Below are 72089 nucleotides of genomic sequence, written 5' to 3'. Positions count from 1 at the left end.
TAAAGAGAAAAATGGAGGAAACTTCTAAAATTCAATATTTTCAATAAAAGAAAAATTAGGTCTTTCCACCAAATCTAGAAAAAAAAAACCCTCTAGATTTATTCATGGTGCAGTCATAAAGACAAATAAAGAGTACCAATCATTCTCGCCATAGAGAAAATTGCTTTTGGTTGCCAATATTCCATAGGAATATTGTGGATCCTGACCCAACATTGAGCTTTGGTGAGCTTCTTGGAATATGACACGAAGTCTTTAGTCCAAGCAAAGACTCTTAAGATACACGGATTGAGATTCCAAGAACCCACTTCTAGGACTCTTCTCATGCCTTCAGGGAAAGAAAAACAAATTCATAAAACCTTTTGCCCAGAGGAATAACTTTCCAAGATCTCAGAGATTTCCAAGCAAGATCCAAGTTTTTTCACACGTCCATATGAGTAAGAGATTTGTCAGCTTTGGGTAATACTATTCTTCCATAAAAGTGATTTTTACTGTCTTTAAGACCTACAAGATACACATCTTCATCAATCTGAGCAGATATCAAATCTCCTTTGATGCAAGGAGGATGCAATTATGAAAGAGAGATATCACAAGCATTATTCAAGGCTTGTGCAAAAGTCTTCTTTTGTACTTGACCTACACGAGATGATTTGGCTTGTGAAAAACAACCTTGGTCCTTGAGACACCCCCAAAGAATTTGAAAACCGAAAGAATATGTCCACATTCCACCAAAGTGAACCAACACTTCAAACATGCGATAAATCGAGTCATTAAAAACAAAACATTTACCATCGACCAACAATAACAGTGGCAAAAAAGATGTTGATCAATGAACCAACACTACAAACTAGACTATAGCGAGAAACCCAACACAGTCCAACCTCCAAAGAACTGCACCATCGAAGGAAGACAAAACCCTAACTGTCAGCAATCAATCACCCACCTTCAAGAAATCGTAGAGGACAAAATCTTATTTGTAACCACCAAACACTCACCAAACCCTTTAGTTAGAAATAAATAAGATCACTCCGTGTTAAGATGTTTTTTTTTTGGTAATAATTGTAACTCGTAATTTTAAAATGTATTGAAGAATATTTTATTTTTAAATATATGAAATTAAAATTAATTTCAGATTATTACAATATTTTATTTTTTTAAAATTATTTAATAAAAATGTTAAATTTAATTGTATATGTATTAAAATTACTTTGAGGCTATTGTTATAAAAGAAAATGTATTGTAAGATGTGAAATATAATATAATGAACTTAGTGGTTTGAATTAGTATTTAAAGGAAAATATCCATTTAAACGAGGTTATATTTAGCGTTTTCAGCGGTTTTAACTTCCATTAAGTGTGTTATCCGCGATTTGTTTTTCCTTTGGAAGATTCAGCGTCGCTACCTTATTACCAGTGATTTCTACGAACCCTACAAATAATCACTTTCTAGTGATTTTGAAACTCCCGTTATTCTCGACGATTCCGAACGCCGTTATTCCAGATGATTTTGAATCCCGTTATTCCCAACGATTTAAAGAAAACCCGTCTCGACGGTTTGACAATCTCCATTATTTCTGAAAGTTTAAAAACCCCAATTATTTCAACAAGTTTTAAATCCCATTACTTTAGAAATGTTTTAAATCCCATTACTTTAGAAATTTCTAAATTACTTCCAATGATGGCTTCTAATTAGTTATAGTAGTTTCATTATCCCGTTAATTTTATTTTTTATTTTTTATAATTTTATTTGTTATCTTTTTTAGTTAGTTATATTTTTTTAATGTACGTAAGTACTTACTTCTAGTCATCTTATTAATTTTATTTGTAATTTGTACTAACATTTTAATATTCCCTGTCATTTAATTTATCAATTGACAATTTGATTTAATAATATAATACACATATTTTTATCAATATATATATATAAATATTTATTACGTAGAGTATTTAATTCTTTACACTTATTAAATTACTGTACAATTTATAAAATTTGTAAATGAGTATTGAATTGTCTTACTTCACTATCCACCCATGACATTTTAGCAAAAAAAGATAATATAGAATTGTTATTCTGTTACAGTGTCACAACTTTTATCACACAAACTTGGATGAAAAATAACATAAGAAAACATTTATGGGAAATATACCAAAGAGTAAGCAGATTGCAAAATACTCTTAAATTTATTATTATCCATAATTGAAAGTAAAACACAGGGGAAATGTGGAAGGCCTACGAATAGAAAATGACTATAAAATTCTAAAGTAGTGAACAATCACATAAACAATTCGAACAAATTCAAAATTGTAATTCTCTTTCCATCATAATTAATGTATAATTATTTAGACAAACTACTCATAAGTACTTCTAAGAAAAAGAAATAAGAAAAAAAATTAAAAAAAATTATCCATAAGTTAAAATTAATTTATATATAAAATACTTTATAGAAAACATTTCTTATAGTTTATTTGATACATTTTTTAACTTATGTACAATTTTATTTTAATTCATATAAAAAATATTTACTTTTCTTAAAAATACTTAGAATGAAATTTGTCTAAATATATCTGTATTAATAATGTAACTTGTTATATGAGGAGATCAAAACAATTGATTCATGTACTTTTGAAGAACATGATCCACTAACTTTCTGTAAACGCCTTCTGTTGGGTGATAACTGTCCCAAAACACATATTCTGAAGCATTAGAAGAAGTAGCATTTAAAGGATTACATAACACTGTAAGCTCTAGTTTCCCTGTGCCACAACAACCCCGGTCTATAACTTTAAAGCCTGCAATTTAATAACTCAAAACTTTAAATTTTTCTTTTCTTTTCAAAAGTCATTACAAAAAACACATGCTACTAGATATTTAGCAAATTGATAAAAGCACATTAAAAATTATTAAAGATGTGAATTCTAATGAAACTAAGTTAACTTGGGATTACCATAATTTTGGTAATTTTGAATGATATCGAGTAGATGGTGGTAAACATCAATGTATACAATTCTGCTTTTGGAGGAGTTGTGAAGGGAATCAAGTTCTTTTGAGAGCTTGGAATTGAACAACTTGGCTGCATAATTGTACTTTTCTTAGCACCCTGTTATTAATCCTCCAACCAGATTTCTCTGTGATGGCACATCCAATAGGTGGTGCACTCAGAACTCCAATTCTTCGGGCTCCGAGATTATACAGTTCCTAATCAAGAAAAAACTCATCATGAACAAGGCATAATTGACTTCACATGCACCAAAGAAGATTCTGTTGTATATTAGAATGATTATGACTTATTGTTTGATCCATCTTTTATCGTCCATTCTTTGCATTATTATTGTCTTATAAGGCATGTTGTCGGTATCTTCTAACTAAAACCAACTCTTAGTTTTTTTTTTACTGTCCTAAAGTGTTTTCCTGTTATAATCTTCTGACCATCTTATTGATATTGTGTTACAAAATTTTATATTCTATAGCATCTTTCTATAGATTTCTCTGTTCGTATTTCCGAGTAATTTCATATATTGTCAAATTTGTTATTGGGTGTATCTACATAATATAAACAAGACATTCCAATCTAGACTATCTACAATCAAATTTTGGTTACCAATCACACCAGAAGTTCCTTTCTACCTTTAGAGTATTGAGCAGGTATCATCTCAATAGGGTTTAGGGTTTACACACATTTTATTTTATGTTGTTACATTTTAGATCATTATCTCTGAGCAACTGATCCAACTCCGACCATAAACTTTCTTTCCTGTAAACCCAAGAATGCATCATGGTGTTTGAAATGGCCAATACCTTTTCACAATTTTATGGGTAGCAATAATATAATTAATAGCCAGGTAGTAGCAGTAGTGAAAGAAATCAGAGGACTATCTTTACCAGGCAGAAAAATCATCTTGAATGAATCTATGAAATCATAAGCAAACACAACTGTTCTCGCCGATTGACTCAGTCACCGTTGACTTCAAAGGCAGATGGTGGCTCCTCTTATCTCCTGGTGGTTTACGCTCTCCCCTTGGACAGCAGAGAATGGCTCCGTTGAAACAGAGGGGGCCCTACCTGTTGATTGCACTCCGACAATTAAGTCAGTATTGGGCTAAGAAACAATAAGTGTGTAAAGAAGTTTCAGTCTTACAAACGGCGTACCTTTTCTAGGGTTCTTTCCACCCTTTATATAGGTTGTAATTAGGTCAACTTCCATAACCCTCAAGGATCTTTCCTTAAACAGAATTAGGGTTTACTGGTGAGGGATCTTGTGACGCGTTGCACAAGCTTAGCGCATCCTCGACACAAGACTTGCCTCTTCAGGAGTGCAATCTTTCTAACAGTGTGGCCGCCAGGGTACCAACTCATGTACCAGCACTGCGGGACCATTTGTTCTGTAGGTGCCCTAATTATTCACGTGCCATGCATGCAGTCTTTCCCTGGAAAACCCTATGGTCGAGGTCCAGCAGATCAACACATCGGAAGAAGTGAGGAGGAGTCATCGGTTGTTAACGCAAGAGACGTAGAAAACGCCCAGGATAAGCATATATCCGGTTGCTGGGAAAATGTCGTCTCAGGTTCACAAAGTCGAAACAAGAGAAACTTGGATGACACCCTACCAACATTATTTGGCCGACGGAATACTCCCGCTAGAACCCACATAGGGCAGAAAAATCAAGAAAAAATCGAGCAAGTACACCTTGATCGACGGAAAGTTGTTCAAACACAGACTCACCCACCCTATCCTAGTATGTGTAAGTGGTGAGCAGTGCACACACATTATGGAAGAACTGCACGAGGGAATATGCGGTAGCCACGTCGGCGGCCGATCCCTCTCGTCAAAGGCAATTCACGCAGAATATTCTTGGCCAACCATGAAGGAAGATTGCACGAGGTATGCACAACGATGCAAACAGTGCCAGCAACACGCCGACTGGCACAAGGCGCCCCCAGAAGAGCTGAGGTCGATCTACACCCCATGGCCATTTCATACTTGGGGGATTGACATTTTGGGGCCCTTTCCTTTAGCAGTACGGCAGATGAAATACGTCGTGGTCGCCATAGAATACTTCACAAAGTGGATAGAGGCTGAGCCAGTGGCGCAGATCACAACCCATAAGATCCAACACTTTGTGTGGAAAAATATGGTATGTCGCTTTGGAATCTCGAAGAGATTGGTGTCGGACAATGGGACCCAGTTTGCAAGCCAGCAGTTGGGTAAGTTATGTACAAAGCTGGGAGTGAAACAACTGTTCGCGTCAGTTAAACACCCTCAGACAAACGGGCAGGTCGAGTCTGCCAACCAAGTTTTGCTCAGAGTCCTGGAGAGAAGGCTAGACAAAGCCAATTGGGCGGAAGAAGTTCCTAGAATTGTGTGGGCTTACCACACTACTCCCCAGTCTACAACCAGGGAAACACCCTTTAGCTTGGTGTACGGTTCAGACGCAATGATTCCAGTAGAAATCTAGGAGAACTCACCGCGTTTGCAAAACTTCGTGGTCGAGGAGTCCAATGAAGAGAGAAAGGTGAACCTGGACCTAGTAGATGAAGTAAGGGAGGAAGCAAAGATTAAAAATGAGGGTGGAGTACAAATACAACTCCAAGTTGAGACATCGGTAGTTCCAGGTCGCCGACCTGGTGATGCGAAGGCCCACCCGTACCAGTTAGAAAACAAGCTATCTCCTAAGTGGACCGGTCCTTTCAAAATAACGGGGGCCCTCGGGAATTGAGCATACAGGCTCGAAAAGTTAGAGGGTGGCACGATTCCTCGTACTTGGAACATGACCAATCTTAAGTTTTATTTTAGTTAAAGATGTCTCACATTGTGCACGTTTTAAGGAGACACTCTTTTTCCCTCATAAGGGTTTTTTAACGAGGTCACCCAAATAAAATATTCAGTTATTCAATTAAGAAATATGTGTACAGTGCAATTAATGAACCTCTTCCTTGAAGTGATACACCAAAAGCGGAGGTAGTTTGGTTCCCCAATGAGCCCCTCTTGTGTAAGTTCACCAAGGTGAAGAATAGTATGGTTCGCTAGTTAATGAACCTCTCCCTTGAAGTGATACACCAAAAGCGGAGGTAGTTTGGTTCCCGAATGAACCCCTCTTGTGTAAGTCCACCAAGGCGAAGAATAGTATGGTTCGCCAGTTAATGAACCTCTCCCTTGAAGTAATGCGCCAAGGTCAGGAATAGTATGGTTCCTTGGTGAACCTCCCTCTTGCGCGAGTTTACCAAGGCTGAGAACAGTATGGTTCAAACGTTGAAGGCCTGCCCCTTTACTTTTTATAGCAGGGTCGCGGTCAGTTATTCAGACCTGTCCCTTGACTTTGTACAACAAGGATGAGGTCGGTAAGAGCCGTTCACTCGAGTTCGAAACACCAAGATGGGGGCGGTATGGTTCCTTAGGGACCCTCCCTCTTATTTAGTAACTCCAGGGTCGAACAACATGGCTCATCGGTTAAGTTCACCCCTACCTTAGTAATGCAGGATCAAGATCGGGAGGTTACACTTCTCCCTTGTTTGTAAGCCAAGGTCGAGAGTGGTGTGGTTCGCCAGTGTCACCAGTAAGGCATTCTCGTTGATCTGAGGGGAATAGGGATGAGATCAAGAGGTAGCCTTACTTTTCAAGAAGAAGATAAAAAACAACAAGAGAAGTTTATCCTCGAACAAAGGTTGTGCTAGTTAAGGGATCTGCGCACACAAGGTAAAATGTATGAAGTTAAAGCGTGCTACCAAAAGGGCGAACCTATGTAGAAGGCGCTGTTAGTTGAATTCAATGAAAGTAAAGGCAGAAAAATGCAAGCCAAAGCAGCTAAGACAAATAGTTAAAGGAAAGACAAATGTTTATAAAGATATATATACATATACAAGGGGAAGATTGTTCATCAAGAAGATAGAATTACAGGGCGGTTACTCTCTAAGCACGAGTTGCCCATCAACAACGCATTTGGACTCACTGAAAGGGGAAAGATCCACCTCAGGATGCACACAGGCAAACTGAGCCTTGGCATCTTGGAACCCCTCGCCGTAAGCATCGACATCATCATTGTTGAGCTCCTACTCCGTCTTCTTGAAGAATTCAACTTTCTCGACCAGCTCCACTTCTACCTTCCCCAGCTGGACCTCGCGCTGGGTGGCCCTCTCCTTCAACTTGGCCATTTTTGCCTGCATCCCCTCGACCTTCTCCTCCAGGTCGACCACCTTGTTGCGAAGTTGCAAGATCTTCGCTTCCAGATTGACAGTCTCTCGGGTCTTGTAAAAAAGAAGCTTCTCGGCGTCCTTCTCGGATTGATGAAGACTTGCCAATTCCTGATACATGGCGGTCTCACAGTTGGAGAAAGCTTTGGTCTTGAGGGCCAACTCCTCCTCCAGTTTCCTCATCTTGTCCTGCAAGTCTTGAGTTTCTTGCGCTTTGATAAAAGCGAGGTGGGATGCGACAAGGAAGTCCAAGACCCCGGGCCACGCGGTCTTGGAGAAAGTTACCCTCCAAGCTCTCCACCATCTCTCGGTCTAGGAAGTGTTTGAGGGCTTCTTGGAGAAGGGCAGGAAGCTCGAGAGGAGGAGGTATTTGCTGGCCTTCGGGGGCACTCTCCCTCCCCCCCACCCGCCTTCATGAACAATAAGGTGGTGCGGGGAGGAAGCGCTTGGGAAGTGCCCACACTAGCAGCAGCCGCCCTGCGCTTAGCAAGCAACTCGACCAACTTTTTCTTCTTGTCATTGTTAAAGCCCATGTCTGCACAAAGACAACGAACAACAACGAAGGATCAAGACATGTGGGTGACAACGATAAAAGCAAGTAAAGGGGGTAAGCAATAATAAATAAAGTAAAAGGGGTAAGCAATAATAAAGCAAGTATGGGAAGGGTACCAATATAACTCTTGAGGGCCTTGGGGCTAAACTCAAGCTTGAGGAACTCCAATGTGCTGAATGGAGTGTAAAGACCAGAGAGTCCCGCTCCTGGGGAAGAAGGTCCTCAAGACACCTGGGCTTCTAGAGGTTAGGTTTCCCCGCCCAGTAAAGAGGGAACCAATCTAAGAGAGTGGGGTCCCTTCGATTGCTCTGCACCTTGAAAAAGTGCTTCTTAAACCCTTTGTACGATTGCTGGATGAGCGTTAGCAGCACCCTTCCAAGGACGCCATTGAAGCCCACAACTTCTTTCCTGAGCTCTTCACTTCAAAGCAAAAGAGAAATACATCCACCGATGGTGTATGGTCAAGGCAGTTGCAGAGAATTGCAAAGGCCCTCACGAATGCCCAGCTGTTGGGGTGCAGTTGGGAGGGGGAGACATTCACCTCGGTTAGGAGTGCTCGTTTGAAGGGGGTGAAGGGTAATCGAAGGCCAAGTTTCAGAAAGACCGTGGAGTAGATAAAGCAGAAGAGGCTTTGGGATCTGAAGACTCGTCAACACACATTGGCTCTCCTTCCCGACAAGCCACCATCCTCATCCTCACGAACTTGTCGTGGTCTTTACCAAAAACACGTGATTTGTAGCAAGTCTGCTTCTTCTTATAAGCAGCTATACTCTCAAGGGAGGTAAAGCTGGAGGTCTCGTTTAAGATAGCAGCAGGTGCCCAGCGGTGTATAGGGACTTATAGACGAAGGCGAAAGAAGGAGGGGTTGGTGTTCTAGGTGGAACAGGGGATGAAGACGAGACTGAGTTAGAGTCTAAAGGATGAACTAGAGAAGGCTCTTGATGGGTCATCTTAAATAAGGAAGCTAAAAAAGAGAAGAAAAAGCGAAACTTTAGAGGAAGAAGATGGCGTGACTCGACAAAACCAGAAAATCCAGAGAACAGAGACTCGAAGCGTAAAACAGAGGAAATGAATACACAAAAAACCTAAAATGCAGAAAACATAAACAGTCCAGGAAGTTATAAGCATGTTATAGGCAGCAGAATCATAAAGTAGGAGCAATCGGTGAGTAAAAATCATACCTTTGAATGTTGAGGTTCGAAGGTTTGAAGTTTCGGAAGAGAGAAGAGATAGCTTTTCGCAGAAATTCTGAAGAGAAGGTTCGAGTAAGTGAAAGTAATGAAACAATGAAGAGATCATAAGGGTTTAAAGGTTTGAATAGTGCACGAAGGAGTTTAAGCGCCAACAAGTCTCAATTCGTTGATCTTGTCATGTGTACGCTGATTTAAAAGGTGTGGTGAGATGTCACTTCGGTGTACTGTTCACGCCCGTTACCCAGTGCCACGTAGGTAGCCCAGCGCGATCACTTACTCTCTTCGCTGAAAAAAGTTATAGCTCGAGACTGGGGGGCTTGTGTCCCGACCAGTCCTCGGTCATCGACCCCAGTGATTGACCTCAGACATCACACACCGGTGCCTGATAGTGGAAAGGGCCACATAAGGTGGGCCCCAGACGCACCTATCAGAGGGTTGGTCAGTCTTCGAGCATCGGTACCATAAGACTCGATGATGGAGATCGACGTCAGCCCTCGCCAAAAGAGGGAGAGATCAGACATTGGTGGTCTGAACGTTATTTTGGGCCACGTGAGGTGGGCCCTAATATTATCCCAAGTTATCAGGTAAAACATCAGATATAAGGGAAGCCTAAGTCACGAGGAATCCATGCACGTGGTGTGTATAGCGCATACAGGCGCAACACGTGAGAATAATCCTTGGAGGCGCTAAGAATCATTAGGGTTAGGGTTTCCAAGGGTAGCTGCATGCATGACACGTGAATACTTAGGGCACCCGTAGAAACAAATGGTGCCAGAGATTAGGTGCACAAGTTGGTACCCAGGCGGCTACTCTGTTATTCGTTGCACTCCAGTTAAGGGAAGTTCTATATGCCAGATATGCTAAGATTATGTAAATAGCGGCGCAAGGACGTTCCCCTAGGAACTCTAGACAAGGGTAATAGCACAAAGGTAAACCCTAGTTTCATCCTCTATAAAGGGTGCCAAGAACCCTAGCAAGGTACACAATTTCTAAGATTGAAGCTACTTTATACATTTGGTGTATCTTTGCCCTTATACTGACTTGAGCGTCGGAGTGCAAATGACCGTTAAGGCGCCCCTTTGTCTTTGCAAGTGAGAGATTTCTTGATCAAGGAAGTACGATACTCAGGCGGAGATAAAAGGGCCAAAGACTGTCGTAGAGTCAACCGGCGAAGCGAGTCAACCGGCAGAAACAGTTTGAATTAATATCTGAGAATGATATTTCTAAGATATTAAGAGATTATTGTTCAATGATATATTTGCTCTGACATGTTGAAAATGTTAATATTACCAAAGGTTTCTAAATGTGATTTTAGGAACAATCAAGACGCATATAAGAACATGTACAAGTTTCCTTATTAAGAGTCCAACCAGCATAATGAAGTTATTGCAGAGCGAAATTCATGGAAATTGATTGATGACATTCAAAGCTGCTGCAAATAACAGAGAAAAAAGAATATAGAGAAATACAATTAAGAAGAATTTAAGTGAGAAAGAGCATTAAAGATGCAAGCTGTAACATCCTTAATTTTTATCCATATATAAAATAAAATAAAAGTAAAACATGTAATATCTAATTTTCATTTGAATATATACAACTATCTCAAAATTGTATCTCAAAAAGATATCCCTCTTCATATGGATTTTAATATATACACAAAAGCTTTAAATCAAAACAAAGCACTCAAATTAAAAGCATCTCCTCCTCTGGCTTCTCACTGATGAGCTCTATGACCTGCAACCTCATCTACTCCCATGTAATTACATGATCATCACAGATTAAAGAAAGCAAACACAAACAAATAATAGGGTAAGCTAGCTATATACAAATTTCTATATAATTTCAATTTCAAAATAATAAACATAATTCATCAAGTCTCATACAATTTCTCAAACCATCAAGTGTCTATTAAAATTTCATAATTCATCTTTCACATGTCAGACTTCTTCTGACTCACAACACATAGACACTTGACTCTACTTCCGGAAGACTCGTGTATTAAAATTAGAATCCTGACACCTGCACCTGTCATACTACTCATTGTGAATCCACACAGCCATGCACATAAACATATCAATATCTCATCATCTTATCATCTCGTATGACAGGTAAATTCATATGACATGAAATACCAAATTATATTTTAAACCGAAAACAAAGTCATATGAACCTCCATCGACTCTCACCAACTAAATAACTTCATCTATGTGATTTCATTATATCGGTAGAGTCAAAATCGTCTCATTGGATCGGGACCTGACAGATCAATACACCCTAATAACAATCTCAACATGGTATTTCCTTTCTTGAAAATATTATGTTTTGATCACACTTTCACATCATTCCATAACTCATGTAGCACATCAATACACCATTCAATCAAATCATAATTTAAAATTTCAAAACAATCCAAATATATCTAAAATATTCATTTAAACACATAACTAAGTTACTTTAATCATATTTCTAAATACAATTTAGAATTTTCACTAAAAAAAATAAGCAATAATAAACTAGGCTTTCAAAAAATAAAACAAAATAAAATTTTAATTTTTTTTACAGAGAACTTGATGTGATTCCACTAGCACAATTAGAATGATTCTTGACATTCTTAGGAATCATCTTGAGTTGGTTAAGAGCTAGACACTTTATCATAGAAATGGATCAAGGTTCTATGAACAAGAACTCACCAAAACTAGTGCCAAAACACAAACTCATATAGAAGATCCAATTATTGTCAAATTGAACCGAACAAAAAGGCACAAAAGCTAAGCAAACTGAATTTGAAAGCTGGAAATTAAATTGAACCGAACAAAAGCTGGAAAAAGAAGAGAATAAGATGAAGAACAACAAGGAACATAAAAGAACCAAAGCTACACAAATTAAATATGAAAATGCCGAACCAAAAACAACAAGGAAACAAGCTAAGACAAGGAATTAACAAAGAAGAAGGGAAGGAAAAGAGAATGCTCATGAAGATGGATGTAAGGTTGGATGATCACGCCACTAGCAGTGTGGTTGCTCCTAGATGAGTGTGCTGCCGCCACTTGAGGACACCATGGATCCTTCAAGATAAGACTAGAGAAGAAGGCTCAAAAGCTCTCCAATGCTCACTCCAATTTTGAGTATAGTTTCTTTAGATAAATTCAAATCTGAAAAATACAAAGGGAACACCTATATTTATAGTCCTAAGGTGCTGAAATGCAAGCTACACAATTTCAAAATTCCCCCCTAAATTCAAATGCAAGTGGCGCCTAAACCAAGACATGAGGAAGGTGTGATCCCTTCTCTCACTTTGGCACCTCCTTATTTACTCCTACACCTATCTACTAACACCCCCCCCAAGACTCCTAACTAAAGACTAAAAGATGCTTTAACAATAGAGGTTTCTAATGTTTCCCTCTAAGCACCTTTCTAAACAATATTTATTTAATATTTGGCCTTGCCCTTCATGGGATGGACTTTGGGCTTTTGTGGGCTTTGGCCTTCTTGGGCTTGGGCTTGGGCTTGGGCTTTATCTTTTACAAAGATTAACAAGAAAAACTTTAAATGTGAAGGCGAATGATCTTGTTCTTCATTATAAAAAGCCACCTTTAGTTGATTCTCATCAGAACTAGGCTTTCGAAAATTCTCTTGCTTGAGCAAAAATCAACCCAAGAGCATCCAAAATTTCATCATAGGTCTTGCTTGAGCAAGAAAAGACCCGAGAGCACCTGCTTTTTTCATTTTATTCTCGCCTGAGCGAGATATGCAGAAAATTCTGCATAAAGCTGTTATACCTTTAAAATTCTAAACCAACATTTCATTCAATTGATAAATTTATAAATCTACACCTTACATTGATAGTTCCTGCTCACAGTTATGCAAACACTCTCAGTGAGTCATTGAGCCAATTATATCAATATATACATATATATGATTTCTAAATCAAAATCATGTAAAATCAACAACCAATTCTCATTAAACACTTCAATGTCAACCAATTTCCAATCCACTCAGAACAAGAAATCCTACAAACAAAAATTGGGAACTAGTAACCATGGGTTACCAGTTCTTTGCACATCCAGATCTTTTAGCCTAGGGTTCTATTGAAAATTTAAACCAACAATGTGCAAAAGTGAGGTACAAAGCTAAAAAAAAGTTATCTTTGCACTGAGAAACGAATCTTCTTGTCAACCCTCTCACACATGCTCAAATGATGGAACTGCTCTCTCAAATGTTACCACTGGAGAAGAATGAAAGTGTCGCGACTGGAAGGGAAGTATGAGGGTGCAATTGAAGTTATTTAAAAGGGTGAGATTATTATTCATTTAGGGTTATTTAAAATTTTTAAAAAGGTTAAAATTGTCTTTTTACAACTAATATGGAAGTGCAGGAAAATGTATGGAGATTGAAGGAGTATTTTCCTTATCTTGTCTCATTATAGGCCTATTATTGGGACCTTGTTTAGGCTTAATCTCCTTATTAGCCTATTATTATGACTTACTTAGTGATTTGATTCATGTTTAAGGCTTTTAATTAACACATGTTGACCCATCAACGATTAATACTACATGTAGCTAAGATGGTGAATTTGGTGGTGTTCCTATGTACCGTCTAGTCGAAAGGCCGAGTAATCAGGTCCTAGGTTGAGATGGACTAGTTCCGATATCGAAAGTACAAATAAAATTTTAAAAAAACACCTAATAATTTCTTTTGTTAACATAATAGTAAGGTTTTAAATTTTATGTTTATTTATTTTATTATTATAATATAATAATTTTAACAATGAGATTGTTAAATGATTGGTTTGTTTTTAGAAAAATGGAAGTTGTTAAAAATATAAACTCTTAAAAAAAACGTAAGTAAGGGAGAGAAAGAAAGAAGTTAAGCACCCAACATAACATTCATTGGATGCATGAAAGAATATCCAAAGAGTGGTCCAACACATCCAATCAGACCATATGCATCCTTTTAACCAGAAAGAAAGTGTTGGAAAATAAGTTAAATTCATCTTAAACACACATCTATTCTTGTTTTACTTTCTTCTGTGTATACATAGAAATTTGTTATACATTATATTAATTATTTGTTTTTATATTTTTATACATTCCTAGCTTTTACTTTTAATAATATTTAAATTGTGTACCAATGCAACTAGTTAGCCAAAATGATTAAAGTATACTTTAGCCATATCAACCATCATTACAATTGATTATGAAACATTACCATTTTCATTTCAATTTAATATTATCATTAATATATCAATTTTATTTATCACATATGGATTGTATTAATTGTGTGTTATATTAATTTACTATATGCTTTTCTCCGAATATATTACTCAATCCAACAACCAATATATAAAATGATTCAAGATTTCAAATCATAACAGCGAAATATACCAAACTTTAAAATCTCAGTATTAAAGAGGGTGCGTTGGCATGACAAGGAAAAGTAGGATTCCTTCAATTTTATTAAAGAAATGGGGTCCATTTGCTATCTACATTTATTTTTTCTAACAGGATTTAAAACTATAAAGTAAAAATAGAATATATAATAATAATAATAATAAGAGAAGAGTTAAAAAAAGAAAAATATAGATAAAAAAAATAAACTTTGAGAAGTGAAAAGCTGATAAACATTTTTTTATTTGGATTCAGGTTGCTGCATATCACAATAAAGAAATTAGTTCGGAATAAAGTCTAAAACATACACTAAACTGTCCCTATTTTTCTTTTCGGCTGGTCTGAATCAGCATCTTTGTCTTTTTATTTGTTAATAATTACATTAAGGAAAATAGTGTAACCCGTGAGCCTCCCTCTACTCTCACTTTCTTTCTTCTCTTTCTTTCAAATATTTGTTCTTTCTTTCGAATATTTTCTCTAATTTTTTTCCCCTTCTTCTTCATATTTCATCTTTCTAAAAAACTTTCAAAAATTGCTTATACCTTATAATATAGCTCAAAACTAAGTGTTGTATTTAATTAGATTTTCAAATAAAGTAAGTTTTCGTTTACCTCAAAGATTTTCTATAATCACTTTTTTAAGATTTTATCAATTTTGGTGGATCTCTCTTAAAGCGGTTGAACGGTTTCCTAAACGCTTACTTTTGTTTTTATGTTGCCTATTTAATAGGGTTTTTTTTCTTTCTTTTGTAAGAGTAGAACAGTATAAACAAAATACAAGATTCAGTTTTCTCCCCTTACGTGTCTCTTCTCTTTGTCCTCCTTTTCTTTGCATCTTAACACATATTGTATTTGCATCTACGCGTATCCCTTTTTGTGCAGAGTTGCTGCCTTCCACATACATTATTAATCTTTAAATCTTCCACGCCTCTACTATGGATATATTCCAATATATCAGAGCAGACTAAGACCTGCTCTACTTCTGATGTCCTTTTTTTCTTCTCTTTTTTTTTCTCTTCCTTTGATCTTGTTTGTTTCTTGCCTTTTGATTTTCCGTTTTCATGGAGAGCTCGTCAAATGCCAATAGTGTTAAATATCATTAGAATCCTTCCATCCCCTATTATCTTCATCATGGAGAAAACCCAGACATGATCTTGATAAATATACAACTCAATGGTGCAAATTATCATACGTGGAGCAGGGCTATCAAAGGGCCATATTGTCTAAGAATAAATTGAAGTTCACTGACAGATCTTTGGATATGCTACAACAAGGAACATATCTCTTGAAGCATGGGAGAGATGTAACGTGATGGTGATCTCATGGATCACACGGGTTGTTGAATGGCCAGATTGCACAAAGCACTATATATATAGAAAATTGAATGGAACTCTAGGAGGATTTGAAAGAGAGGTTTTCAAAAGGAGATCATATTAGGATCTCTGATCTTTTGCAAGAAGTTCATTCAATGAAGCAATGAGAAATAAGTGTTTATGGATTTTTTACATACCTGAAGATCCTATTGGAGGAACTTGAGTCATTAAGACCAACTCCAAAAATGCATCTGTAAGGTAAAATGTAACTATTCTTTGATGAAAAATGTTATATGTTTTTTGAAGGGTCTCAATGATCTTTATGGCATAGTTAAGACTCGAATTTTACTCATGGACCCTTTATCAAGCATCAATCATGTGTTCTCCCTTGTTTTACAACAAGGAAAAGCAATTACCAGGGACTATAGTCTTTGACAATAAAATTCTTCAAACCAAAATAATTGGAAACAAGATAGAGTCATTAGAACTGGGTGGAAATCACAAGGGAGAGGAAGAAGTTGAAATCAGAATTATGGTAAGCAATGTAGTTATTGTCACAAACGAAATCACACTAATGATGAATGTTTTTCGAAACATGGATTCCCTCCATGGTATAAACACAAGATGATGAGCCATCAACAATATTGTTTAACAAAGTTACGCTGCAACTAATAAAACTGAAGATATTTATAAGCATTCCCTTAGTCAAGAGAGTGTACAATTTTCAGAAGAACAGGTTCATTAAATCTCGAAGATTATTCAAAAATAAAAAAAATAAGTCTACTCATAAGGTGAACCACTTCACTGGTGAGTTATATTCTAAAAAATTGAAAAAGGTAAGCATGTAAACAATTCTTGGATTTTAGATACATGAACAACAGATCACGTTACTCACTGTAAAACTCTTTTTAAATTTTTTTACAAGATAAAACATATAATTGTTAAATTACCAAACAATTCTCATGTTATAGTTGAACATGCGGGAACCGTATGAATATCTGATATTTTTTTCTTGTATGATGTCTTATACATTCTTGAGTTTACTTTTAACCTTGTTTATGTTCAACGTGTTATTGAATCTCTTAATTGTAAACTGACTTTCTCTTTTAAGCATTTTCAGATTCAGGATATCATTTCATTGAAGACGATTAGTCTAGCTGAGTTACATTATGGTTTATATTTCTTACAAATTCCTAAACAATCTGCATGAATATCATTGGATCTAGAATACCCGAGAATGAAAATTGCAGTGAAGATGTTTGGCATCACAAACTCGGAGATCCCTCAGATAAAGTTCTTTAGTACATTAGTGACACTCATCCTTATGTTTGTTTTAAACAAAATACTATATGTGATACTTGTCACTATGAAAAACAACATAAATTTCCTTTTTTACAGAGTGATAATCGTTCTAATCGTATCTTTAATATGATTCATGTAGACATATGAGAGCCTTTTCCTATTTCATCTATTCATGGACATAGATTTTTCTTAATTGTTGTGGATGACCATAGTCGTTACACTTGATTTTTCTTATGAGAAATAAATATGAAACTAGATTATTATCCAATTTCATTAATTTGATACATAATCAGTTTAGAATAAAAATTAAAATCATAAGGTCTGATAATGTGATGTGAATTGATTTTAGGATTGCACATTTTTAAAGGTTTTTACTTGGATTATGATTTTTGATTTAACAAGATATGGTGAGACTCAGTGAAGATTGTCATTGGACACGAACTTAACCAAGTGGTTAAGTGTGAAGGTTCTTTTCAAAAGAGCGAAGAGAAAAACACAATTAAGATGATAATGATGAACACGAAATTAAAATAAGGCAAAGGGAAAGTAAAGACCAAATTTAAAAAGGAAGAAAAGGAACAAGTAAAGGAAAGCGTAATGGCTGAATAATGAAAGGGAAAAGAGAAGGGATGAATAAACTTATGGAGTGGAGAGAATGGTAGTGAGTCACGCCACTTGGGGAAGGGAGCTCCAAGATGAGTGAGGGATGAGTCGCCACTTGCAGCAATCTCCGCTCAAGATAAGACTCAGAGAAAAAGAGAACACTCAGGAATTCACTCTCACAGAGTTTCTTTACTCAAAATTCAATGTCCATTACATGAGGTGAGACTCCCTATTTATCGATATGAATGCCTTGGTGAGCAAGAAAGTATGGAGGGGGTGACAATGATGAGTACCTTCTTGAAACTAGGTCTAGCCTAGGGTTTTCGCAAACATTGAAAGGTTTATATAAGTTAGGTTAAGTGTGAGGCATATGGGTGGCACATGAAGGTCATCTTCTGGAAACTAGGTTTTCTAGAAGCCTTAAGCTAGCTTATTTCTTTAAATTGGGCCAATGTGAACCCAATTGATTAAAATTTAATATTGTCTTAAAAATACTAAAAGGAAGAAAAATTGATATTCTAGCCCATGTCTGGTTGTTCTTCTTCTGAGGGATTGTGGGGCCTTGTGTCACAGCCTGAGATGATTGACCTAACCTCGAATAGTCCTTTGTGCCCTTGGTCATCTCCTTTTAAATTTGGGGCATATCATAATGGAAATGAATTCTTATCATGATTTGTACAATAGTTTTGGTCTCATTCATCAAACTAGTTGCATAAAAACACCACAACAAAATTCTGTTATGGAAAGAAAGCATCAACATATTCTTAATGTTACTAGAAGCTTTCTTTTTCAATCCAAGATAACTGAAATTTATTGGTCTTTTGTTGTGATACATGTTGTGAATTTAATAAATAGAATTCCTTTTATTGTTTAGGAAAGAAATCTCCATATGAATTAGTTTATAAGGAGTTACCTGATTTGTAGAATTTAAAAGTGTTCGGATCATTATGTTTTGTTTGTACCATTGAAAGGAACAAATCCAAACTCGATTTGAGATCCAAGAAATGTGTTTTTTCTTGGATACAAAAGTGGTACTAAGGGTTATATTGTTTTGGGCATTAATAGAAGAGAAATTTTGGTTACTAAGAATATAAGGTTCTACGGACATGTTTTTCCTAGTATAAAGAATCATGATACAGAGAAAAATTCAACTGAAGATGATTTCAAATTTCTTTTTGAACTTATTTCCAATACTATCATTGAACAAAATTGTGACACTATTGACACTAATCAAAATTTTCAAAACATGAGACGGTCAAATAGAAATAGAAAAGCGCCTAGTTTCTTAAAGGATTATCACCATCAAATTATTAATTATGCAGGAAAAAAAGTTGTTGATTCTAAAAACATTGTTTATCCTATTTCTTTTGTTATTAACTATGACAAATAATCTTCATTTTTCTTTAGCCATACCTTCCAGCATTAAGCTGCAATCTTATAATGAAAAAGCCAAAATACTTGAGTAGTGTGAAACAATGAAGAAAGAAATAGACGCACGGGAGATTAACCAAATCTGGTTCATGACAGATATACCACAAGACAAAAAAGTCATTGTATGTAAATGGGTCTTCGGGATAAAATACAATGCAGAAGGAAAGATTGAAAGGCACAAAGGCAAACTTGTTGTAAAGGGTTATACTCAGTTGGAAGGAATTGATTACATGGATACTTTTTCTCCAGTTGCTAAGCTCACAATAGTCAAGTTACTTCTTGCCTTAACTTCCATTCATAATTGGCATTTACAACAATTAGATATAAATAATGTTTTTTTGCATGGAGATTTAAATGATGAAGTTTATATGCTTCCGCCATTTGAAATGACTATTTCTAAATTTGGTCAAGTTTGCAAATTAACAAAATCCTTATATGGCTTAAAACAGGCCAGTAAACAATGGTTCTCAAAGTTATCCTCTTATCTTAAAAGTATCAAATTCATTAAATCCACCGTTAACTATTCTTTGTTCACAAAGAAAACAGATAACTCATTCACCATTCTTCTATAGATGATATTATACTCTTTGAGAATTCTATTTCTGAAATACAACAGGTTACTTTATTCTTGGATAAAGCTTTCAAGATGAAAATTTTAAGAAAGTTAAAATACTTCCTTGGTCTTGAAGCTGCACGATCCAGTGCAGGTATACACGTTTCACAACGAAAATATGTTCTAGACATTCTTGTAGAAACAGGATTAGTTGTAGTTAAACCATGCTCAACTCCTATAACCAAAGATATAAAACATTTGTTTCAAGATGAGACTCCTATGGAAGACATAAATACGTATCAACGATTGATTGGTAGGTTATTGTATCTTACAAATACTAAACCTAATATAAGTTATGCTATTCAATTTCTAAGTCAATTTTTACGTGCTCCAACCACTGACCATTATAATGTTGCTCAACGTATTTTGAGGTATATAAAAAATGCTCTTGTAAAAGGTTTGTTTGTCCCCAACAATTCTAGTATTTAATTGAAAGGATTCTCTAATTCAGACTGGGCAACATGCCCTCACACTAGACGATCTGTCTCAGGCTTTTGTATTAGATCACCCCTTGTTTGTTGGAAATCAAAGAAGCAATCCACAATGTCATGATCATCCCTGAAGCAGAATATTGTGCTCTTCCAGCTCTAACTTGTGAAATACAATGGCTGAAGTACCTTCTTGACAATTTTGGCATCACTACTCATTCTCTACCATTTGTGTATTATGACAATCAATCTGCAAGACACATAGCCTTAATTCCAAGCTTTCATGAGCGAACGAAACACATAGAAATTGATTGCCATATCGTTCGTAAAAAACTCTAGGCAAAGCTGTTTCAATTGCTTCCCATAAATTTTCTCAACAAGCTGCAGACATATTTACTAAACCACTTGAACTGGTTAGATTTGATCCTAATGTTTCAAAATTGGGTCTAATGAACATACATCATGCTACTTGGGCTATTGCGTTTCCTCCTAAGCATTTGGGCGATTTCCTAACCGATTGCTTTTATTTTTATGTAGCCTATTTAATAGGCTTTTCTCTCTTTTGTAAAAGCAGAACAATATATACAAAATACCAAATTCATTTTTCTCCCCTTATGTGTCTCTTCTCTTTGTTTTGTTTTCTTTGCATTTACATATATTCGTTTTTGTGCAAAGTTGTTTCCTTCCACATACATTGTTCATCATTAAATTTTTCATGCCTCTACCATGGAGATATTCCAATAGATCAGTTGAGAAAAGTGAACATATCAACTTGGTTAACCTCATATTGAAATTTGATTATATTTGGATACTTTTCTCTAAGTCTCTAGATTAAGTGGTTTTCTTACTTGAGCTGGAATTTTTCTTGGAATAAGGAATTTCAGGTAAGAGAAACTAATTGTTTTTTGGCATAATCTTAGCACAAATAATCTGGGTTTGTGAGGGATGTGGTTACATTTCTTGATGTTCTATGTGAGGTTGTGTGTTGTGAACATGTTTTTAATGTTTGAATTTGAAATGAGATTTGTGTAGTTGAATGAATGAAATTTGTTGTGTGTTATCATCTTTGTGCTAGATGGGGGCATTTGATACTTGTATTTGTTGAATTGGTTTTGGATACAACTTTAAAAACAATTTTTTTTTTGTACAAATTGATTTTTTATTTTTATTTTTGCTCAAGCAAGTCAATTCTCACTCAAGTGAAAATAGCCTTGCACTCAAACTTGTTCTCAGTCCTGGTTTTGTTTAAATGAAGATGATCCTGCCTGTTGACCGGAACGCTGGAAACTGCCTCGTCAAAGGATCGACGTGCGCACCGCTTCACACCTCCGTTCCTCTTCGAGATCCACCTCAAGAACCTGCAAAGAAACAAAGCGGCGCCGCTGCGGCCGATCGCACTCCAACGCCCAAGTCAGTGACCGAATCACCAAATACTAAGAGAACAAGAACCGTGCAAATCCTCTCTCACAGTCCGCTCTATAACTCGCAAGCGTAAAGAGTATAAACTGAACGTGCGTACCTCAGAAAGTTTGTTGAGAACTCTTATATACCTGGTTGTTTTCTCTCTCCTGGTAGTTACAGACCTGGACACGTGGCTCGCATCCAGTCGTACACGTGCCATCATCTGGAGCCTCCTTGACTTGGCGCTGCTTCTACTCTCATTTTGGCTAAGTTACTTATGCATGGTACTGCCCAGTGCATAGCTAACTTGGGAGTGCGATCTCTACTGGAATTGGCGAGTTAGGGTGCCCTCATACACCTTCCCTGTGGTCTCGCCGGCCGCCTTCGTAATTTGCTTCTCCTTCATCTTCGGCGATGTGCCTTCTCTTGCGATCTCCAACTGCTTGGTCGCCTGAGTTCACATCTGGCGACTTCATCTTTAACCCGGTGATCGCCTATTCTGATATGCTGGAGATCGGAACACGCCAACTTAATAACTGGCGGCTTCACGAGCCCCCCCGACTTCCTTTCCTTCTGCCAGCCTGGCGCCTTGCCAACACGCCTATACTGTAGCAGGATGCCACGTCATCACTCCCGACTACCAGGGCGGTACAGAAGAGATTCTCGCTCAAGCGAACAAATTTTCGCTCAAGCAAAAATAACACCAAAACTCAAATCTTTTGGCCAAATTTTCGCTCTAGCAAAATCTCACTTAAGCTAAACAAAATTTCTTTCTTTCTTTTTTTCTTCTTCATGTAATGAATTTGATTATGCATATTTTTTTTTTTATAAATGCAAAGTGAATATTAGTTTGTATATTCAATTTATTTGTGAAATTTTAAAATGATAAGTATTGTATGAAAATGGTTATTGTGAATGATGGAATTCCTATGAAATTGAGGTCATGCATTTGGGATAATGCATGAGCCATTGTGTGATTGTGTATTAAGTATTTACACCTATTGTAATAGGAATCTTATTGCATCACTCATAATCTAAGTCACATAGACTAAAATATATAATGGTGAGAAGTTGAGGGGAGATCTCTTATACATCATGACATATGTAGATGTACGACCTGAGTTGTATTGAACTTATCTTGATGCCATGATGCTTAGATTCGCTTGTAAATCTAAGTACTGGATTGGATTAGATATTAGCATATGGTAGGACATACTTAATACAAGTTTTCCAGAAAGCATCAATTAATATTGTGCTTGTTGAATATCCTTGATGCATAGATCCATGTGTGGTCTATATAGTTGTTGTATATTGGTATTGGAATAAAATTGGATTATTGTGGTTGGTACATTGTATGTTTATGTTTGATTAAAAAGAAAATTGGATTATTTATGAATTACTATCCTACTTGTTATATATATATATATATATATATATATATATATATATATATATATATATATATATATGAGCGACATGGGAAAAGAATTAAAAAAAATTATTTTCCTTTTCTAAATATTCGTATTTATGCATATATGACGTGTGTGTTTATGTGTACATTTTGAATTACAAACCCTTTAACAGAAATTTTGGGATGTTACAAATAGCATTTGACATGGTGTATACATAGATATGATGATAAAGTTGAGAGGATGAAAATGGAATCATTTTATGAACTTGAATCAAATATATTTTTCAACACTTCCATAATTTTTTTTGCACTTCTATAAATATGAAAAAAATTTATTTTCCTTTTTTATTGTATAATTTGAAAGTTATTTTTTTTCTTACAAAATATTATGACTTCTGGTTACACTATGGAATTGTACAAATTGAAAGCTAAAATTGACTTTCAAATTATACCATCTAAATTTTTTTGAATTAACTTTCTAGTTATATAATATTAAAACTAGAAACAACTTATTGAATTTTGCAATCCAATTTTTTTTTAATTTATATAATTGAATTTCTTTTATAATTTAAAAAAAAAAAGAATTTTTATATTCATAAAAATGGAAAGAAATATGGAGAGAAGAAGAAATCCCACTTGAAACCATGTGTTCTTCGATCCATGCGAAAATCATGCTTCTCACATGGATCCATAAAAATAATAATTTATACTTTTGAATAAGACAGATCCAATTTCATTTGTCAACTACTTGCCATTAGACGTGTTAAATGGGTTCTGTTCATTTACTTTTTAATTATATATAAAGAGAAAGGGTTGCTAATGACGTGTTTACTTACATTAAGAGGAAATATATTAAAAGAAAAATTTATATCATTCAATTGTAAACTATATATAATAAGATTTTTGACTTATATAGCAATGTAAATTACTATTGGTCCAAGACTTAATCCTCTTAAGCATTGTAAAGGTCAAAACCTTGTGTTAAGTTAGTCATTAACAAGACAACTGTTAAAATCTTATTTTATAAAAAAAGAAACAAAATTTAGATGTAATTTTGTTTTTTTAGTTTATCTAGTTATTATGATGATTTTTTCAGTCTATGTATTTTAAATGATTTTAATTTATAATTATTTTATAAATAAGTAAAGTTTATCCAGTCAAATAGAGCATAATAACATACAAGAAATGATGGTTTGTGATAAAAAGTTAGTTTTTGTTAATAGATGTTACATGTGATATGAAAATAAATGACATGATATAAAATATTTTGCTTAAAAAGCTTCACCACACGAAAATATCTAATCATAATGTTTACAGTGAGAAGATAAAACAGGAGGTAGAGAATATGGCCGGAAGCAGCAGTTCCGATGGCAGAGCAACGGCAGCTCTGTTGGAAGAATCTGATGACAAGGGAAGAGAAAACAGAAGATGGTTCAACAAAGTGTTGGACATGGAAGAGGCCAAGCACCAACTCTTGTTTTCGCTTCCAATGATTCTTACCAACTTGTTCTATTACTTAATCACTTTGGTTTCTGTGATGCTAGTAGGTCACCTTGGAGAGCTTCAGCTTGCTGGTGCTACTCTTGCAAACTCATGGTTCAGTGTCACTGGTGTGGCTCTCATGGTAATTCATTCTTTTCTGCCCCTCCTTTGCCTTTCTTTTCCTCAGTGTGTAGTATGATAAATTGTTTTTTAGTTATCAATGTAAGGACTTTTTTCAGACAAAAAGTATTGTATTCTTATACAGCTTCTGAATCTCTGCTTAATTGTACAGGACAGACTTTTCAATTTAAGCAGTAATTGCTCTGTTACCAGTCTCACCAACCACAATAAATGTTTGTAAACCTACTTAACTAATTGCCATTAATGATTCACAACTCTTTCTGCAGTACAAAAAGTCTTCACTGTGTCTTCTTTTCAGTGCATGTTTTCACCATGTCCAGAATAATAAATTTTTTACTGAAATAATTGTTTTCGAAACAGTGAGTGGTATAATTACATGAACATGAAAGATTATATCAAAAATTCGTCACATACATAATAAACTTAACATCATAGCATTTTCTCAAAGCTCATAGATTTGAATGCAGCATGACTAAATGTTGTTTATGACAGATAAAAATATTGAGAAAATTATATATATTGAATATGAAGATCTTGAAGAAGATGACTTAACCATTGTAATTTGCAAGTGGTTGTGGCAAGGGCGTGATTTTTTTCATGAAGAAGAAGAAGAACGTGAAATCGTGGTCGGCTTCTTTGAGTTCCATGAAATGAGAGACGATCCTAGGAAAATGCAAGACCATGTGGTTTAGCATCCAGTGTTAGGACAAGAGGTCCAATCCAAGTCACTAAAACCCTTCAGTTGTATCTTAGTATTTGAAGCAAAAAATAATTCTTTTTAAGGGTTAGTTTAATATATTGAAAGATATGTTGAGCCTCTTGATGATAATGATGTGTTGTACATTCTTGAAGAAATTGACTAAGAAGATGAATAGCAAAACAAATATCAGGTTGAGTGGTAGTGAGATATATAAAAGTCTTCCTATAAGTCTACGATAAGACTCTGCATCTTGAAGAGGAAATTTAGGATCAAAAGAGGCTTGACATCACAAGCAAGAGGAGTGGAGTATGGTTTGCTAGTAAGCATTCCAGTGTCATCAAGAATATCCAAGGCATACTTCTTTTTCAAACCATTTTCTACTAGCTTGCTTTAATCTATACAAGGATTTTGTCAGTCTACAAACTTGATTCTGTTTGGATTGTATAAGACTAGGAGAATGTATCATATATACTTCTTCATTAAAATCTCCATGTAGAAAGGAGTTATCAACATCTAACTGATGTAGATGCCAATGTTAAGTTGCAGCCATGACCAAAATAAGTTTGATCGTGGTTAATTTTGCTACTGATGAGAAAGTATATAAAAAATATATTCCCTCAAGTTACATATAAGCCTTTGCTACAAGGTGAGCATTGTGTTGTTCAATGGAGCCATCAACCTTGTATTTAATGTTATACACTCATTTACAACTCATAGGTATCTTATCAGGTGGTAAATCAGTCAAGCAGAAGTCTTGTTACCTTAAAGAGATGACCATAATGTAATGTAAAGGCTTGTCAGATAAGGAATTATAAGATAAAAAAATTGTATAGGAAAAACAACTTTAAGTTGTGAAGATAAACTTTCAAAATAATAGAATTATTGATTTGATGATGATAGTCCACTAGAAACTTTGGAGCACTTATGACCCCTTTGGAATATCTAAGATCATGATTATCATTGATGTTGTTAATCTCTGCTTGAACTTGAGCATTTATGCTCTTGATATGTTCCAAATCTTTTCTGGTGGAACTACTATATGATCACTATCTTCATTTATGCTACTTTTAGCAATTTGTATTGATCATTGTTGTTGTACTTTAAAGGTTCAAGAAAAAAAATTGAAACATTGTTGAACAAAATTATTAACAAAACCTTTATCAAGATCTGAAATATTGTTTAAACATATCTATTTATAAAACAAATGTCTTTGTTTATCAAGAATCACATAATCTTTAACACCATTTTTTAACCAAGAAAAATACATTTCCTAGATTTGGAGTCAAGTTTAGTTTTTTCATTTTCTATGGTGGAAACAAAACATAGGAATCTAAAAACCTTTAAATTAAAATAGTTAGGAGGAAGATTATATAATATTTCATATGGATATTTTCCATTAAGAGAAACAAAAAGAAGTTTGTTTATTAGGTGAATATAATGAGAAACAACATAATGCCAATATGTCTTATATATACTAGATTGGAAAAAAAAGCTACGAGTGACATTTAAAATATTTTAGTACTTTCTTTCCACAATAACATTTTGTTGTGGAGTCTCACACAAGTTCTTTGATGCAAATACCAAGTTTTCACATAATTCATCATAATCAAATTCTTTACTATTATCAATCTAATGATTTTAACATTATGATTAAACTGATTTTTTACATACATGACAAAACTGAATAAAAGAAATCTAGCTTCGCTTCTAGTCTTCATGAGATAAATCCAAGTATATCAAGTGTAGTAATCTACAATAGTAGGGAAAGCTTATGACCATGAGCAAAAGGAATAACAAGAGGTCCCCATATATCAACATGTATAAGAATAAATTTTTTAAAGAAACAATATTGCTTTGTTGGAAAGGAAGCTTATGTTGTTTAGCAATGTTTCCACAATCAAAATGTATGTAAGGAAAATTTTGTGCATACATGTTCAACAACTTTATCATAAGCATGTCCTAATCTAAGATGCCAAACATTTATATCGATTTTCTTATAATTTTATTCAGCATTAACGCAAAACTGAATTTTTTTTGGAATGGAAGAATGATAAAGATAATACAACCCTCTATTCAAATCAACCTATACAATCATCTTGAATGTATCATTGTCTTGAATCTGGGAAAGCTTGTATGAAAGTTTGTTTGTCAATTCAAATCCATAATGTAACATTCAACCAAAATCAAATTAAAAGTAAACTTAGGTATATACAAAACATTAAAAATTGTGAAGTTTTCAATAAATTCAATAGTACCTTCATAAATAGCTATAAAATAAAATAAAATGAAAACTTAACATGAACAAGTTTAATCTTATGAAAAGAAATAAAATGTGTTTTAATGTGAACTTAACATGAACGAACAAGTTTAATCTTATGAAAAGAAACAAAATGTGTTTTAATGTGAGTAACATGAATAGTTGCACCAGTGTCTACAATACAAGAAATTTTACCTGTGTGTGATTCTAGTGCAAAAGACTCACCATTATGACTATATATATAATTAACGTTATGATTGGATGAGTCTTACAAAAGATTCAGAAGCTTTTGCATGTGTTCAGCAGAAAAATGGTTACTTTCTTGTTTCAGATCTTGATGGTTATTTTGCACATAGGTGTTTCTTGAGTTGAGATTGCACGATTGTTCATTTCCTTTGTCTAAATTGTTTGCAAAATATTCAATTTTTTGCTTGTACGATGAAGGATATCCATGTTTAGAGTAGTAGTCTATATAGTGTGATTCATCCTCTGATAATATGCACATTGTTTACCTTGAGTAGAATAATGTCCTCGTCCTCTACATGGTATATCACAAACACAATCCGGTATAGACATTAGGAACTCAAGCTCTTCTCAAAGAATCTTGAGACCAGTATAGAACTGAGTCATATTCCTTTCTCCTTGTTTAAGGACATGAATTTCTTGAAGTAAATATGAAATTCTAAAATAATCACCTTTTAAAAACCTTATTTTCAAATCTTTCCAAATATTCTTGACAATGTCAATGTAGATTATGCTTTTAGTAATATGAGGAGATAAGGTGCGTGTGATTGAAGAAAGTATCACATTGTATCTCTCCCAGACTTCAATCTTCAAGTCACTTGTTCAGAAATTTTGATACTTTCATCTCAGACTTCTGCTCCAAGAATAATAGTTGATAGTGTTGGAGAAACAAGAACTATTCCTTGATTCTCTTCACGATGCAAATAATATGGGCTAGAATGATTTAAGAGATAATCCATGGTTGAAGGTTCCCTGATAAAAAAATAAAAAGGAAACCAGGAAAGAAACAAGATAGATAGCGGAAGCAGAGTAGGATTTAACCGGTTTTGTTACCATAAACATAAGGAAAGGAAACCAGGAAATAAACAAGATAGATAACGGAAGCAGAGGAGGATTTAGCTGAGTCTGACACCATATTGAATATGTTAGTTGATGGTATTGACGGTATTAGTATCCATCTTCACAGCAGCTAAGAAAGGGATAATTCTCTGTATGAGAATTTCATATTTATAAGGCATGTAAGGCAAACGAGAATGAGGTAGAAGAAAACTTTCTGAACATTTATTCTCTTACTGAAAACATTCACGGGACTTCCTATATATAGGAAACAAAAACTGAAAACCAGAAAACCTAAACAACAGAGCAGATAACCAGTATCTTAACACTATAGGAATCAGAGAATATTGTATAGCTTTATTACACCATGAGTTGATACTAAATTTAAAGTAATACCTCGTGACTTCTCAATTACAATATTCAATGGACATAAAGACAAATCCCCTTTAAATGCTCAATGATGTTCATGTTTGGTAACTTGCACCCCTTCATCTAGTAACACTTTATTTTTGAATTATTATTATTTAACTCGTGGTTCATACCCTTTATTCTTGTCTTAGGTTGGTTTGAGTGGGGCACTGGAAACATTGTGTGGGCAAGCATTTGGTGCAAAGGAATACTATAAGCTGGGAAGTTACCTACAAGCCTCGTGCATCATATCTTTTATTTTTTCCATCATTTTATCCATTATTTGGTTCTATACAGAACCCATCCTAGTGCTGCTTCACCAATCTCATAACATTGCAAGAACGGCTGCTCTTTATATGAGGTTTCTTATGCCGGGATTGTTTGCATATAGCTTCTTGCAGAACATGTTGAGGTTTCTTCAGACACAATCTGTAGTAATGCCATTGGTTGTACTCTCAGCTCTTCCTTTGGTTGTTCATATTAGCCTTGCGTATGGTTTGGTTCAGGTGTCAGGTCTGAGTTTTACGGGTGCACCAGTTGCAGTTTCTATTTCACTGTGGATATCAATGCTGTTACTAGCCTTGTATGTAATGTATGCTAAGAAGTTCAAGCAGACATGGCAAGGATTTTCAATGCATTCATTCCATTACGTACTTACATACATGAAACTAGCTCTGCCCTCCGCTGCAATGGTATGGTATGAGTCACTAACCACCTTTAACTTTTATTTCCCTTTCACTATTGATCTTAAAAAGCTGAATGAGAGGCACTAGCTTCATTTGCTAAACTTACATCACAATTTAAGCCTAAAATCATCTTTACAAACCGGGTTTGTAAGGTCAGAATTGTCCACTTATATACTGTAAATAATCTTATATCATGAGAGATATACACATTGATCGTGGATCTAAATAGGTCCAATAACATACTGTGAATTACACTGTGAATTACAGGATAGATTTATCAAATTTTTTTAAGATAAACTTTGATATTATATTAAAAAATAAACTTGAAGCCTAACTCATTATCACAAAAGGAACTTGTAAGATGATAATTGCCCTTTTTATATCTAATAAAGGGAGGATGTCAAATAAATTTAGTTATCAATATAAAATCCTTGTAACTATCCATTGTTTATGATATGCAAGTTTGGAGTATTGGGCTTTTGAAGTTATGGTTTTCTTAGCTGGACTTTATCCTGACTCGCAGAAAACTACTTCTTTGATTGCAATTTGGTAAGATTCTAATGGCTTTATATTTCTATTCCTAATTAAAATGAGAGGTTCATGTAATTTAATACCGTTAATATTCAAAAACTATACAGTGCAAATACGGAACTCATTGCCTACATGATCACTTTTGGTCTCAGTGCAGCTGCAAGGTTAGTTGGTACATTCCCTATACTTGCACTGTTTCGCATCTTTTGTGATACATGTATTGAAAAGTTGAAATTTTATTTTAATAGCACAAGGGTATCCAATGAACTAGGAGCAGGCAACCCGGAACGAGCTAAACATGCAATGAATGTCACTCTCAAGCTCTCTCTCCTCCTTGGGTTCTGTTTTGTTTTGGCACTTGGATTTGGTCATAATATCTGGATTCAGTTTTTCAGTGATAGTTCTATAATCAAAGAGGAGTTTGCATCAGTGACACCTTTGCTTTCCCTTTCCATATTACTAGATGCCATCCAAGGTGTCTTGTCAGGTTTGAATTCCTCATTACTTTTAACCTGCTATCATTGCACCTTCAACATTAACTATAAATTCTTAAGAGGTAAATTCTGTTTAATGCTGCAGGGGTGACCAGAGGATGTGGCTGGCAGCACTTGGCCGTTTACATTAACCTTGCAAGTTTTTATCTTATTGGTCTGCCAATTTCATGTCTCCTAGGCTTTAAGACCAATTTGCAGTATAAGGTAAACAAAATATTTGTTGGACATTCTGGTTATGTTTGTTCTTATGTAAAAAAGAATCACCTTGAGTCTGAGAAACAGTTTGCCTTCACTAGTTTTTCTAATATATTTGTCTTGACTTTGCTTTCTGATATATAGGGTTTATGGATTGGTTTGATTTGTGGACTGCTTTGTCAGAGTGTGACTCTCTTCCTTTTCACAAGGCGTGCCAAATGGTCTAAATTGGATCTTTCCCGCGAAGACAAAGAGAAAAACCATCCTCTTCTTATTTAAACTTACGCCATACTGACATGGAATTATGAAAAAGAAAAGGTTCACATTCTATTTGTAAAAGATGATCACACATGGGTTGGAATTAACATAATTTGGCATAACATTTCTTGCTTATCTTCACCAACACTTCTTTCTTTTTTGGTATCTACTATTTTCATGATAATTTTCATTTACTAACTATCGCAGATAGAAGCGTTCTTTATGACTTTTGAACTCAATGAGTTCATCTTCATGGAGCTAAGAGATTAAAACATGAGCATTAATTGCAAAGGAGTTCTAAAATTGTTCTTATTGAGAATGAGTTGGATTCGTCCGAAATGAATGTTCGAGTTGTTTGAATGAATCGACTTTTTCTATGAAGGGTTGTCAGATTTATGATTAAAAATAAAGTGGTAGTCCACCAGCATAAGGTTTTTCGACGTGTAAGTTAATAAGAGTTTTTAGATAATTAAGTAAAATGTGAGTGAAAAAGTATTGAGTGAAGAAGAAAATTTCATGAGATGGTATTTAAAGGCTTGTGGGCTTGTATAATATCTTATAACACTACAAGAAAATCATGAAATAGAAACCAATTTTAGATACAAAAAATAATTAGTTGCTATAGTGACTAAATTAGAGACCATTTTAGGGACTAAATAAATTTTTGGTTTCTAAATTAGTTTCTATTATTGTTAAATGGTTTTTTACTACCAAATTTAGAAACTAAATAATTGGTAGATAAAACCTTGGTAGCTAATTAGATACCAATTTAGAAACTATTTAACAATAATAGAAACTAATTTAGAAACCAATTTTTTTTTTAGTTTATAAAATGGTCTCTAATTTAGTTACTATTGCAACTAATTATTTTGATATCTAAAAGTTGGTTTCTATTTCATGATTTTCTTTATAGTGTAAGTGATTCAATTATCGAATATAAAGCTAATTTCTATGGAAACGTGAATCAATTATTTTCCAGTATTAGCGAGATATACAGTAACTACAGGTGGGTTAAATACACGATTGTAAGTGGTTATTAATTGCTCCATGCCTTCCGATACTTGGTAGTACACAAATCCCCCAAGTCCGGGAACCCGATTTTAGGGTAGTCAAGTTTTTATTTTGAGCTTAAGCTCTTTTTTGCATTTGAGTCGAGCTCTTAGAAATAGGTCGGGTTTTCACGACTAATCATAGGCCAGACTTTGCGATTATCTAAACACCTTGCTGGTTCGAGGGTTTTGGATTCAACAATCCAAGCTTGATGTAATTAAGGTGGTAATTAGCGCTTATGAAAGGTAATTAAAGCAATAATAATGTGATATAATGATGAGAAGATTGAAACCCCATGCACATTAATGAAGGGTTTCTATATATAATGGTGAGTTATATATTTTTGAGATACCACGTTAGTTTGGCAATTGATGTTTCATTCTAAAGTTATTATGAAGGGACATGTTGTCCTAGACCGTTGTAATGCTTTGTGTTTTGGCATAACATTTTAAATGTTAGGGTTTTAATGAGGGGTTTCCATAAACTTATAAAACAAAAGAGTAAGTATTGTGCTATTTTTTCTTTAGTTGCTTTTGTTGGTGCGTTTTGTTCTCGTGCTCTTCGCTCTCCCTGCTCTTTGCTTTCGTACTCCCTAGGTTTGTCTCTGCAATCATTGTACCTCCTCATTAGGTATTTCTACCACCTATATTTCTTCTTCATCAACTTTTTCTTCTTAAAGTAGAGAGGTTGCTTGCATTGAAAAAGATCTCTCCACGAGTCGTACTAACTTGTTCTCCGTCGAAGGGGACAAATGTTATTCTTGAGGGCATCCCTGTCATGGCAATGGTGGTTGTTATTGCATCAAGGAGGAATAAGGTTAACATCGCTCTGGCTAGGCGCAAGGCTCCTTCCCAAGATGTTGGGGATTCTTTCTAGCTAAACATGGACAAGAAGGCTAGTTAGGACAAGTTCCTTTCGATCTCAGGTATGTTGCTTCTTATGCCTTCGAGTTCATCTCGAAGGATAAGGTGGGGGAGTTTGTCTCCACCTTTAGTGTATGCCTTGACGCAATAATCGAGTTGATCGTGGCCAAGCCATGCACTAAGATTGACCGAGTCTACATGAAGCCTTCGCCGAATACTGAGGATTTCACTTAAGTACTTCATTAAAGAACTTGATATTCAATTTCCTTTATCTCCCTTCGAGTGTCTCATGTTGATTTCCATGAACGTGGCATCAAGTCAGTTGCATCCCAGTAGTTGGGCTTTCTTTAAATCCTTTCAAATACTTTGTACTTATCTTCACATACAACCCTCAATAAATACCTTTATGTACTTTGATCAACTTAAGAATGGTGTCGAGATCGATTGAGTTTCACTAAATGGAGCCCAATTTGAACATGTTTTTACAATTTATTCCTCCTTTTTCAAAAAATTCAAACATAAAATTTTCAATTTAAAGTTTGAACTATGAGACCAAAGGAAGCGACTAGTCTTTTATCCCAATTTTACACCTAGATTTCCCCTATATTGGCAAAGGTCGGGCAAGTTTAAGTCCTGCGCCAAATATCTACTCTCTCCTGAGGAGAGAGTGGATGTAGAGTTAATAAAGAACTTACTTTTCTCGATTAGCAGCCAGAAACTCCTCAGTGTGCCCCTTGCCAAGGATTCTCATGTTTTGTTCCTAGGTAAGGCTCTACATTTATTTTCTTTGTTTGATTTCTATAATGTAGTTAACTAACCTCATTTTTTTATGGGCAAAGTATTCAACTAAAAGAAGTTGTGTACCAAGTTTGGGGCGCTCTCCTTAGCTGACCAGAAGAGTCTGAATTCTTCCGTTGCAAAGCATAAGAAAGCTAAATGATGTTGGCCCTTTGAAAATTTCCTAGAGAAATGTCTAGGTAATCCAGAAGAACAAAATTGTTGAGGTCGTCGTGGTATCGCCTCCTCTAGTAGAACAGGGTCCAACTCTACAGCCTATGCCAACAACTTCTAAAGCGATGCTTATTGATCCTCGACCTTCCGTGTTGCCATTGTCGGGTTTAATCTGTCGCGAGAAGGATGACCCCCTACTAAGACAACTTTGGATTCTATGTTTGGAATTAAATTAACCACTACTAAGAAAACTTCTAATTATTTTAAATTCTTCAAAATTAAAATCAAATAAGTCGAATACAAAGACAATCCTAGAACATCTAAAGCAAAGTAGGCTATAGAAATTTTAAAGACAAACATATACCAAAATAAAAGAAAAGAGAAGGTATGATCACTCTTCACTCAAAATTAAAGCAAGAAATATCCATAAACCAATAAGTGCAAATCTTGAAAAAAAAATCAAAATGAAATAGGACAAAACTCTTTAATTCAGTTAAAATGAAAGCAAGGAACCTCTTCCAAACAAAACTAAAGAATATTTTTAAGACAAGCAAGAAAAGGACTAATCAAGAAAGCTAAACCAAATTAGGAATTTGAATGTAGACAAAACTTTAAAAACAAGAATATCAATAAAGGAGTTTGAAGACTCTAAGAAACTTACTTAGATTTAACTATGAAGCACTAGAAAATATCAATGTTAGAAGGATAAAACTCTACAAAATATGAACACAATCTGCCACATACCTAGAATCATTTAAGCAAATTGATTTGAAATGTGAATACATATAACTTTCTTTGTTTTTAAATTTATTCAACTCTCCAAATTCATCTTATACACATTTTTTATTCACTTTTAAAATTCTAAAGTTAATTTTGATCTGGATTCAAATTATGTGAACACTTACATTCTATTCTTAGAATTAAATCAACTACTACTTATTGAAATAAGGGGAAACTAAGTTCAAGAACGGAGGGGGTTGAATTCTACTTTGAAAGATTTTCCCAAATAATTGTTTACAACAATTCCGACAAAATTTTAACAGATTGTTTTCTAAAACAACAAATTGATTTTATAGTTGAAATACACTGATATAGAAAATGAATTTGTTTTTATTAAAAATCAATTGATTAAAATCTTTAATACACATATCTTAAAACATAATCTTGTAAATTAAAAATATAGTTTGAGAAGATCTAATTTTTCTTAAAAGAAAAAAATATATGAATTAATTTCAGCAGGTTATTATTGAAATTAACAGATTGTTTTTATGATCAAGAATTACATAAAAGAGATGTTTTACTTATTATATGACAAGTGCAGAAGCTTTTAAGAAAACCTTTGATTATATCCAAATTAATGAAAACTTTTTAAGTAGTGAATTGTTTCAATATATATTGTTAATCAATAACTAATACAAATCGATACAAAATATATCAATATTCACTATAACACCCAATATCACTTGTCACAAAAGTTTCAGATATTACAAAGAATAAAAAAAGTTCGTAGGAAACAAAAACAACAGATTGATTTTTTAAAACATCCAATTGATTATACCGGTGAAAATTATTATGCAGAAATATTATAAATTAATGATAAAGAACGCATAAAAGACACCAAGATTTTATACCGATTCACTCACAACAGAGCTACATCCAGTCTCACCTCACACCAAGGTGGATTTCACTCAAACAATGCAATTTCTTTACAAGAAATAAAAAACAGTTCTTGAACACTACAAGAACATAAACCACTCACTGCAACATCCTATCACATCACAGTAGTGATACACACTAAGAAACCCTATCTTGGCCCCTATAGTTACAAAAATACAAAAAATAATAGAAGGAAACGAATTAACCTTGACCATGAACCAAAAATTACAATAGGACCTCTCAAATTCATAGCTGCAATGAAATATCTTTGACCTTAATAAAGATGATCTTTCAAAGACTATTTCTTTCAAAAACTTTTATTATTAAGGCTCTCATATATGTAAAATTGTAAATTGAATGAGTAACCTTTTTCTGAAACAATGCAAACCCTTTTATAGAGATTTAACAGAAATGGTTCTTATTAAAAGAAAGCAGTTAAGTAAAGTCAACCTGTTAAAAAATCAAAACAATATGTTGATTTCTCTTAAAAAATGTAATATGCATGAAAACTGAATTTTCTCAAATAGAAAGTACTCAAACTAAAAACATTTCTTATGTTACATGTAAAAACATGGTTTTTAAAATATAAAACATATTTAAAAAAAGTTTAAAAAATTTCTAGTATTTTCAATCAATTGATTTAAAAGATAACAGATTGAAAAATTGTAACTTTCCAAAAAAAAAAAAACAAATTAAAATAGTTCAAAAACTTTTTAACCAGTTAAAAACTATTTGTCCTTGGATTCATCATTATTTCTTAAGGAAAAAGATAAATCGAGACACATAAAATAGAAATTAAACTACTTAGACATTTAAGGCAACATGGTTTCAACATGACTTCATCAAACACCAAAGTTGGATCCTTGAGATGTCCAACACTACTAAGACAACTTCTAATTGTTTTGAATTCTTTACAATTAAAATCAAATAAGCCAAATATAAATACAATCCTAGAACATGTAAAGAACATATGACTCAAGCAAAGTAGGTTATGGAAATTTTAAAAACAAACATATAAGTAATTTCATTGACAAGGAATTTAGCACACCAAACTGAAATGTGCATAAATGAAACATAACCAGATAAGATAACAATTTCAACTCAAATTAAGCTCAAATAAAACCATGCTCTGAGTACCACATTATATGAGTTGAATTTAAGATTACACATATTTTCATAAGTTTCACTTGTATTAGAAGTTGATTTGACATTTATGGTGACAACCCAGTGAAGATCTCCACTGGACATGTACTTAGCCAAGAGGTTAAGTAAGTTTGAAGGTTCTCCTCAAAGAGAAAACGAGAAAAATACACACACACACTAGTAGATTATATGTAGCTGAATGGAAAAGACAACACAATTAAAAGACATTGAACAAAGGAGATTAACAAGAAAAAGTAGAAAAGAAGGAGACACTTAGATGGATGAAGATGATTCAGTGAAGATGGAAGCATGGAGGTATTCATGCCACTTGGAGGAGGGATCCAAGATAAGTGAAAAAGAGTTGCCATTTGAAGACATCCAATAAGACTTAGAGAAATTCATGAACACTCAGGTTCTCGCTCAAGCGAAGTGTCTTTACTCAAAATTCAATGTGAAATACAAGAGGGGGTGACCACCTATTTATAGTGATAGGTGCCATGTGGTTAGGATAAGGAGAGAAATTTGAAATTCAAACTAAGCGTACTTAACTCCTAAAAATGTGCCACTAATTGTGGATCTAGAAGGGGCCACAATTTACACATTTAAGCATGTGCTTAATGTGGGAAGTGTGACTACACGTGCGACACTAGTGAAGATTTCTAGAAAGCTAGGGTTTCGTCCACCTATGGGCCATGAACAAGCCCAATTTAATGTTATTTAACACATACTCTTAAAAAGACTAAAAGAAAGAACAATGTATATTTTGGCCCATGCTTTGGTCCTCTGCTCTTGATGATCCTTTAAGGAATGATGGGACCTTGTGACCTAGCCTTGAGTCTTGTTTCCTGCTCCTGTTAATCATCCAATAAGGTTGGGCTAGCTTAGATGGTGATGATCCATTCATGGTTACATCAATAAGGTTGAGATAGACTTTACTTTTTGAACACAAAATTTGGCGATCGTGCAAATCTGTGGCCAAGTTAAGGTCGTAGAGGCCGAGCTGGCAATGTTGAAGAAAAAGGAGGTGAGAGAGACCAATAAGAAGATTAAATATGTCAAGGAGGAGGCCTTGGCCAAGCTAAAAGAGGTCGGGGAGTGCTCAACTCAACTTCACGAGGAAAAAGAGAACTTACTCAAGAGTGAAGCAAAATTGAAGGTCGAATTTGCTGAGTTGGGTACTTGATGAGGACCTAGGAGAGAGCGCACCCACTGACCAAGCCCAGCCTTCCAAATTTTTTGCGCCATAAACAATATCACCATTAAGTATAGGCATCCCATCCCTAAATTAGATGACTTGTTGGATGAGTTACATGAGTCTTAAATCTTCACCAAAATTGATCTTAAGAGTGGTTATAACCAAATTCAGATTAAACTAGGAGATGAATGGAAAACCACTTTTAAGACCAAATTTGGGTTGTATGAGTGGTTAGTCATGCCCTTTGGCTTAACCAATGCTCTAAGCACCTTCATGCGACTTATGCACCATGTTTTAAGACCTTTCATTGGCAAGGTTGTAGTGGTCTATTTTGATGACATCTTTATCTATAGCTTGTGCTTTGAAGACCATAACGAGCATGTTAGGAAAGTCTTAGAAACCCTTAGGAAGGAAAAATTGTATGCTAATCTAGAAAGATGTGTTTGCAATATATCACACACACTTCCTAGGGTTTGTTGTGAGTTCGAAGGGGTGCATGTGGATGAAGAAAAGGTAGCAGCAATTAGAAATTGGCCTACACCCACCATTGTTAGTGAGGTACAGAGCTTTCATGGACTTCCTAGTTTTTATAGAAGGTTTGTGAAAGACTTTAGTACCATTGTTGCACCTCTCAATGCAATAGTAAAGAAGGATGTGGTGTTTAAATGGGGCCAAGAACAAGAAAAAGCTTTTGAGACTTTGAAAGATAAATTAACTAAGGCACCCATTTTAGCACTTCCCAACTTTACTAAGACATTTGAGTTTGAATGTGATGCCTCCAACATAGGCATTGGGGCTATCCTCCTTCAAGAGGGTCACCCCATAGCTTATTTTAGTGATAAACACAAGGGGAGTCATCTCAATTACGCAACCTATGACAAGGAGCTTTATGCTCTTGTTAAGGCCTTGCAAAATTGACAACATTACCTTTTTCCCAATGAGTTTGTGATACATAGCGATCATGAACCCCTTAAATATTTGAAAGGTCAAAGAAAGCTTAACAAGAGACATGCTAAATGGGTAGAGTGTATTGAGCAATTTCCTTAAGTGATCAAACATAAGCAAGGTAAAACAAATGTGGTGATGAAAGCTCTTTCAAGAAGGCACACCTTGCTAAATGTTTTGGATACTAAATACTTGGGATTTGATCACATAAAAGAAATCTATAAAGATGACCTTAGCTTTTCTCACATCTTTCAAGAGTGCTCAAATGATGGACACAAAGACTTTTTCATACATGACGGTTTTTTCTTTAAAAGGAAAAGACTTTGTATATCCCAAGGGTCTTTGAGGCAATCTCTTGTTAGGGAGGCGCATGAGGGTGGTCTTATGGGACATTTTGAGGTAGCTAAAACCTTAGATACATTGCATGAGCATTTATTTTGGCCCCACATGCGCAAAACCGTACATAGCTTCTCTGATAAATGCATAACATGTAGGAAGGCTAAGTCTAAGGTGCAACCCCATGGCTTATATACCTCTCTTCTCGTCCCAGGCATGCCTTGGGTAGACATCTCTATGGATTTAATTCTAGGTCTTCCCAAGACATCTAAGGGTATGGACTCTATCTTTGTGGTAGTGGATCGCTTTTCCAAAATGGCTCATTTTATACCATGCCACAAAGTAGATTATGCTTGTTATTGCAAATCTCTTCTTCAAGGAAGTTGTTATATTGCATGGGCTTCCTAGAAGTATAGTATCATACAACTCTAAGTTCTTAAGTCACTTCTAGAAAACATTATGGGAAAAACTTGGCACTAAACTCTTGTTTTCTACTACTTGCCATCCCCAAAATGGTGGTCAGACAAAAGTGGTCAATAGGACTTTGGCTCAAATTTTGAGATGCCTTATTTCAGGGAACCCAAGGGCGTGGGAAAACTTGCTTCCTCACATTGAGTTTGCTTATAATCGGGTAGTTAACTCTACTACTTCTCACACCCCTTTTGAGGTTGTGTATGGGTTCAATCCCCTCACACCCCTTGATCTCCTTCCTATTCCTATACTTGATGAGGTGTTGTGCAAAGATGGTTTTGAAAAGACTTATTTTATTAAAGACTTGCACCACAACATCAAGCTTCAAATTGAAAGGAAGGTAGGCAAGTATGCCACGCATGCCAATAAGGGGCACAAAGAATTGATCTTTGAACCTGGAGATTGAACCCATACACAACCTCAAAAGGGGTGTGAGAAGTAGTAGAGTTAACTACCCGATTATAAGCAAACTCAATGTGAGGAAGCAAGTTTTCCCACACCCTTGGGTTCCTGGAAATACAAGGAATCTAAAGTGCCTGGTCAGAATCCGAGCTTCATAGAATGTATAGCCACAATAGGATGCAAATTAAGAATGCTCATAGATGCTTTGGCAAGGCAAGCCATATATTGTTGTAATGGCTTGTTGTCCCCTTGAATGACATTGTGAAGGGACATAGAATCTATTACTGTGGGTTTACAATCTGAAAACCAAGCTGTAAAGTTGTCATAGAAGGTCTCGAAGGAATCATTCAAAAAGGAAGCCACTCGAGTGTGGTTCATTTCAAGGTTGTCAGGAATAGTTGGCAAGGCATGTGAAGATCTCTAGAGAAAAGATTGACTTAAGTGAGATAGGCCTGGACATGAGCTTCTGGGTCTCAAGACCCATCGTACTTTTTAAAGTTTAGCCATCGCCATGACTCTGGAAGTTGGACTTGCCTCACCTTAGAGGTAAATGGATGAAAACGTGCTAAAATATGTGTGTTACTATTCCTCGGGGGAGGAGGTAATGCTTTGAAAGACAACTACTATGGGCACGATGAGATTCCACATTGTGTGAACGGACTCAAGTTACCGGATTAAAGGCATTGATTGTCGTCGTTGGTCCTTGAGATCGATCATGATATAAAATTGGTGGGATATGTGCAGCCAACCTGCTAAGTGTACTCGACACGAATCTGTGTGTATCCTCTGTTGGTTTAGAGGGTGTGTAGGGTGAGATTCAACCTCATGTTCCGTATTGTGTTGAACTGGCAGTTTTGAATTATGAGTTTCATGGTCATGTTGAAGAGAAGCGATCTACAAGTGAAGAGTAATGATCTTGTTGTGATGTTGCCTTTTTAGAGATTGCATTTCGTCTTGATATTGGTTATGCACCTCTTTGATACCTTTTATATGCCAGTGGTGGCATGTTAGACGATGCTGTCAATGTGGCCCAAGAAAAGTTTTATCGCGGCCTGAGCGCCAAATGTTCTTACCAATAATGAATTGGAGTCATCCAAGGTGGATGTTCGAGCAGTGAGTGAACCAACTTCTCCTATAAAGGGTTTCCTGACTTTATGGTTGAAAACTGAGTGCACTATAGGTGAACCACGTGGTAGTCCACCTATAAATGACTATTTGACGCTCAAGTTAGTAAGAAATTTAAAATAATTGAGTAAAAGGTGAGTGAAAAAGTATTGCATTAGTAAAAAAATCTTCTTAAAATGGTATTTATAGACTTTTTGGACCGGTATAATATTTTAGTATCAACTATAAAATTGATTTTTATGGGAACGTGGTCACTTACTTTCCATTATTACCGAGATATACAGGAATTGTAACTGCAGGTGATTGAAATCTACAATTGAAATCACCTCTTCAGTTGAGAGTGGTTATTAATTGCTCCAAGCCTTTCTGGGTAGTACAAAAATAAATGTTTTTATGAAATCTAATCTTCAACCCCTCGTAATTGGAAAATTAATAAACAAGAGCCTAAATAAAGAATTTTGGTCAGTCCAACTTACAAAACAATATCCATCCAGCTTGTTCAACCAGTATACCATCGTTATCAAATTTACTGAAAATATAATAATTTTATTACAAATCTAAGTTCTCATATAGACAGGTAAGATTGGAGAAGAGTCAGACAAAACACTAACATACTCGTGAAGAATATTCTAATAATGCACACTAGACCCAGTCCAAACATGATCCAGTGTTCCAAGTTTGAAAGCCAAAAAACAACACCCACCCAGATTTTTTATTCAGATCAGCAAAGTTATTTCTCATATTCTGCTTTTATGATTTTGCGGAACTTTAAGATGTCGCTTTAAGAAATTATCTGTCATAAAGTAATTTTTGGCGCATATTTTTGTAAAATTAAGTTGTTTGACAACATGTATATAGCAATCATTGAAGTGCTTCCTCATTAAACACATATACACATGGATAGCATAGAGAACATGAAACAGGAGACAGAGAAGATGGAAGGAAGTCCCAGTTCAGATAGCACAGCAACACCTCTATTAAGGGTAACTGATGATAGAGAAGAAAACAGAAGACCCCAAGTTTGGGGTTGGTGGAATAGAGTGTTGGACATGGAAGAGGCCAAGCATCAAATCTTGTTTTCACTTCCAATGATTCTTACTAACATATTCTATTACTTGATCACTTCGGTTTCTGTCATGCTAGTAGGTCACCTTGGAGAGCTTCAGCTTGCTGGTGCTACTCTTGCAAACTCATGGTTCAATGTCACTGGCTCTGCAGTCATGGTAATTCCTCTTTCTCTTCTCAAAACCCTTTCCTACAATATAATAAATAACCATTTTTTAACAAAAGCTTTCTGCTTTAACCTCTATATTTATACACTTAATTTGTAGAATAGAAGAATCATTACTAGTAGATATGACAAACATTTCAATGTAGTAGTTGCTCTGAGAAGAGTTTCACAAATCACTATAAATTGTGGAAAGCCTGTAGATCCAATTACCCACTACTAATTTATAAAAATTCATTTAGCATTGCCAATTCTTAAAATAACTTAGGTTGTATGTTTTTTTGTCTTTGGAGTCTAGAATTTTTACAGTAAAAGTTATACCGAAGTGTCAATTATTGTTTCTAATCTTTATCTCTATACTGAATGTTGGCTCATCAATGTTCTCGCAAACTTAACATCATAACATTGTTTCAGAGCTTGTTGTACTAAATGCAATTAAAGTAAATGTTGTTACTAGATTAAACTCCCTTCATCATACCTTTATTCTATTTGTAGGTTGGTTTGAGTGGGGCATTGGAAACACTGTGTGGGCAAGGATTTGGTGCAAAGGAATACCAAGTGTTGGGAATTTACCTACAGGCCTCTTGCATCATATCTCTTATTTTTTCCATCATTGTATCCATTATTTGGTTCTATACAGAACCTGTCCTTGTGTTTCTTCATCAATCTCAGGACATTGCAAGAACAACTGCTCTTTATATGAAGTTTTTGATCCCAGGATTATTTGCATATAGCTTTTTGCAAAATATCCTGAGGTTTCTGCAGACACAATCTGTGGTCATGCCATTGGTTGTACTTTCAGCTCTTCCATTGTTGGTTCATATTGGTATTGCATATGCCTTGGTTCAGTGGTCAGGTCTGAGTTTTACAGGTGCACCAGTTTCAGCTTCTATTTCACAATGGATATCAATGCTATTATTGGCCTTGTATGTCATGCATGCTAAGAAGTTCCAGCAGACATGGCAAGGGTTTTCCACGCATTCATTCCATTACGTGTTAACAAACATTAAACTAGCTCTGCCCTCTGCTGCAATGGTATGGTACGAGTCACTAACAACCCTTCACTTTGCTAGTCCTTTTGACTATTCATCTTTGCTAATTAAGGACAAGTAGCCTAATTTGCTAAAGATACACGATATAGCTTGTATATTGAAACGCTTTTTGCAGTTCAAATTATGAGAATGTTATTGGAATTTAATGTAATAATGTAAGGTCCTTAATAATATCATCATACTCACTATCTGTTGTTTATGCTATGCAAGTTTGGAGTACTGGGCTTTTGAAGTTCTGGTTTTCTTAGGTGGTCTATTGCCCAACTCACAGATAACAACTTCGTTGGTTGCAATATGGTACAATTCCAATACCTTTATATTTTCTTTGTTCGTGTAAAACAACAAAAGATTCATATGGTTTATTATTGTTATAATCTTCAAAATAATCTGCAGTTTAAACACACAATTCATTGCATACACGATTCCTATTGGTCTCGGAGCGGCTGCAAGGTTAGAGGGTTGAACACATTCTTCTTTGCATGCATTTTCTAATATGTTCTGAATCAACATTATAGTATATGAATTGAAGAGTTGAAATTTAACTTAGACAGCACAAGGGTATCCAATGAATTGGGAGCAGGCAACCCGGAAGGAGCTAAACATGCAATGAATGTCACTGTCAAGCTCTCTTTCCTCCTTAGTTTCTGTTTTGCTTTGGCACTTGGATTTGGACATAATATCTGGATTCAGCTTTTTACTGATAGTTCTAAAATTAAAGATGAGTTTGCAGCAGTGACACCCTTGCTTGCCATTTCCATAGTACTAGATGCTGTCCAAGGTGTCATGCAAGGTTTGAATTTCTTAAATTGTAGTAAAATCTTTGATGTTTTTTTGTCAAATTTCCTTGGCCTACCTCTTGTTTTTTGCCCTTACTCCGACTTTAATTTTTTTACATGGTCCCTTATTTGTTTAAAAAATCTATGTATCTGAAAAGTTATGTGAAATCTGAAAAACTTCGAATTCTTAAGTGAAAATTGTGTTTAATACTACAGGGGCAGCAAGAGGATGTGGCCTGCAACACTCCACTGCATATATTAATCTTGCAACTTTTTATCTTGTTGGTTTACCAATATCGTGTCTCCTCGGATTTAAGACCAATTTACAGTATAAGGTAAATAAAATATTGTTATTACACATTCTGATTCATTTTGTTCTGATATCTTGAAGAATCATCTTGATTCTGAGACTTGTTGCATTCATAAGTTTATTATTGTGCTTGTATTAAAATCTATAGGGTTTATGGATTGGCCTGATTTGCGGGCTGCTATGTCAAGCTGGAACACTCTTCCTTTTCTTAAGGCGTGCCAAATGGACCAAACTGGATCTTCTTAGAGACAAAGATAAAGACCGTCATCCTCTTGTTTAATTCATCATCTTCAAAACAGCCACTGAATTTATGAACAGAAGATTATCACAAAATGGTGGGAACTTGATTTTGGTTAAACGTTTCTTGCTTATACTCATTTTGAGAATACTATAGATATAGATTAAGAAACTAAGGTATTGTGCCAACAAAATCACTTGATTGACGAGAGAGTAATTTCTCACACAAAGAATGGAACCTCTATTTTTTTTCCTGCATTCTTCACTCGAGTTTATATTTGAATGAAGAAAACTCTTTCTTAATTCTGACTTATGAGGGACAATATATGTAATTATCACAATAGTCCTTGCAAATTTGACGCTATTTTTTTATGCAACGAGGAGGATTTGTTTCTGGTAGTTTTATGCATGGAAGGAACTACTGCACACACCACTCAACTTTTAACAATGGTTAAAAAAATATTTTCAGAAAAAGTTTTGAAATTGTACTTAATAAAGATTTTATAATTTAATGATGTCTTAAACCATCTTTATGAAATCGCGTTTTAACGACGATTTTATTTGAAATTGTCGTATAAATAGACTCAATAAAGGCGAGTTCCATTTTGAAATAAAAAACATTAAAATTTTAAGTTACTGAAAAAAATGATGACCGACCAAAATCATCGCTAAAACCTTCAATACAACGACAATTTTATTTGAACTGTCGTTGTATGTGTATTTTTTAAAATTTGTTATTTTTGTATAATTGACAAACTTGCAAATAATACATTATCAGACCCTTACATTAGCACAAACACTTACAAATTTGACAATTATAAACAAATTAATGAATCCACAAGTATAAATGTATATAAAACATAATTAATAAATTTAAACCATCTCAAAATAAATTAAAAGTGTTGTTATATACGTTCTGTCTAATCCATGTTAATAAAAATGTTGTTAGGCAACAACTACTACTAATCTAAGAATGACTTAACTAGTATTGTCTCCATTTCTTAACAATTCTTTTGGTGGTGATGAACTATTCCCTCATAGAAAGAAGAATTCTTAAGTCTGGGACTACAATGCAAGAGGCACGAACAACAATCACAAAAACCTTCGGCACAAGGGAAGTGCAACCTAAAGAAGAAGGCAAAAATAAGAAGAGAATGCGGAAATGAGCGTGATGCAAGGATAAAATCAAAGAAATGATGATGATTATGTTAATAACCACCGTCGTTTCTATGTTTTTTTACTTTTAATGACAGTTTATGAAATAATCATCGTCATTTTTCTCAATTGAAAACGATTTTAGGTAAACTATTGCCAAAAAGTTTGTCCCTTTTACAGAATTTCTATCGCGTTTTCTTTGATGATGGTCGCCTTTTAACTGTTGTTATTTAGGAATTTAGCACTAGTGACACAACACACACCAAGGAACAAGGCTTATAACTTTAATCAATTTATATGTTGTCTAATCCATGTTAATGAAAAGGTTGTTAGACAACAACTACTATTAATTTAAAAATGACCTAACAAGTATTGCCTCCATTTCACAATTTTTTTTTGGTGATGGTGAACATTTGCCTCGCAGAAAGAAAAATTCTTAAGTTTTGGTCAAATTTTCATGCTAAAAGAGGTCAAAAGGTACCTTTCTTGATCGGGGACAACATCAATCACCTAGATATATTCATTTTAAAGTTAGAAGACTTGAAATTTTTTTATAAAAAGAATGTATGTAGCTTTGCCATTTGTAATCTCAATTATGTAAATGCTTGTGCTGCATTTGTAAACCAAGTCAAATTATTTAAATAAATAATAGTAGTGAAAGGAGAGATTGTTAGAATGGATGACTTTAAACTAGAGGGAGGGTGAATTGTTTAAAGAGGGTTTTCGAAAACTTTTAAGTCAAGAATGAAATTATCTCAAGAAACAATTCATATGGAATCCAGTTTGCCAAAATAATAAGCAAAAACAACAGCACCAGAAAAACAATTGGTTGTTTCGCAGAAACAATCGGTTGTTTATACCAGTAAACAAAAACAAAATTGAATTTAAAGAGTTAAGGATAGAGAGAATGCACACAGATGTTTATACTGGTTCACTCCAAACCCAGAGCTACATCCAGTCTTCTCAGAAACCACTGAGGAATTCCACTAAGCAATCAAACCTAGATCACTTACAACACAACCAAGAAAGTGACCTTGATCCCCTCAAGACACACACTTCTCTTGGCCAACACACCAACACTAAGAATGCTGATCTTGATCCCCTCAAGAACACACAACACTTCTCAGCAAACACACAGAAGAAACTTGTTCAACAGAATACAAGGACTACTCTTGTTACAGAAGTAAATCTGAAATCAATACAAGCAGAAATCCTATCTCACACACTTTGATCAATCTCAATCTCTAAGCAATCTCAACTATTTGAAAATCAGAATCTTGTTGTTCTCAAAAGATTGTTATTTTTCAAATCTTTTTTTTTTTTGAATTTATTCAAAGATGTTTGTTATCAAATCTTAACAAACTTATTCATTGCATTTAAAGATTGGTCAAAGCATTAAAGACTCGAGCGTAATCAATTAAAACATTTAAAGCTCAGTCAAAGCTAAAACAGTTTTTCTGTTATGGTACCAAAACAAACAATCGGTTGTTTCCTCGAATCAATCGGTTGTTTTGGTTTTAACAGCTCAACCATTTGAAAAACATTTTTCAATCTTTTCTAAAAACACCTAAGTATAAAACAATCGGTTGTTTCGACAAAACAATCGGTTGTTTTTCACTTAGTTTGAAAAACACTTTTCTTTTAAAAAGATTGAGAATGCTTATGCTTTGGATTCAATCAAAGAGTGGATTACAAAACTTAAACTACCCCAGATCCTAACTAAGACAGCTCAGCAACAGCAAGCACAGCCAATCCTTCAACATCCTTCAAAGGGTTTGGATTCTTCAAAGCTTGAATACCACTTGGTTCAACAGAGATGAGTGAGGTGCAATGACATTGATTAAATTTCGTGAGACCAAGAAATCCAACTAAGGACATGAGAGAGTATGGCTCTAGTCATCGTAGGATAACCTGAGCTTTATCATCATTAGGAGAAACACATGTTGCAAAAATAATGTGACGTAAATAATTAATTGAATCTATAGTGAAAGTACATTTAGAAAACTTAAAAAGAAATTGGTTGGAAAATAACTAATGTAAAACTAATTCTTATGTTTAACACAAGAATCAAAATTAGGGTTGTACAATAAGATGCCATGAAAGAAAGCTCAAGCAAATTTTCTCAGATAGGTTTTATGTAAATCATTCATATGAGATTCACTACAAAAAAACGTGTATAATGCGACGGTTATTTTTGCGAAAATTGACATTTTTAACCACCGCCTTATACGTCTGTGGCGGTACCGCGTACCGCCAGAATTCTTGCCGCCACAAAGTTTAATGTGGCGATCAATTGAGAACCTTTGTAGCAGACGCCATATTATGCATTGTATAAAGTGGCGATTTTAAGCATGTAATTGGCGTCAGTTATAAATGTCGTAATTTTAAAACTGTGTAAACCAATTTCAACGTAAATAGTGGCAGTTTTAACCGCCACTTAATACAGTATAGTATGCCATTTATAATACACTTTATAACTATCATAATTCGAATATTAAATATTTAATTTTATTTTTAATATTTATAATAATTATTTTAATTCTATTTTATAATTTGATTTCATAATATTATTTAATTTCATATTATAATTAAATTTTAGTACATAGTTAAGTTTCATAATATAATTAAATTATAACATTGATAATATAATTAAAATTGATAAACATAATAATCAAAAGATGACTTCATTCATTCATTAAGAGAACAAAGTTGATAATGTCAAACTAATCCAAACAACAAGTAAATTAAATTATCAAAATATAATTTCTTTCACATTTGAACATATTACAACTAAAGCCATAATCCTAATTCTAATTTGTCTTGTTGCCTCCACTTGATCCAATAATATTCTGGTTTGGTGATGGAGCACCACTTCTAACATTTGGTGCCTGGAATAAATTAAAATATATTTAGAGTTAATTTTAAATTTTTAAAAAATAAATGAAAACAATATTATAATAAAGTTTTAAGGACTGGAAACAATATTATAACATTTTTAGGGCTGTAAACACAATACCTGTAAACACAATACTTGTAAACAGAAATTCTTCCTGAATAAGACTTGCAATGCAAACTAATGTAGCTGCTAATATATCCATAAGCAACTGCCAAAACAAAATCAATATTACCCTTCCCAATTTTTCACAGATAACAATAAAGACAATATAGTAGCAAAGAGTTTGAAACAACTCAATAAATAGACACATTGGTTTAAACCAATATGTACAAATGTGTTATTTGAAATTCCATAAACTGAATGTCTTTCACTTAGCCCCACTCTTAATCTGAAATTGAAAGTATATAGCCATATAAACAGTACAGTAACAGGGAGTTCGCTATAAATCAGAATAATAATAATTATAATAATTAATAATAATAAAAAGTATGAGAACTTTACCATAATCAATTAATAGTCCATGTTTATTTAAGCACCCATCCTAATTGTATATCTTTTCTAAAACTCTTTCTAATTAAAATTTAAAATCATATTAGCCTGTTATTTCATTCAACCTTGAGTAAAAACAAATACTAATTTCAGTCAAAATAAAAGCAGGTATAGATTGAAAGAGTTTCCATACCTTGTTGTTAGCAATTTCCTTGGCCTTTTCCTTAGCAATCCAATCATCCAACAAAGAAAGCAACTAATTAATCAATTTCTAACAGCAACTAAAATGAAGTTAAAACCTAACAAAACCAAACCAAAGCAGGACAACCATTGCAATCATCTCTGCAACACCCTTCCTCTTGTTATTCCTCCACAGTTTCTTTCGTTTAAACTTGTTTACTTTATTTGCAAGCCTAACCATAGTTGATTTCTCCTTCCATGGACTTGTGTCATCAACAACATACTAGAGGATACTTTTCAGGGTTCAAACAGTGTTCGTTAAATACCCAACAAAAAACAAAGAAATTGAAACGTTTCTTAAGTTCTGGAAGAAAAAAAAACCTATGACTTCGGAGGGTGACCTTTCGTTGCAAAAATCGCCGCGTCCTCCGCAGCCACGGCCAAATCCACCTCTACCGCAACCGCCACTGTCACGGCCACCCCTGAAACTGCCACCGTCGCACCCACTCTTGAAACCCCCATCGCGCCCACGCTTCCAGGGGTCTAATTATTTAGTGATCAGAGAAAGCTGCCACAGAGGATTGCCAAGACAACGTTTGAAGGGTTTAGGTTTAGGGTTTTGGGGCAACGTTGATGAAAATAGGTTTTTGAAGAGAGAGGAATACTTCAATGTTTGGGCCACTATTGGGCTTTCTTGGGACTAAAACACATTGTTATTACGGAGGGAACGAAACGTGGGAGAGTTTTTATTTCGAAGGATAATTATGGCGGTTCTAGATGCCACAATTCGAAGGGAGATTATGGCGTCTATGAAACTGTCGTATTATACAGTAAATTGTGGCGGTTTTTAATAACCGTCATATTATAATCGCCACCACATACACGTTTTTTTGTAGTGATTGAAAAATAGAGGAGGCATTAGTTAAACCGAAAGATATAACAAGGATTTCACAATGGTCATATGATTTTCTAAGAGTTGTTTTTTGTTTATCTTTGGGAACCACAAAAAATTAGTAATCTTAAAAATAATAGTAGCAATGCTTCACTTGTTCAACAACTCATCAATTGTGTGTATGAGAAACAATCTTTTATGGTAATAACATTTAGTATTCAATGGTAAACACAAAAAAGTCATGCGCAACTCTTTTTCTTGACAAGTTGAAATGGTGAAGAAAATGGGCTTATGTTAGGAGAAGCGATGTCTTCTTGTATCATCATTGTGATATCCTTCTAAACATGTGGGTAGTGGTCAGACATTGGTCAGTAGGGTGTCAGGAAGGAGATTAATTAATGGTTATTACGATTTTCGGTGGTGGAAGGTCATGAGGTTTACAGAAAGTTGAAATGTGATTGTGTAAGAGTGTTGTATGGGTTGGGGAAAGGTTTAGAAAGGTGTAATTGTGAGGAATTGGAAATGTATCTACACTTGGGTTGGTTGGGTGGAGAATCTTGAATTAGCAGGTTAAAGGAGGATTGTTGATGTAATATAGTTCATATGTATCAATTAACAAAGTTTGTGGTATGATGTATGTTGTGGGGGTGTGGGGGAATCACCAAGTAGGATAATAATTTTTGTGAAAGTGATTGAAGGAAATGTCGAGGACAACAAATTTGTGTGTGATAAAACCATGTGTGCACAACCATTCGATGCTTGGGACGACACATTTACACGTTTAAAGAGATTCTTTAGTCGTTTCTCACCAAGATAAAAAAAATGGTGAGCTAATAAGTGTGTAGCTGTAAGTGATGTCATAAGTGAGGTTGGAGGATGTTGTGGGAGCTTCCAAAGTCCACCATAGATTTTGGATGGTGCCTTAAAAAATTTAAGGGTTTGAGAGAATTGTTGGTCGGTTAAGGCTTGTGTTGACAATTGGAAATGAAGGGGATATTAAGGTGGGTTAAGAGGGTCAATCTTTAGCTATTAGGGATTCACTAGATTAGTGTGGGTGTCTTCATTCAACAACAAAAGAAAAAAAACGTGACGTGACAAACTTGTGGTTTGGTATAAATTTCTCATCATAGTTCTAACATACTCATTAGGCTCGTCATTCTTAAACTTGAGTTGCATTAAGGTGTTTGATGGGTAAAGTAAGAGTTAAGTTAGGATTAGAAGAGGTTGAAGATTTTTGGTAGGATAGGTGTAGAAGGTAATGGATAATGGAAGCTAAATGGGATATACTATTATTTAGAAAGACAAGGTTTAAAGCCTTTCAATCTGACTTCAATAAGTTTGGTTATTGAAGTTAGCTAATTATCTACAAATATCATGAATGAGACAAAAATAAAATAAAGGAATTAAATATAACCTCATAGCTAAGCCAAGGACTCACTTACATATCTTTTCAAAATCTGCTTAATAATAAGCTACAAAACCATACTAAAATTTGCTTAATAATAAGGTACAAAACCATATTGGCGAAACTTAAATAGTTCAACTTGATGATTTTCATCATAAGTGAAATAACCAAAGCACTTCTTAAGGGTTTTAGTGAAAGAATCCTATAAAATAAAATTATACACAATTGTTAGTAAATGGACACATGGTACAAAGTAAAATATTGTTCAACTTGTAAAATTCAATTGAAAAGGTCTAAACCCTCAAATGTGACATGTAATTTTTATATGAAATTAGCACTTGTACTACCGAAAATATTGAGAATATACTATTCACTTGAGATAGTTGGTCAAACCACCTATAAATCTGAACAACTCGGGTTCACTTGAAAACTAATTTCTGTTACAATAGAAATCAACTCTATTTGATAATAGATTAGTCAGACTAATATCTTATACCTATCTTATTGGTTATTTCACTAGACCCATATAACTTTATTCTTCTGGGAGTACTAACTCAATCTCATACATTCACTTAAATATTATTATATTTCTCTAAGTTCTTACTAACTTGGGGTCGGAGAATCTTTTGTAGGTGAAACACCATTTGATCTTTATTAAACAAACCTTGGCAACTCATCAAGCCAACATGTCCAATAGCTCAATCATCCACTTCAGACGAACCCTTATTTTCTTAGTCTTTGATTGGGGGTTGTTCCGGTACGCCTAATAATCTTACATCGCTTATGAATTGAGGTCAAGAATGTTGAAGGTGGAGGAAGCTTCTTCCCTACCAAGGCTTGATGTGTGTTTGATGAAGAAAATAGCTTGAGTACTTTGAAGATTATAATAGGTTTTAGATTCATTTGTAATTAGGCTTGTAATTGTGTAAGGTTGCCTTTTGCTGTATGACCCATCCTAGATGCCTAACCAAGTCTAGATCAAGCACATGATGTGGTTAAAGGGTTTTTGAAAAGCTTTTAAAAGTGCTCTTAAAAGTTTAAATCAGTACAAAATAAATCTGTTTTATGGAGAAAGAATCGGTTTATTTCTTCTCTGTTAAAAGGCTTTTCTAAAATTTTGTTAGGGCACCACAGGTAAAGCTTAGTTAGTTATTTCAGTTAAAGCTGAGCTGGCCTGTTTGCTATATTTTAATCTGTTTCACTGAGAAAGAACATGTTTATTCTTTGGTCAGCTGAAAGGTTTTTTCACAAGTTAGTTAGGGCACCAAAGGTACAACTCAGACAGTTATTTCAGTTAGCTGAGTTGGCGGTTTTCACAAAATAAATCTGTTAAGTTCAAAAATGAATCTGTTGTTTTCATAACTGCTTTTCAACTGTTTTTTGAAAAGAAGTTAGAAACTGTTTTCTATATAAAGAAAAGTCTCTCTCACATGAAAAGGGAGCTGAGCAATTACGTTTTTGACAGAGATCAAACGTTTTCCATGTGAGAAGAAGGATTGAAAGTTTTTTGAAAGGTTTTCCAAAGAGATTTTCAAGTGTGCTTGTTCTAGGAAACCTTTGATCTTGGTGAAGGTGCTGGTGCAGTTCTGCAGCAAATTGAACTACTGGTTTTGAGTTCTTGCATCTTCTTTTCAGGTGTAATCTTTCCTTTATTCTGTTTTGTAAAGGTGTAAATGTTAGTCACTCCTTGATAGGGTTTCTTGGAGTGCAAGGTGTGTTGAAATAGGGTTTTTCAGCATTGTTTGTGTTGTTCTTGTAGTGTTCAAGAACTGCTGTGTTTGTAAGTAATTGGTACTGTTTTAGTGGATTCCACCTTGGGGTAAGGTGAGACTGGACGTAGCTCTGTATGAGTGAACCAGTATAAAAACTTGTGTGCATTTTCTTCTCATCCCTGCACTCATTTATGGTTTTGCTTAATTCTGTCAAGAACTAAATATGTTCTTTTGAAATTGAATCTGTTAATTCTGGGTTTAAATAAGAACTGTTCTTCCTGATTTGTTAAAGCTTTGTAATCTCAAACAAGGCAGTTGTATATGCTGTTTTAATTGATTTGAAAACAAATTGTCTATTCATTAAAACCTGAGAAAGATTCATTCTCATTAAAACCTTGTGTTGAATGAAGTTGATTGATTTCTTGGCATAGCTGTATTCTTCATACTCATAAAATCAAAATTAATCTGATTCTGTTATAACTCTTTGTTGATTACAATTTTAATTTGAACAAAGTCAAATTGTGCTAGACTGCTCTGAAGAATCAATCTGTTTCATGTAAAATCAATCTGTTCTTTTTGTCTCTGGTATACTGAAAATTGTGTGTTCTTGCGAAAATTTTATAAGCTCAATTCACCCATCCCCTCTTGAACTTAGACACTAATAGACCCAACAAAGAATAATTTAAATATACATTCCTCCATCAACTATTCACAATGTCTTTTAAAGATAAAACCGTAATAGAATTCTAAACTCCAAAACAAACTATACTTCAAATGATTGACCTAGTAATATTATTTCAACAAGATATCGACACTAATTTATTAGATAATAGCAACTACTAATCTAAGAAGGACAACATGAAATAAAAAAGGATAAATTAATAAAGATGAATTGTATTAACCTAATTCTACATATATAATGGGCAGGTTGGCTTAAAAAATATTGCACCTTTCTAATAGAAAATAAAATTCTTTATCATTTTGGTGCTTGCACCTTGAATTTGCCAGATCCAAGGACAAATGTGATATTTGCTTTCAAAGCAAAGAACTCCCATATCCTAATTGAAAGCATCAAGTTTGAGTTACGTCCTAAATGATTTGTGGGGACCTTTTCGATGCAAACATATATATCGATACAAATAGTGTTGAGAGGCAATGCTTTAAATTACAATATTTTATGACATGTCACAGTTGTAATTCATGTAAAAGTATCCAACTGATAGATATATCATTGTTTAACGATATACTTGATGAAACAGATTAAAAAAATGACAAATAAAAAGTACGATACTTAAAATTCATTGGAAAATTATCGAAGAACTAAAATGGAATCCCATAGAAAAATCAGAAACCAAGAATATAATTTACCTAAAAATTTACCCATCATAATGACTTCATTAGTAAGCAACAATACTTTACGAGAAAATTAAAAATATTAAAAAATGTACATACAATGATTAAATTTGTTTTAGGAAATTAAAAAGAAATTCATGTTAATAACTAATAATGCCAATGAATAAGTGAGGGAAAGGAAAAAGGGAATGGTACATATTCCTCATGCATTGTTTAGTGGTGGGTGATGACAGAGGAAAAGGATCCACAATAAAGAAAGAACAATAAAAAAAAGGAAGAAATTAGTGGTGTTAATTTAGTGCAATTTATAGAGAGAAAAATCACAAGAACACATTCACCAATCTAACTATTTTCATGTCAAAATATAGATGCTTCCATTAGCGTCATTCACGACCACAAACACTATCTAAGGTTCCAATGAAAACCCAATTAAGCACACCCCACATGTTATTAAGGTTTTTTTTTTCTCTTGGTGGAGAAGTAAATCAACCTTTTCACAAACAATTGTCACAAAATGAGTTCTAAAGAAGTTGCATTGATCCTCTTGGTTGCCACCATGTTCATGACGAGCCATGGTCGTCGTGTAACTGTTCTTAAACATGATGTTTTAGGAGGAACCACTCAGAAAGAGATTATAGGCAAGGGATTAGGTCAGTTTCAACATGTGATGGAACGTGGAAATGGGAATAACGCTAAGAATGATGAAACGTCGAATAAACATTGTTATGCACAGTGCGTTGCAGGATGCGTCAACCCCACTGACTCTAAAGCCGAGAATCTCTGTGCTAAGATGTGCGAAAATAAGTGCAATCTTTGAAACCAACACAAAATGTTATGAGGATTTCAGTTTTGATCTTAAAATAGTCCATGTATATTTTTATCTATGTATCTATCGTTTCTTCATTTGATTTTTTTTTAATAATCTGTTACAAGTTTTTGTGTACCTATATATATAATGTTGGTGATTTTGTATAGAACTATGTGAATGGTTGTAACTTGTAAGTTCTTCTTTGCAACATCCACATTTACCAACTATGAATAATATAATACACATGTAATATTTAATTAAGTATTTATAAATATACATCTCATTCATACAATATTTCAAAATATATTACTCTTATTAAGGATTTTAATATTTACATAACTTAAAATAATTATTTGATAAAACACAAATTTCTCCATCAGTAGAGTTCTATCACCAGTAAAATGATCTGCTTCAATACAAATACCCGATAATCACATATAAAATAAAAAGAAAGGGTAAGATAGTTATTTTTAAAACTTCTAATATAAATTGAACTTCAATTAACACTCAGAAATTCATCAATGCTCATAGATATACACAAGGAAATTACGTGTCTATAAAATTTTATGATCAATATTTCTCATGTTAAACTTCTTCTGACACACATACTCAAACATTTGACTCTACTTCCAAAAAAAACTCGTGCATTGACTTAGACGTAGCGATTTGAACCTATCATACACTACAAAAAAATCACTTACCACTAAAATAGGTTGCTAAGAACATACACGACTGAAATAGACACCAAATAAAGATGGAAGTGAAAACTCTAGTTGCAAAGCATTTAACGAATAGAATAATAAAGTGGTCGTAATTTAGCGATGAAAATTTAAGTTTCTAAATCGGTCACAAAAAGTTTGGTAACCTGAATTCCAAGAACCAAATTAGCGACCATTTTTATTGGAAATCAGTCGCTAAATCAGTCTTTAATGAGTTAAAATAATTAATTAAAAATAAATAAATTGTGGTGGCTAATTTGGTGGTTGAATTGGAGACCTATAGCAACCAAAATTATTTCAATAGCTAAATATAATTTTTTAATTAGATCAGTCAATCCTATGTCGGTCACTTTAGAATCAGCTATCAAATCAGTTTTGGTGGCTATTTTTATATGTATTATTAATCTCGGTTTATAAACAATTTTTAAATCTGCTTATAAATACTCAAAATTGAATCAAGTTAAACTGGAATTAACTCTAATACATAGTTTAAGAAAGAGTTATATACAAATTAAAAGTAAATCATATTACACAACAAACACTATTGGAAACAAGTTAAAAGAGTCAAATCTATTATATAATTCAAAAGACAACTAATATTTTTCTGCACTATTATCTTTAATGTGATCTCCTTTATGATGTCCACTGGTAGTAGGATTTGAAGAGCCTGACATGAGATTATTCATTTGAATGAGTTGCATTTGTTCATCTTGTTTGCACATATGCTCAGCTTGTTTGTGCATCTACACAACTTTTTTGAGCATGGGTGGTTCACTTTGTTTTTCATGATTTTTCAACATTAGCTCCATCTTTTTTTCTAGTGTCCACTCCTTGGCATCTTTTTCCATAAGTTCAGCATTTAGCTTTTGAATAGTCTCACGCATTTCTTCTATTTGATGGACTATTGGAGCTTATGACTTTTTACGGCAAGTGCACCGCGTTTGTTAGAAGTAATAATTGTCCCTAAGGACAGATATCGATCCCACAAGGAACAGTGAATTATCGAGTACAATATTCGCTTAATATAAAAAGAGAACAATAAAAAGAGTTTTGAAGTGATTGTGTTGGCACTGATCAATAAGAAAAACAAACAAAGAATTAATTGCTTCAATTGGAAAAATAGGGATTAGGTTTCATCTCTCCCACTCTCATGTATTTTGATTAGCATGTTAATATTGAGTTCTTTGATTGAAATTGATGCCCGTAGAAAATTCATTTATATCGATCCCTCGCATATAAAATCCTTAAGAATGTTTCATAAATATCGATCCCTCTCATATTTATAAAAAAAACTTAGAATCACACTCAGACGTTAATGACAATTAACATTTCAAGTTTATCCCTAACACTCAAATATGTTAAGTATTGTTGTTCAGGTCTGAACTCTAAAAATACCTCCGGATCAGATTTAAGATTCTCAATTTGTCACGAAAGGTTAAAAGTAAAAAACAATACCAATAATCAAGAACTGAATATTAATATATAATATATCACCTCAATACATAAGAGTTTGAGCAAATTACTCCCAATCCCAAAGGGTAGAATTAGCCACGCATACTTCTAGCACCTTCCATTATCCCAATTGGGTTACAATTCACTCTATGGTGTTTTCCTCTCAATCTGGCACACTAGGGTTGAGCCTCTAGCCCCCTATTTAACCTAATTTTCTAAGGTTAGGTTGCTTCCTGCGTCGCGCTAAAGAACTAAGTGATAAAACATAAAAAGACCCAATCTTTTTTACGCATTCTCACTCAAGCGAGAATATCTCACTTGAGCGAGAATATCTCACTTGAGCGAGATACTACTGTTGCGGAATAGTCTTTTTCTGCATCTTTTTCCATTCTGGGACCTTCTATCTTTCTCTTTTTAGCTCAAATTATTCTCCTTTACTCCAAATTTTCAATCCTCCCTAAACATTTGCAATTAACACCTAATTTGGGAATAAAATGCTCTTATTCAAATAAAGATCATAAAAAATGTAAAAAGGTGTAAATTCATAAATAAGGGATTATTTTATATGTAAATTAGCAATAAATATTCATAAATGTTTATATTTTAATATGAAATATCACTGATATCAGACACTTATCACTCTCCCCAACTTAGAATTTGGCTTGCCCTCAAGCAAAGTAAATGAATATATTTGAATTTAAACATCAAACAGCTTAATACACTAAACAACAAATCAAATTAGAAACTTATGATGCTTCCAAATTCAAATATTGAAAAATATATACACAATAAACTTCCAAGATCAAATCAAAACAAATAAATGATAATTCATCAAGGAATATCTTCTCATATGCTCACGGGTAAGTGTTTCTCTCTATTTTCACTTAATCATAACAAATCATAATTGTTTTTCATTTCATCTTCAAATCACAAACATATTAGAAACATGAATCTTAAGGTCTTTTCTAGGGTTGTAATGAGGTTGGGCTTCCAAAAAATATTGTTTTTTCTTAGATAACAAAATGCACATCTTAAAGAAGAACATAGCTACAATCTAATTATAGAGAACATATATGTTATCTAATCACCACTTTCTTTCAATGTCACACTTTTCTCATTTTTCTTTCTATCTTTTTATTATTTTCAACAATTTTTTTTCTTTTTTTTCAATCAATAGGAATAGATTTTTCCTATTTTCAACTTTTTGAATTTTCAACAATCAGAACCAACCATTCCCTTTTCTATATGTATTGCAATCTATGTTCTCCTTCCTTAGACATGCTAAAGGATAGGAAATTATATCATAAAGGTTAAGGTGCAATATTAACAAAAAAAATCTTGGCCCAAAAGGGATAAAAAGAAAATGGAATTCTAATAAGATAAAGGTTGGCTATTTGGCCCTAGGTTCCTAATTAACACAACAAATGCCTCAATCATCTTCATTCTCTTTTATGATGTAACAAAAATAAAAATTAAGCAACCACAATTGTCAATTCATCAGTAAAACTCTCAAAATTGTTTAAGATTTACACACTCAGTTTAATTGGTCTCATTCCTTTTTTGTCTTGTCATTCTCTGTCATAATCAATCATCCTATTAAATTTTCATGTATCATAATTTCAACTACATTTGAATAGGGATTCAATCATATTTTCTTTTTTAACCTGTGTTTAATTCATCTCACTATTTATTATTTAAAAACAATTTTTTTCCCACAATTCAAAACTAATATTCTAGTCCTTTTTTATTTGAGAAAAATAAAACTAGAAAACAAAACATTAAATTGAAATTTATTCAATAAAATTAATTCAAGACATAAAACTAACAAAACCAAATTTATTCAAATTACCAAATAAACAACTAAGAAAATAAGCAAATAAACAAAATAACCGAAAAACTAAACAAAAAAATAAGACAAAATTCAAATAACTGAAAGAATAAATAATTAGAAAGATAAAATCATATTTTTGCTCAATCCTCTCTTCTTAAGAAGTCATCCAACTTTTTGTTAAAATCTTTATCTATAGTCTTGCTTCATTTTCTGGATCTGCCCCTTGAATAATAAAACTTGTCCCCAGGTCAAAATACATAACCTGCAAAATGATTAGGAGGCATATAGGAATTTTTTTTTTTTTGAAAAATAAAATCAACAAAGGTAACAAAACAACATAAAACTAAAATGTGGACTAGGTTGCCTCCCAGTAAGTGCTCGTTTAATGTCATCTAGCTTGACGCCTGTTTATTTCAAGGTGGAATATCTCTTTGATCCATCCTTTTGTACACATTCTTCCCCTGCATTAAAAATTTTAAGACCATAAAAAAGATTTAAAGTTACCTCCTTATCTTGAGTTCTAACTTGAAGTTCTCCTTTGTCAACATCAACTATGATTCTAGCAGTCTTCATAAAGGGTCTTCCAAGTATCAAGGAAACCTCCTCATCTTCTTTCATGTCCATCACAACAAAATCCACAATGAATGTGAATTTATCCACCTTGACGAGAACATCTTCAACCACACCATATGGATACTTGGTTACTTGATCAACTAACTTTAAAGTCATCTTGGTGGCTTTAATCTCCAAATCACCTATTTTCTTCAGCATTGCCAAAGGAATTATATTTACACTTGCTCCCAAATCCAATAAATCATTGTCTACAAATAAAGCACCTATAGACACGGGAAGGTTAAAACTCCCTGGGTCCTTGAATTTTTTAGGCAAGCCTTTTTTAATAATGACATTGTATCTATCCTCCAGCACTTATTTCTTTCTTCAATATAGCTCCTATTCTTTCGAAATCTTTCAAATGTTTAATCTTGCTTCAAATTTCCTACAAAATAATTTTTAGGGAGCAATTTGTCAAAGAATTTTCTTTCCTTCTCTTTTTTTGAAGGAGGATGAGGATATGATAAATCTTTTTCAAGAACACTTCTCTCCTTATTTTTAATTTTTTCTTCCTCACTTCTTTTCTTTTCTCTCTCTAACTTCTCAGTCTCATCTTCTTTTTCAGCTACTACATTATTGCAATGCTCTTTTTGTTAGGATTGATGGCTAAAACAAGAGGGGGCGGTGAATTGTTTATAAAATATTTTCACAAATACTTTCTTTAGAATGAATCTTTAACAATCAATTCAGATAAGTGTTGATATTTCTTGGCAAGTGTACCGAATCAACTGTAATATAGTACTCTTTAAAGTATGAATGTCGAACCCACAGGGAACAATCCTAATTAAGATGTTCTGTTATAAAACTCATTAAGTATAGAAAATAATGTTGAGAACTTGTTCATAACCAAATAAAAGATTTCACAAGAAGTAACTCAAAGGTTTAGGGTTCGATTCAACCAAAAACAAAACCAACTTATCAAATATTGAGAAAGATACTTGGGATTGAATTGCGTCTATCTCAATCATCTGTATTTTGGAATAATATAATACATAATACTCAAAACTACTTATTCTTGATGCTTAATTTAAAGTCATTCACCTTGATTCCTCACAGATGAAATTCATAAGATAATTTCTCAAATACTGATTCCTCAGATATCTAACAAATCATCCAGCTTTATGAACAGAATTATGATGCAATTAATAACCTGGAATCTATTCCTAGCATTACAATTTATCAAGTATTTTCGTCTATTTCAGATCCTTAAAGGTACTTTCCAGTTAAATTTAAGGATCAAAATCAAGACTCTATTGATCAGACAGAATCAAGCAATAAGCATAAAACGAAAATACCAAGAACAAGTAGAAAAGAGAATATTATATATATATATATATATATATATATATATATATATCACCAAGAATACATTTGATCAAGGTAAATTACATTCAATCCCAAGGTAGAAAGAACTTAGCCACTCATGACAGCTCCTCCAATCTTCATTCTTGATCTGGATTGCATAAGAAGGGCTGATCTGAGCAAGTTATTCTCCTAAGAACAGAGGTTTCTTCTTTTTCTCTCACTAACCTCTCTCTATAAAAATCCAATCTTTTTCCACCGCTTCCTTTTGAGTTGTGTTTCAAAATTTATATAATGAACTTTAGCTCAAGCTAGCCAATTTAGCTTAAGTTATATCTTTCGGTGCATTTTTAGCTTGAGCTAGCGATTCTAGCCTGGGCTAGATCAGTATTGCACCTTTAATCAACTCTTGAGAGTTTTAGCTTGAGCTAGCAATTCTAGCCTGTGCTAGATTAGTACTGCACCTTTAATCAACTTTGGACAGTTTTAGCTTGAGCTAAATCCTCTAGCTTGAGCTAAATCTTCTTATGATCCAATTATGTTTTTACTTTCTTTCTTTCAATGTCAGCTTGAGTACATTCTTTCAATGCTTCATATTCATCTGCAATTTACACAAAAATTGAGATTAAATTTCTTCATTTGTTTCTTGGTTCAAAATATATAATCAGATTCAATAATTCTCAGATTAGGGTAATTTTCTTACATTAAGCAACAATTAAATTCCAAAGTGTTCAATTTTCTAAATCATAAAAACTACACATTGACACTTATCAATAAGCAATTCAGAAAGTCAATCAAATAGTCCAACAGAAACTGATATCAGAAACTCAATCGGTTAAAAATACAATTTAACTGGTTGTTTATGACGGCGGAAATATAAAACAGTTATGGAGAAGAGAGATAGAGAGATTTGCACACAAGGTTTATACTGGTTCACTCAATCCCTAAGCTACATCTAGTCCTCAGTCAAACCACTGAGTATTCCATTAAGTAACCAATCACAAATTCCAATAACATACCACAAAGAGGTGACTTTGAATCCCATAAAGCCTACTCACCCTTTTTGCACACAACAAACACCTCAAGCCAGAATCACACTGACTTTATAGGATTTTATAAACAGTTTTACAGAGTGTAATTTGAACAATTACAAAAAATAAGAAAGGGTAGAAACACAGTACACCAGAACACCTGGAATTACAGTACACCAGAAACCCTATTGATCCGTTATTGAATCATAGCAAAGCCCAAAAGCAATCTTGCTAAACATGGTAAAACACCTTTTCACATACAATTGGTAATCTATCTTTTTGATCTCAAATCAGAGTGTAAAACTTCTCTCCTTTATATTCGTGTTAAACATTTGAAAGAAGACTATATTTATAACCTTTGAAAACTACCGTTCAAGACAGATTTAAACAACTGAAACTGTTAAAATAGGTTTTCAAAAAGTTGTTATGAAAACTCACATTTAATCGGTTGAAACTACGATTTAACCGGTAGAATGGTTTCAACAGTTATACAACTGATTCAAAAAACAGTTTCAAAACTCCTTTGTCAGCTAAGTGACAAACAACCGATTGTCTCGAAACTTTAATCGGTTGTTTTTCCTTTGCATGGAAAAATACTTAGTTTTTTGAAACATATTGAAACAATCTTTTTGTGAGAATCAAGACTGATCTTAAAAAGATTCTAAACCCCCTTAACTAAACTCAAACCTAAAAAGCAACACAGCTTTAGGTTCCATGAGGATTTGATACATCAAAGCTTCCCATCTTCAACAATCTCCCCCTATTTGATGGAGACAAATCCTTGGGATGCTTTTAGAAATGTTCTTTGTTTAGAATTTGTTGAATCCTGCATTCACTGAACAAACACAGGATAATCTAATCCAAAACAGATATACATTATACATCAGTTTTCAAATAAATAGAGATATATAAGAACAATCGGTTATTTCACATAGATAACCGGTTAAAATTCTGTAAACCAGAAATAACAGATAAAATTAAACCAACTAAAACAGTTTATAATAGCAATGTTAAAAAAGAAACAGTAAAACACAATTAAGAACATTACATTACAAAGCCAATCATCCAATTTCTCCCCCTATTTATCTCATCAAATAGACAAATTAAAAGAAGATACATTTAAGGTAAAGCATGCATATCAAGTATTCCCAATTCATTTCCTAGAGAATAGAACATGTCCTTTGATAAAGGTTTAGTGAAGATATCAGCAAGCCGACTCTCTATTGAAACGAACTTGATTTCACAGTCTCCATTGTTTATATGGTCACGAATGAAGTGATGTCTTATTTCAATATGTTTTTTCCTTGAGTGTTGAACTTGATTCTTTGTCAAGTTGCTGGCACTTGTGTTGTCACACATAAGAGGTACTTTGTTAATCTTTAATCCAAAGTCTTCAAGTTGTTGTTTGATCCACAAAATTTGCGCACAACAGCTACCAACAACTATATATTCAACTTCAGCAGTTGATAGAGCTACACATGCTTGCTTTTTACTGTGCCATGAAATGAGGCTTGATCCAAGTAAGTGGCATGTCCCACTTGTACTCTTCCTATCTAATTTGCAACCTGCAAAATCAGAGTCAGAATAACCTACTAAATGAATAGGAGAGTGTGAGGGATACCATAAACCCATGGATATTGTGCCTTTTAGATATTTTAGGATCCTCTTTGCAGCTTTGAGATGTGACTCCTTAGGACAGGACTGGAATCTAGCACAAAGACAAACAACAAACATAATATCTGGTTTGCTTGCAGTTACATAAAGAAGAGAACCTATTAAACCCCTGTATATGGTTTTATCAACTTCTGGTCCAACTTCATCAACACCTAAATATCAGTTTGTTGACATAGGTGTTGTTGCTGCTTTACATGCTTCCATCTCAAATTTCTTAAGAATGTCTTTGCAATACTTGGATTGACATACAAAGATTCCTTCTTTGGATTGCTTAATTTGTAGACCGAGGAAGAATGAAAGCTCTCCCATCATTGACATTTCGAACTCCCCCTGCATAGCTTTGACAAAATTTTCACAAAGTTTTGCATTAGAAGAGTCAAATACAATGTCATCTACATATATTTGCACTAAGATGATATCAGATCCAACTTTCTTAATGAACAAAGTTTTATCTACCTTTCCTCTTTCATATTCATGGGATAAAAGAAAATGACTTAGCCTTTCATACCATTGACGTGGAGCTTGTTTGAGGCCATACAGGGCTTTCTTAAGCTTGTATACATACTCTAAATACTTGTGATCTTCAAAGTCAGGTGGTTGTGAGACATAGATCTCTTCATTCACGATTCCATTGAGAAATTCGCTTTTCACATCCATCTGAAACAATTTGAAACCGCTCATACAAGCAAAAACTAATAATAGTCTTACCGCTTCTAACCTTGCCATAGGTGCGAAGGTTTCATCATAATCGATTCCTTCAACTTAGTTGTATCCTTTGGCACGAGTCTAGCTTTGTTTCTTGTAATGATGCCTAAGTCATCCAATTTGTTTCTAAACACCCACTTGGTACCTATCACATTCATTTGAGTGGTTTTTGGAACAAGAGTCCATACATCATTTCTCACAAACTGATTGAGCTCTTCATGCATTGCTGCTATCCAATACTCTTCCTTGAGAGCTTCACAAACTGATTGAGGTTCAACCTTTGAGACGAATGTTGTATGATTGCAGAAATTCGCCATATTCCTTCTGGTGGATACTCCTTTGTGGATTTGACCAATGATGTTATCAATAGACAGATCCTTTGGAATCTTCCAATCTTTTGGAAGATCTTCCTGCTGCAGATTTTCAATCGGTTGTCTCGAGGGTTCAACCGGTTGGATTTTTGTGTTGTTGTCAAGATTCTTTAAAAAGATATTTTGATCATCTTCATTTGTGTTGATCTTAGCTGCACCTTGTTCACACTTGTCAGTCTCATAAAAAACAACATGAATAGATTCCTTAACAGTCATAAGCTTTTTATTATAGACTCTATAACCATGGTTATTAAGAGAGTAGCCAAGAAAGATACCTTTTTCAGATTTAGCATCAAACTTACCTAAGCTTTCTTTGCCATTGTTTAGAATATAACACTTACAACCAAAGACTTTCAGGTGGCTCACGTTTGGCTTTCTTCCATTCAGCAACTCATAGGAAGTTTTCTTTAGAATAGGCTGGATCAGCACACGATTCATCACGTAGCAGGCAGTGCTCACAACATCAGCCTTGAAGCATTTTGGTAGGGCAGAGTCATTTAGAATGGTTCTTGCAAGCTCTTCTAGAGACCTAGTCTTTCTCTCCACCACTCCATTCTGTTGAGGTGTTCTTGGTGCAGAGAAGTTATGAGAGATTCCTATCTTGTTGCAAAAGATGATGAACTTTTCATTATGAAACTCCCCTCCATGATCACTTCTTATTGCTCCTATGTTGCTGCAGCATGTGTTCTGAAGTTTCCTTGCAAGCTTCTTAAATTCTGAATATGCTTCCTTCTTTGAGTGTAGAAAAAGAGTCCAAGTGTACCTGGAAAAATCATCTACAACCATAAGAGCATACATATTTCCTCCAAGACTCATAGTCCTAGAAGGACCAAAATGATCCATGTGCAAAAGTTCAAGGGGTTTTGAAGTTGAAACACAGTTTTTCAAATTAAAAGATTTTCTACTTTGTTTCCCCCTTTGACATGCTTCACACACATGTTCTTTTTCGAATTTGAGTTTGGGTAAGCCGTGGACAAGTTCATTTGAAACAAGCTTATTTAAATGATTCATATGAATATGAGCAATCCTTTTATGCCAAAGCCATGATTCCTCATGTTTTGATAAAAGACAACCTATTGAAGTAGAACTAGATATATCAAGCAAATAGATGTTGTTAGACCTCTTACCAATGAACAGAACATCCTTTGAATTAGGCAAGCGAATCTCACATGAATTAGTCCTAAAAGTAACTTGGTAACCTCTGTCACATAGCTGACTAATGTTGAGCAAGTTGTGCTTCAAACCTTCAACATAGAGCACATCATGAATATGCAAGCTATTTTCATTACCTATGTACCTTTGCCAAGGATTTTTCCCTTGTTGTTGTCACCGTAGGTTACATGCCCATCTTGTTTGAGAGAGATGCTGATGAACTTGGATGCATCACCTGTCATATGTTTTGAACAACCACTATGTAGATACCATAGGTGCTGTTTTCTCCCCAAACAACCCTACAAAAGAAACAAAATCAAGTTCCTAGATCTGGTCCCCTTACGAATTTGGGTCCATAAGTGTTAATGTGTTTCCAATGAACATTAGGATCCTTAGGAACCCATTTCAGAATACCCTTAGGAACAGAAAACCTCCTGATCCTGCAGAACCCACTTTGTTTGCTTTGGGGGTTAAAACCCAAGCCAGATTTTCCAAAAACACATGTTTGGGATGCCAACACATCTTCAAAATTTGATTTTCCTTTCGAAATGATATCAATTGTTTTCACAAGATATAAAACTTTCTCTTAAAGAGACTTACAGTTTTTGCAGAAACTTGAATCACATTTGCAAGAGGATTTTTCATAAATCAGTTCAGAATTTTCTAAATCAGCTTTTGATTGATTCAAATCTTTTTCCAGAATTGTGATTCTCATTTTCAACTTGTTATTTTCACATTTCAATCGGTTATTTGAAAAAGTTAATCTCTTAGCTTCTTCATGGATTTCTTGGAAAGCATCAAGTAATTGAAAATAACTTTCACACTTATTAGAAGAGGTTGTACTTACCTGACTTGATTCTGATTCTCCCTTGGTCATTAAGAAGACTTCTAACTTGTTTTCAGAAGAGATTAAATCAGCAGAAGACTCTTCTTTATCCATCAAGTCACTCTTTGGATTCTTGTGCCATTTCTCAAGTGTTCCCACATTTCCTTAGCTAAAGTGCATTATGAAATCTTGAGTAATTCATCAGAGTCTAAAGCAAACACAATAATATGTTGTGCCATACAATCAAGATGTTCTTTAGATGATGCATAATTAATTTCAGGCATATGCACATAGGTATTATTTGAAATAACATTCCAAATATTCTTATATAAGGATTGAATAAAGAACTTCATTCTTATACACCAAATTGGATAATTTTGACCACAGAACAAAGGTGGTTTATTCAAAGAGGCACCTTCCCCAAAAAAAAAACTTTTATCAGCCATCAAAAGATTTTCAGAAAACAAAGACTTGAGTACCTTTCAAGAACATAGCTCTTGATGCCAATTGTTAGGATTGATGGCTAAAACAAGAGGGAGAGGTCAATTGTTTATAAAAGATTTTCACAAATACTTTCTTTAGAATGAATCTTTAACAATCAATTCGGATAAGAAATTCAGAAAGTCAATCAAATAGTCAAACAGAAACTGATATAATAAATTCAATCGGTTAAAAACACGATTTAACCGGTTGTTTATGACAGCGGATATATCAAACAGTTATGGAGAAGAGAGATAGAGAGATTTACACACAAGATTTATACTGGTTCACTTAATCCCTGAGCGACATCCAGTTCTCAGTCAAAGCACTGAGTATTCCACTAAGTAACCAATCACAGATTACAACAACACACAACAAAGAGGTGACTTTGAATCCCAAAAAGCATACTCACCCTCTTTGCACACAACAAACACTTCAAGCCAGAATCACACTGACTTTGCAAAATTTTTACAAACAATTTTACAAAGTGTAATTTGAACAATTACAAGAAACTAAGAAAGGGTAGGAAACACCTGGAATTACAGTACACCAGAAACCCTATTGATTAGTTCTTGAATCACAACAAAGCCCAAAAACAATTTTGTTAAACTTGGAAAAACACCTTTTCACATACAGTTGGTAATCTCTCTTTTTGATAAAACTTCTCTCTTTTATATTCGTGTTAAATATTTGAAAGAAGGTTATATTTATAACCTTTGAAAAACTACCGTTTAAGACAAATTTAAACAACTGAAACAGTTAAAACAGGTTTTCAAAAAGTTGTTATGAAAACTCACATTTAATCGGTTGAAACTGAGATTTAACCGGTTGAATGGTTTCAACAGTTATACAACTGATTCAAAAAGCATTTTCAAAACTCCTTTGCCAGCTAAGTGACAAACAACCGATTGTCTCGAAACTTTAATCGGTTGTTTTTCCCTTTGCATGGAAAACACTTAGTTCTTTGAAACATATTGAAACAAGCTTTGTGTGAGAATCAAGACTGATCTTACAAAGATTCTAAACCCCCCTTAACTAAACTCAAACCTAAAAAGTAACATAGCTTTAGGTTCCATGAGGATTTGATACATCAAAGCTTCCTCATCTTCAACACTTCTGGGTTGGTTTGGCTGTCGACTGAAAACTGGCCACTTTGTATTTCTTCAAATTGTTTAGCCATTTTTCCCATATGGATATCTATATTCCTTATCGTTGCCATGCTATTTTCTTCCATTATCACAAGCATTGTTAGGGCATCTTCAACTTTACTCATTCTTTCAAGCATGGATGGCCCCTCAGCTTCAGGTGAATTGTTCTGATAAGAACAATGACCATTAGGATGACCACCTCCACAAAAATCAAACCTGGTTGATTAACTCTGGCTTTGAGATGAATGAACAACATATAATTGTTGGGCAATTTAGCCATTTCTGTTGTGTTAGAATTTTATTTTGAACCAAGAGTGCATATTCTAACAACCCTTCCTTATGAGTATTTTGTTTATCATGTTGGGCTTGATAATCAGTTGACGCCAGTGCAACAATAATCCTTGTCACTTGTTCTACATCAAGAGCCATCATTGTGCCGCCAGTTACAACATCTTTGTGTCTGATCTAAGACCAATGAGAAATATGCTCAGTTGAGCAATATCTTCAAACTCGTGATTTGGGCATTTTCTAGGCATCATTTTAAATCTTTCTCATGTCTCACAGAATGATTCATCTGCTCCTTGTCTGAACACATAAATTTCATACTTTGCTTTGATGTAGCGAAAGATTGTAAAAAATATTTGCATAAATTTTTCATTTACATCCTTCCATCTAGTGAGGCTATGATTTGGAAGTGATCTGAGTCAATCCTTAGCCTTTCTTGCCAATGAAAAAGGAAACAAACGCATTTAAACAATTTCAATATCAGTTGATTAAAAACTCATTGTTCTCACCAATTCATAAAATGTGTCCAAATGTGAATATGGATCCTCATGTTCCATTACTATGAATTGATGGGTACTAATGAGAGTGAGAAAATCGAGATTTATTTCCAAGGCTTTGGTGATAGCAAGTATTGCAATGCTAGAATAATGCATTGGCCTCCAGTACATGATATAATCTCCAAGTGTCCTGTTGCCTCCTTTTCTGTCATGTTGCTATCTTCTTGAAAAATATTAGTGAGAAAAAAACAGAGTATATTTATTTTCTTTTTTAAAAAAATTAAAAAAAAAAAAAAAAAAATTCAAAAAAATTGAAGATAAAATAAAAACAAATTTTTAAAATAAAATAAACAAAAATTAAAAGAATAAACAAAAAAAATACTAAAATGACGATAAGAGAAAAAAAATAACGAAAATATTCAGAAAAAAAAAATATATAGATAACAACTTACGTAAACTAAAAACTAAAGACCAAAATAAAACAAAACAATAAAACAAAAAAAAATGAATAAATAAAAAATATAAAACAAAAATAAATAAAAACTTCAAAATAACATACTTAAAATAACAAATAAATACTAGGAGTAAAATAAAAACAAAATAAATCTAAAGCAGAAAATTATAATAGTAAACAACTAACTAACTTTAAAGATACTACGTAAACTAAGTTTACGTAAAAATAAAAACTAAAATTAGTAATGATAAATAATTAAAACAAATAAATAAAAATTATGTAAACCTAAATAAAACTACGTAACTAAACCTAAAAAAAATAACTAAAATAAAGAATAATAAAATATTATAAAATCAAAAGAAAATCAAAATAAATAGAAACAAATAAAAACAAAATAGGAATTAAAATAATAACAGCTCTGCAAAATTAAAATAAAATAAAAATAATTTTTTTTAAAACAAAATAAAAATAGTAACAAATATAAACACAAAATTAAAAAAAAATTGAAACAATTAAAATATTCACAATATTTAAAAAATTATACTCAACAAATCAAACTTGTTCCCGACAACGTTCAACAAATCAAACTTGTTCCGGCAACGTGCCAAAAATTTAATGACTTTTTACGGCAAGTGCACCGTGTTTGTCAGAAGTAATAATTGTCCCTAAGGATATTGATCCCACAAGGAACAATGAATTATCGAGTACAATATTCGTTAAATATAACAACAGAACAATAAAAAGAGTTTGAAGTGATTGTGTTGGCACTGATCTATAAGAAAACAAACAAAGAATTAGTTGCTTTAATTAGAAAAATAGGGATTAGGTTTCATCTCTCCTATTCTCATGTATTTTAATTAGCATGATAATATTGAGTTCTTTGATTGAAATTGAAACGCGTAGAAAATTTAATTTATATCGATCCCTCGCATATAAAATCCTTAAGAATGTTTCCTAAATATCGATCCCTCGCATATTTATAAAAACAACTTAGAATCACATTCAGAGGTTAATGGCATTAACATTTCAAGTCTATCCCTAACACTCAAATATGTTAAGTATTGTTGTTCAGGTCCGAACCCTAAAAATACCCCCTGGTCAGATTTAAGATTCTCAATTTGTCATTAAAAGTTAAAAGTAAAAAACAATACCAATAATCAATCAAGAACTGAATATTAATATATAAGATATCACCTCAATACATAAGAGTTTGAACATATTACTTTAAATCTCAAAGGGTAGAATTAGACACGCATACTTCTAGCACCTTCCATTCTCCCAATTGGGTTACAATTCACTCTATGTTGTTTTCCTCTCAATCTGGCACACTAGGGTTGAGCCTCTAGCCCCTTATTTAACCTAATTTTCTAAGGTTAGGTCGCTTCCTGTGTGGCGCTAATGGGCTAAGTGATAAAACATAAAAAAAGGCCCAATCTTTTTGACGCATTCTCGCTCAAGCGAGAATATCTCACTTGAGCGAGATACTACTATTGCGAAATAGTCTTTTTTTCTCCATCTTTTTCTATTCTGGGACCTTCCAGCTTTCTCCCTTTAGCTCGAATTATTCTCCTTTACTCCAAATCTTCAATCATACCTAAACATCTGCAATTGACACCAAATTTGGGAATAAAATGCTCTTATTCAAATAATGATCATAAAAAATGTAAAAATGTATAAATTCATAAATTAGGGATTATTTTATATGTAATTAGCAATAAATCCTCATAAGTTCCTATATTTTAATATGAAATATTATTGAAATCAGACACTTATCAGGAGTCTGGCTTGTAGCAGAGTGAGCACTTGTAGAACTATTAAACCTTTTGCTCAATACACCAAGACCATAGACATTCCCTTTTTTTATTTCCACCT

General features: G+C 33.9%; 2 protein-coding genes across 6 annotated transcripts; both read left to right on the top strand.

The window, feature by feature from the left end:
- The first annotated feature begins 24040 nt into the window (after positions 1 to 24040).
- On the top strand, positions 24041 to 31189 carry LOC137835182 (protein DETOXIFICATION 19). Of its 2 annotated transcripts, XM_090302414.1 has the most exons (8): positions 24103 to 24440; positions 29037 to 29296; positions 29391 to 29581; positions 30033 to 30119; positions 30209 to 30265; positions 30350 to 30588; positions 30681 to 30799; positions 30935 to 31189. In XM_090302414.1, exons 3-8 carry the CDS (start codon positions 29451 to 29453, stop codon positions 31067 to 31069), a joined length of 768 nt encoding a protein of 255 aa, XP_090158540.1. In that variant the 5' UTR covers positions 24103 to 24440; positions 29037 to 29296; positions 29391 to 29450; the 3' UTR covers positions 31070 to 31189. The 2 variants fall into 2 exon arrangements, with proteins under 2 accessions (XP_068499658.2, XP_090158540.1); XM_068643557.2 differs by having other exon boundaries at positions 24041 to 24440; positions 29037 to 29581.
- A 10563-nt stretch (positions 31190 to 41752) lies between these two features.
- LOC137835181 (protein DETOXIFICATION 19) lies at positions 41753 to 45091 on the top strand. Of its 4 annotated transcripts, none has more exons than XR_016521161.1 (7): positions 41753 to 42408; positions 42909 to 43448; positions 43676 to 43762; positions 43859 to 43915; positions 44013 to 44255; positions 44458 to 44576; positions 44700 to 45046. XR_016521161.1 is itself a non-coding variant. In XM_068643556.2 (7 exons), exons 1-7 carry the CDS (start codon positions 42082 to 42084, stop codon positions 44829 to 44831), a joined length of 1506 nt encoding a protein of 501 aa, XP_068499657.2. In that variant the 5' UTR covers positions 41753 to 42081; the 3' UTR covers positions 44832 to 45046. The 4 variants fall into 4 exon arrangements, 1 of the variants encoding a protein (XP_068499657.2); XM_068643556.2 differs by having other exon boundaries at positions 42909 to 43453; positions 44017 to 44255; XR_016521160.1 differs by having other exon boundaries at positions 41782 to 42408; positions 42909 to 43453; positions 44700 to 45091.
- The last annotated feature ends 26998 nt before the right edge of the window (positions 45092 to 72089 follow it).

Source organism: Phaseolus vulgaris, chromosome 5, assembly GCF_051622355.1.
Source record: "Phaseolus vulgaris cultivar YP4 chromosome 5, ASM5162235v1, whole genome shotgun sequence".
NCBI classification, from domain to species: domain Eukaryota; kingdom Viridiplantae; phylum Streptophyta; class Magnoliopsida; order Fabales; family Fabaceae; genus Phaseolus; species Phaseolus vulgaris.
Note: the sequence above shows the minus strand (reverse complement) of the source record. Positions and strands in the feature narration are given on the sequence as shown.

What these genes read in the sequence shown, in the direction of transcription:
- LOC137835181 (XM_068643556.2), top strand. Translation starts at nt 42,082, where the DNA reads ATGGATAGCATAGAGAACATGAAACAGGAGACAGAGAAGATGGAAGGA. An exon ending in ACTTCGTTGGTTGCAATATG is followed by an intron (nt 43,763 to 43,858) that starts GTACAATTCCAA and finishes AATAATCTGCAG; the next exon opens with TTTAAACACACAATTCATTG. An exon ending in TGTCCAAGGTGTCATGCAAG is followed by an intron (nt 44,256 to 44,457) that starts GTTTGAATTTCT and finishes TTAATACTACAG; the next exon opens with GGGCAGCAAGAGGATGTGGC.
- LOC137835182 (XM_068643557.2), top strand. Translation starts at nt 24,162, where the DNA reads ATGGCCGGAAGCAGCAGTTCCGATGGCAGAGCAACGGCAGCTCTGTTG. An exon ending in ACTTCTTTGATTGCAATTTG is followed by an intron (nt 30,120 to 30,208) that starts GTAAGATTCTAA and finishes AAAACTATACAG; the next exon opens with TGCAAATACGGAACTCATTG. An exon ending in AGACCAATTTGCAGTATAAG is followed by an intron (nt 30,800 to 30,934) that starts GTAAACAAAATA and finishes TCTGATATATAG; the next exon opens with GGTTTATGGATTGGTTTGAT.